The sequence below is a fragment of the Equus asinus genome, chromosome 9 (assembly GCF_041296235.1).
Source record: "Equus asinus isolate D_3611 breed Donkey chromosome 9, EquAss-T2T_v2, whole genome shotgun sequence".
Classification (NCBI taxonomy): Eukaryota; Metazoa; Chordata; class Mammalia; order Perissodactyla; family Equidae; genus Equus; species Equus asinus.
The window spans coordinates 2,847,671-2,902,500 of record NC_091798.1 but is presented as its reverse complement, the minus strand read 5'-3'; the positions used below and the strand labels follow the sequence as shown (position 1 = coordinate 2,902,500).

Here is a 54,830-nt window from a genome sequence, read left to right as displayed (position 1 = left end):
TCACTGCTTCAGAGCATTAGTTCCTGCTTATGGAGCTTACTATAGCATCTTTGATTGTGAGTAAGTGTTTTCTATCTTCTCACCAAGGAAAATTAAAAAGCACATGGACCATGTGACACCAAACAGGTGCTCCACACATGTGGGGAATGGGACCTCCATGGGCAAGCGTAAAGATGAGCATAGAAAGACAGTAGACACAAGTACAGGAAGAACGCCTCTCATGACAGGGAAGTGCCTGAATGAGTACAGGAGTAAACTAAGTGTGAGTCATTCTGGGGCATCACCTCCTATATACCCAGGTTGCCCGGTGTGGTAGGCATGTGCTGCTCAAGCAGATCTGTTAGTGAAGTGCTCTGGGAGCTATGCATGCCCTTACCACACTGTGTTTGGAGGCATCAGACACGGCCCTGCTGGAGAGTGTGTACTTCTCAGACTCAGTTTTGGTTTTCCTGACCCTTGAGAACCATTTCCTGTACTGCTCCTGGACCTGCAGAGGCAAAGCAGACTCTGGGTTAGCTCACTGGGAGGAGTAAGATGGGAAGAGTCCTGAGTGGGTGTCACACAGTGGTACCTCCTGGCTGAGGAGGCAGTGCACCAGGAAAATGAAGACGCCCTGCAGGCTGATGATGGTGAAGAGGTAGGCCATGATGTGGGCAGCTGGTCCCACCTGCAGGATTCCCAGACACCACGTGCATCCCAAGATGAAGAGCTGAGCTGTGCTTTAAATTTCAGAATCCTGGAGAGGAGTAAAAGTGAGGCTCCTGATGCACCTGGAGCAAGAAAACCAGGAGCATTTTCATCTCCACTCCATGGATGCTTCTGACTGAATAGTGACCATCTTGGATCTTACTGTCCATGAGCCCCTAAAGAGAAATCCTCTTTGGGTCCAGAATGGTATTTGAACTTGAACTGAATATGGTAGTGACTTCATAATGTGGGTTTCAAAAAGATCATGATGTTTCATGAAGATCCCTAGTTTCATTCAACCAACAGTGCGGAGGACATTCTGTGCACCTGGCTCTGTGCTGGGCCTTGGGAACTAAAAACAACAAACAGAAGATTTATGTTTTCTCAGCTCTTACCCTCTAGTGGAAGAACAAAAACAAATGGTCATCTATAACACTTGTGAAGTGCGAGGTACTTTTCTGCCCAGGTCCGCCCAGTAGTGTTCCCATCCTCACCTTCTCCATGGACTGACCCAAAGCATTCTTTGTCTAGAATAGAGGCCATTGATTCTGTGCAAAGCTGGGGAAGCAAGGGACATCTCCAAGCTTATATTCCTGGGGATGAGGGTAAGGCCTTGCTGAGGCCGAGCTGAGTCAAAATGGGGAGGGCCAGGCACCGTCAGCATTTCCTGACAGAAAGGCGTGATTAATTGGGTGTCATCTCTAAAAAAGAATTGCCTAGCCAAGGTCACAACGATTTACACATATGTTTTCTTCCAAGACCTTTATCATCTTAGTCATTACACTCAGCTATATGATCCATCTGGAATTAATTTTTCTAAATGGTGTGAGATTTTTAATAAGGCATGAGGTCCACATTCTTGTGCATATGGATATCCAGCTGTCCTATCATCATTTATTGAAAAGATTATTCTTTTCCTCAACTGACTACAGCTCATGGACTGGCTGCCTATGTTTGTCAATAAAGTTTTACTGGCACCCAGCCACGCCCAGCTGTTTGTCTACTGTCCGTGGCTGCTTTTTTGCTACAACCACAGAGTTGACATTGTGACAGAGACTGCATGGCTCACAAAGCTGAAAATATTTCCTGTCTGGGCCCTTACAGAAGGCTTGCTGACCTCTGGTGTAGCAGGTGCAGGATCTCAGAGACAGGCCTCATCCCCTTCTATTATGAGCACCACATCCTGAACATTAGTCCCTGACCCAGAGGTCCATCAAAATGTCAGATTTGCAGCTTCTATATTCAGAATGTTCACGGCTGGGATGCAACCCAAATGTGCATTGATAGGAGATAGGTAAACATGGTACAGCCATACTAGGGAATTCCCCAATCCTACACACAGTATGAACCCATTTCTATAGCATGCACGGAGATTTACAAATATGTAGAGAAACATGACTGGAAGGACAGACATAAACTGTAAACAGGACAGGCCTGTAGAAAGAATGACTGTGTGTGTCTTGAGGGAGAGATGGGTCAGAAACGGGATGTGAGGAGAAACTTTCAATTTGTAGATTTCTGGGGTGTTTAAATGATTTACAACAAGAAATGTTTTATATAAATCATGTGCAGTGATGAGTAAAAACATTAAATCTTAATTTATTAAAAAGAAAGAAAGAAAGCCATGTAGGTGGCTAATTAGTTCTGCCTATGGCTGGTCACGCTCAAACCCTGACTTTTCTGATTCTCACCCTAGAGGATGGCGTCATCTCTGGGTGTGGGGACAGAAACACATTTTACCATTTTCCAGTCTCTTTATTTTACTCGTCTCTCTCCGTAAAGACAACAATCCTCAGAAGGATAAATCATTTTCTTGTCTGAAAGCTCCAGATCGCTTTGTAAGGCAGATGGCATAAACCCCAAACTCCTCCTTTCCCAACATGCAGATTGCTTCCAGTACCACTCCACACAGACTGTCCAAGTTCATTTCCTGTCAACCCCCTTTCAGGCATTATCTCTGGGTAGCAGCATTTTTGAGCATTTGTGTTTATCTGCAGTCTCTCTACAATGGGGTCACATCCTGGCTCAGCTACTTGCTGGCTGCATGAACATGGACAAACTAGTGCCCATCCTTAAGCCTCACTTTCTTCACCCTAAAGTGGGTGTAAAAGCTACTTTGCTTACAGAGTTGTTTGATGTGTAAATAATCCATTTTGTCACTTAGCAAACAGTGATAGATCCCTTCCCATCAGTCTGGCCCTGTGCTATGTGCTTGGCCTTCGATACCCAATGGGAAGGCAAAACACACACTGTTCTAACACCTTAGAGCAGAAATGTGGTGAGAGAGACATGTGTGAGTTAGCAATTGCACAAAGGAGTGGAGCTCAGCACAAACGGAGGCAAGTGCTATGAAAGAAACGAGCACCCTTAAAATCTTCTGTCCAAGATATAATCCTTGAGATGTTAGTTGATATATAGATGGAACTTTTTTCAATATTTATAAACTTGGACTTATTTAAAGGATTGAAGAAGAAAATCGGTGATTGCTTAGGATGATGCTAAGTGAAAAAACCTGAGAGTCAGGGTAAAGATAATGTAACTGACAGAGGACATCATGTGTAGCAGAAATCATGATGCCGTCAGAGGAGTGCCTGGAGCTGGCGAACACTGACCTCACTCATAGGGTTCCACCCTCCCAGTGGTGGCTTCTGAGTGAGTGGTAGTCGGCATGAGCAGAAGCCTCCTGGACCAGCGCCAAGCCAGGCTCTTTGGCCCCAGAACAACCTGGAGGGGATGAGAACCAAGTGTGCCCCAGCGGGTGTTACCCACTTCAGTGGGGGTGACAGGAAGTCAAAGGACGAGAGTGAGAGACAGAGAGAAACATGCACATCAAGTCAACCATGATATTTTCACTGTGAGATTCCTGGCATGTAGTTTGTCTTTGTGCTATTCAAACATTTCCAATGTTCTCTGTTTTTCCTGCATTGCTTTTGAAATCAGAAAACCATCCTGTGTTCTCTCCAAAGAAGGAGTCAGTGCTGGATTCATCATCCCAACAACAGTTGCTCGAAGGCGTTACACGGCACATCTGCCCATGGATGAGGGGGCAGAGAGAGAGAGAGGTGTGGGCACAGCTGCTCCTTCCTCCTCTTCTCTTGGAGAAACTCCTGAGACTGGTCTCTTCACCTCGCCCCTCCAGGCTCCCCCCTCTTCTCACCACTTCTCAGTCCTTTTCTCCACCTCCCTCCCCGCTCTGTCCTGCAACCACCACTGTATTCTCCTACCTTTATCTCCCTAGTCCAACTATGTCTGCCACCCCCACGCTATCCAAACCCCTTGCCCGTCCCCTAATTGTCCCATTTTCTCTCCCGTTCCAAGATCCCTAGTTCAGTCACCTCCGTGAAGCCCGGAAACCCCCCTGCCCCCAGCAGCCAAAGAGCATTGGGCACACTCTGATTCCTTCAAATTCCCGTCAGCTGCTTCTCTCCCTGGTCTCGCTGGCCCAGCCTGCCCATTCTCTCCGTGCTCTCCCTCATCCGCACTCCAGCAGCAGCCTCTCTGCCCCTCACCTGGCCCCCTGAGCCCTATCAGGTAGCCAGACCCCTCAAGCCTTCCTGTCTCCCTCCCATGCTCAACCCCATATCAAAGTTACTCTAATTCCTCTCTAAATCCTCACTCCTTTTCATTCTTCTGGGACCCTCATACTTCACTCCCTTCTTTGTCAACCACGCATTCCAGTTTCCCATAGTTGTCCCTGTCACCCACCCTGTTTGTACTCAGTGGTCCCAATCACCTGAGAACCATAGGACCTCTGTCCATCCCGGATTGCTGGGTCCGTAATCTTCAGCGTATCCTGAGTTCTACCAGTCCAGGCAGCTTTCCTCATTTCCCTCAGGCCCCCAGACCTCCCCAATTTATCACGCCCTCCCCTCCTGTTCCTCCAGTTGCTGTACCGCCTCAGACCTACGCAGCCCCCGTCCCGCAGCCCCAAGCCCTCTGAGCTCCCCATTCCTGCACATCTCCCTGCATCCTCTGCCTCTCCTGGTGTCTCCCATCCTCCCCTGACCCTCTCTGTGCCTGCAGTTACCCCGCATGCAGTCTCTCTCCAGCTCCCCATTGCCCCCACTTTCTCCTCAACCCCCAAAACCAGTCTCTTCCAACACAACCCAGTTACAATCAGGTCCCCTCACCTTCTCCCCAACCTTCCCATCCTTATTCGCACAATTTCCCACCCACTTATTCCCAGGGCCCTGTCCTCATCTCACTATCAGTCTTTCAAACTCCCACCCAAGAATGCTCCAGAGGAAGACTGAGTGGTCTAGCTGGGTCTCTCCCAGGTTACTGCAGTCCCGAGCAGCCCCAATGCCCCTCCACTCACTCCTTTTGTCCACTCCTTCCCCAATACCCCTCCTTCCATTTCGCTTCTTAGGCCACCCCTCCTACCCTGAGGAACTTCCACTTCCGGGATCCTCACTCTCGGATGCACAATCTTAGGACCAAGTGCCCAGCCTCTTGGTATCTCTGAGATTTGAGGACTCCACGTCTGCAGATCCTGCTATTTGTAGTTTTGTGGTCCCTGACTTAGACACTTCCAGTTCCGTGAACATGGGCTCCTTAACTGCTGGCATCCGACAGCTTCTGGTTATATACTTTCTTGTGTCTGGATTCTATGTTCTCCACCATGGGGCTAAATCCTCAATGAGTCCCTGTTTCCTCATCTACACGGTGACCATCAGAACCAGAAAGGGGGCAGCCAGTGAGGGGAGCTGTCACAGCAGACCCCCAAAGTGGAGAGCTTAACGGAGAGACCTCTTCAACCTTCGTACCTGCTCTCTTTGATGGGCGTGGTCATGTACTGGAGGCCTGTCATGAGAGGTAGAACCTCACTTCAGAGCCTGTCTCATGGCTGTTTCTAACTCAGTGACGGAGTTCTGGATAAATGAGCTGGGGAACCCCCAAGCTCACTCGTCCTGGTTAATTCTTGTCTGTCTTTGGGTTTCCTACCAGAGCTTAATCTTTACTTTCTCAGTTAACATTAAAAAATGACCCATGAGGAAATTATTGTTGTTATTCCCATTATAAATAAGGATAATATATTTGATAGATTTTTAAAGGTGAAGATATGAGGGCAAATGCTGAGATCTGCCTCCCACGCCGTAAACATCTCGGAATGCTGTCCTCAGTTGACCGAGAGCTCTCTCCCATCTGCCCTCTCCAACCATGGCTGGTTCCACTTCTGCCGTGTCCCCACAGGGCTGTGTGTCCCTAGACCACAGTATCTCCTATACTGCATTTTCTCTTTCTCCTGGTTTTCCATCTTACAGACCGTTGTGGACTGAATGTTTGCGCTGCCCTGTGAATTCATGTGTTGAAGCCCTAACCCCTGATGTGATGGTGTTTGCTGGTGGGTCTTTGGGAGATAATTAGGCTTAGATGAGAGCAGGCCCCTCATAGAAGGATTAGTGCCCTTGAAAGAAAAGACATCAAAGAGTTTCGTTTCTCTGTCTGCCCATGCTCAAGCTGCAAGAAAAGGCCATGAGAGGACACAGCGAGAAGGTGGCCATCTGCAAGCCAGGAAGAGAGCTCTCACCAGAACCCACCCTGTCAAACCTTGCTCTTGGCCTTCCCAGTCTCCAGACTTGTGAGAAAGTAATTTCTGTTGGTTAAGCTGTCCAGTCTGTGGTTTTTTTTATGACAGCCTGAGCTGACCAATTCACAGGTCCTCACTATTCCTAGAGAATGAGATGATGTCTATCTTGTTAACTTTAGTTTCTTTCAGTTTAGCATGATGTCTTTCCAAAGAGTAAGTGCTCACCGAATATTTGAAGAGTGAATGAATAAATTGGTGTCAGATGAGGAGCTCCCCAGAACACCCTTAATATCTCCATAGGTAAAGATTTATGAAGACATGGCCATAAGCATTCAATTTTGAGTGTCTATAGCCATTTTCATGCTACAATGGCAGGGTTGAGTTGTTGCTGTAGCTATCTGGCTGTGATGGTTAATTTTTGTGTCCTCCTGACTGGGGCACAGGACGCCCAGATGGCTGGTGAGGCGTGATTTCAGGGTGTATCTGTGAGGTGTTTCCAGAGGAGATTAGCATTTGAGTTGGTGGACTGTGTGAAGCAGATGGCCCTGTCCCGTGAGGATGGGCATCACCTGATCCACTGAGGGTCTGCATAGAATAAAAGATGGAGAAAGTTGAATTGACTCAGGCTGAGTGCTGGAGCTGGGGCATCAGTCTCCTGCCCTCGGTGCTCCTGGCTCTCAGGCTTTCAGGCCCTGATGTTAATCTACAGCTCCCTGGCTGTTAGGCCTTCAAACTACACCACCGGCTTTCCTGGGTTCCCAGATGACAGGTGGCAGACTGTGGGACTTCTCAGCCTCCATTATGATGTGAGTCAATACCTCATAACAAGTCTCTTCATATTTCATATTTGTGTGTGTGTGTCTGTGTATCCTATTGGTTCTATTTCTCTGGAGAACCCTGACTATTACACTGGCCCACAAAGCCTAAAACATACAGATGATGATCTGAGCTTTCAATGTAGCTCCATGTGAGGAGGAAAGGAGATGGAGTCTGTGAAATAGTTCATACTTCAATTGTGCAGCTGTAGGACTTGGTTTATAGGAATCTTTCAGCCTCTGAGTCAAGTCCATGAAAGAGGGCCTGTTCTCTCCTGATCTCTGCCTTGCACACAGTGAGTAATCAATATTTTTGAATGACTGAATAATTAAACCTATAGAAAACAGAACAAAGAAATTTGAAAATCCAGACTATGGTGTGAACATTCCTGATCTTTTGGCTGTTGTTGGTTTGAAAATTCATTCAGGCTGGTGTTCCTGCTCATAGAATTTTAGCATGTGGAAGAGCATTTGTAGGAAGAAAAGGTTTCAGGAAAGGGCTTAACCCAAAGAGACCAAAGAACTGGCCCTCAACTGGCCTTTTCTGTGTGGAGTGCTTTCTGAACATACTGTGGGGCACAGAAAAGTTCCAGATTTCACAGGAATCGAGCGTGAGCATGTCCACCACGACTTCTTCCACATTGCTGACACGATGGCTTTCTTGAAACACACACCACAAAGTCATCCTTCTCCTCTCCTAGTGGCTCAAAGAATAACAGTTCTGATTTCCCATGGGAGAAGAGGATATAGTTCAAAAGATCTTTCAATTCACCTGGAGAGAAAATGTTTTAGACATGATATATAAAACCATAGAAAGAGAGCTTAAAAGTTTGCTTTGGAAAAAAAAAATAAGAAATTTCAGAAGTAATCACAAATTTCTATGCCAGACGGATTCGTCAAGGCAAGACCAAAAGGCCATATCAGATTGCCTTCTGCTGGACCCTGGTCTTTCTCAGAAATCCCATCTCCCTACATTTCCTAACCCCCAAGTTACAGAAGATAACAGCAATTAAATCTGCTCCAAAAAATTATCCATCTGTTTCAAATGTGTTTTCTGTTCCCTCTGCTTCAGGGTTTGAGAAACGTTGCTCAATGCCTGGAGTCACATAAGACGGCAGCTGAGAAATGAGTGAAATGTGGGAAGGATTACCTACAGTTATTCACCTAAGATAGAAAGGAAAAGGCATTAAATTCCTTTCACGCCCTTCTTCTTTCCACCCCCAGTGTGAGTTATTTGTTCCTACGTGCACAGGAAGCTAAGCAAAATTTCTGAAATTTAGGTGGGCGACTTCACCTGCTTATCTTTACTCAAAAACTTTGTAAATACTGTACTTCAGGAAATTACTCAGACCTGAGAACAAGAGAAAATATTTTGTTTTCCTTGGATGAAACTTCAGGAAGCCATGGAAGGGATGCCAAACGAGAGGGAGATGCCTTTACATCTTTACACAGCAGAGACACTACATTTTAGGAGATCATAGAAGGTAAAATTACATTAGGCAATGAATCTTCTTGGTTCTTTACTCATAGATAGTAGATATATGTGATGAGATTACTCGAATTTTAGAAGGTTTCATTAGCTATCTGATGCCATTGCTGCATTTCTCTCACAGAAAGTGTACGTTTCTTTGATTCACTGTGTATACCTTCTCTGGGCAGGAGGGAAATTGGTGGGATGAGAGGATGATAAATATTTGTTCCAATATCTATACTATGAGCCAAATTTTGATGGCTCTACAATAGGTAAGCTAAACCTTGTACAGTAAGTATGGTAGAGAGGAAACTGATCCACCAAAGATGCTCACATTCTCATCTCTGGATTTGTAAATATGTTACTTTATATGGAAAAACAGATTTTGCTGATATAATTAAACTCAGAATCTTGAGATGGGAAGATTATCCAGGAGCATCCAGGTGAGCCAACATCATGACTAGGGTTTTTATAAGGGAAAAAGGGAGGCAGCAGAGTCTGACTCAAAGACAGGAAAGGAGATATGGTGACAGAAGCAGAGGAGAGAGACTGAGAGACTGGAGATGCTACACTGCAGGCTGTGATGATGGAGTGGCTCAAGGAGCTCCTAGCCAAGAAATGCAGACAGCCTCTAGAAGCTGGAAAAGGTGAGGAAACGGATATTCCCCTAGAATCTCCAGGAGGAACGCTGCTCTGATGACACCTTGATTTTGGTCCCTAAGACCGATTTGAGACTTTCTACTTCTAGAGCAGTAAGATAAATTTGTGTTGGGTTCAGCAGTAAGTCTGTGGTAATTTGGTCCAACAGCAATAGAGAATAAATACATTCAAAGTATAGATGTGGAAGAATCAGTTTTCTGGGATTCTGGAGTGAAGGCAGCTCCGATTTGGTTGAGGGACTCCTGGGAACTAGCTCCCAGGGATAAGGATACGGCCTTGCTGAGGCTGAGCTGACTCAAGAACACGAGGGACAGGTACTGTTAGCATTCCCCTAAACAGAAAGGCGTGGATTACTTGCTATGTTCTTCCTGAATGAGTGCAAGCCCCGAGTGGGCAGGCCTGTGGAACAGCGAGAATTCAGCCTCTCAGATCCGTGGGACCCTCCCTTATGTGTTCAACATCAGCTGTACTGAGGGATGCTGCATTGGCTCCTGCTCGGTTACATTGTGCATCCTTGGATGAATCAACATTTACTGTGGGGGGATGGTCATCCCCCTCCCACCAAAGCACAGTTCACTCGAAATCCTGCAAATGGAAGCAATTAATTAGTTCTGATTGGGCAAGACTCAGAAAACTGTCTCATTTGTACATGGGAGATGAAGGGGACGATTGAGGACTTAAAATGTTTCTCAGTTTGACCAAGTTCACATGGCAAGTACTTGGTAGAGCTGCTATTTTATTCCAGATCTGTTTCAGTCTAGGAACTAAGATCTACACAAAGCTCTTTGATCATAAAGAAATATTAGGGTGTTAACAGGTAGACATGATGGTTAATAACAAAACAATAAGTAAGGCAGAGAATTATCTTGAAATTCCCAAGAGAAAGAGGCACCTTAAACTGATCAATAATTTATTCTAATATTTTACCTCCATCATGATCAGGAAGTTCATTCATTCATTCGTTCATTTGTTCGGTAAGTAACTATTGAGCACTTGGGAAGTGTTAGACGTGGAGAGATTGAAAACAAGACAATTCTTGCCTCTTCTGCAGCTGCAGTTTGTTCGTTCGTTAATGTGATCAGTCATGCAGCAATTATGCGTTGAGCATTTCTACAGGCCTGGCCTTGTGTGAAATGCTGAGGATGCAATAGGAAGGAAAAGCAGCATGGTGCCTGCTGCAGCTCAGATCTAGAGGAAAGACAGACATTAACCAGATAGTGAAAAACAAGAGTGAAATGACTCTGAAGATGCTCTGCGGGAAAGGCACAGTGGCTATCAGAGTGAAAAACCAGAGAATCTGACCTATTCTGAGCAGGCAGAGAAGGCTTCTTGGAGGAGTTGACACATGAGCTGAGATCTGAAGGCTTATATAGTTTTGAGTCAAGGAAGGCATAAGAGTGTTTCAAGAAGAAGGAACATGTACAAAGTCTTTATTCCAAAGAAGCACGGTGAATTTAAAAAATTGAAAGAAATCCCATGTGGCTGGAACAATGGTGAGTATGTGGCAGATGAAGCTGGAGAGGTAAGCAGGAGACAACCCAAGCAAATTCTCATTGATTATGGATTTGGGGTTTGGTCCTATGTGAAATGGATTTAACAAAGGAGTGACATGATTCTATTTGTGTTTGAAAAGCTCTCTCAGGCTTCTATGTAAAGGATGCATTGGACGGTGACAAGAATAGAAAAGGCAGGTCAGTTGGGAGGATAGTGCAGTTGTTCAGGCAAGTAAAGATGGCAGCCTGGCCAAGGAGGGAGCGATGGAGATTGAGCCAGCTGGACATATTGGGCACATATTGAGAATATGAGAACAATAGGATTGGGGCTGGCCCAGTGGCATAGAAGTTAAGCTGGCACCCTCTGCTTCAGCAGCCTGGGATTCACCTATTCAGATCCTGGGGGTGGACCTACACACCGCTCATCAAGCCAAGCTGTGGTGACATCCTACATAGGTGAACTAGAAGGACTTATGATTGGATATATAACTATGTACTGAGGCTTTAGGGAGAAAAAAAAGAGCAAGAATGGCAACAGATGTTACCTCAGGGTCAATCATCTTTACCAAAAATAAATAAATAAAAAAGGGAAACCTAAGATAAAAAAAGAACAGCACTGTATAGTGAATAGGTTGTGATGGGGAGTAAGATCATTGTTAAGTGTAACTTTCAGGGCTCAAATGTGTCACAGGATGGATGTAGTGCCATTCAGAAAGACAGACACCATGGGAAAGAATTGGATTAGGATAAAGATTGCAAGTCTTATATAGGAAGGATGAGTGGAAGGTGTCTTTGAGATATCAAAAATGTCAAATAGGTAAGTGGAGATGTTCCTCTCGATCTCAGAGGAAGGGTCCGATCTAGGGAAACATACAGAGGCATCATTTGCATCGAGATGTGACTGCATCTAAGGAATGGATGTGATTGTTTAGGAGGAAAGAATTTAATGAGAACTGAAGTTTTTCTGGAACCAACTCATTGGATGGAGCTATGAAGGAGACAGACATAAAAGCTAGAGAGAATGGAAGAAAGACATGCAGGGGTATATAAATAGAATCTATAGGGGATAAAGATGGAGAGTTTCATGAGAAAGGGGTGGTGAATAGTGTCAGAAGTTTCTGAGAAGGCTTTTAGGAACACAGAGATCACTGTAGGTCTAAGAGATATATGTTTTGGTGGAATCATGGGGGAAAGAAGCCATATTGCATGGGGTTAGGGAGTGAGTTTAAAGCAGGGAAATGGAGACACAGAGAAAAGTCAACTATTGGCTGGTGGCTAGAACAGGGCCAAGTAGTACCTGTGTGAAAAATGGAAGAAAACTAAACGTTTCCATAACTTTGGGAAGAACACTGTTGAGAAGGTGAGGGAAGAAAAGAGGGAGGGGGGGAGGGAGGAAGAGAAAGAGAGAGAGAGACTGTGTGAACAATAATGTAGGGATAGTTGATAAGGCAGGAATGATGGGATCCAAAGAGCAGGTAGAAGCATTGTCTTCAGAGAGGAGGAGGGAATTGTGTTGATGACACAGGAATGTGGAGGGGATGCACGCTGACGTTTGGTGGGTATGGTGGATTGTGTGAAATATACAAAGTATCGTAATGTCTTTGATTTTGTCTGTGAAACAGGTGATGAGAACATTTTCTGAGAAAGGGGGAGGAGAGAGAAGATTCAACAATGGAACCAGTGCTGGGTTAACAAGGTAACAAGAGAAATGCACAAGGACTCCCTGGCAGAACCCTAGACTCCTTTAAATGGTAAGGACGACTCAAGGGATTTCATAGAAGATGGAAGAGTTAAGAAAACATAGGTAAAAGGACTTTGTAAGTTTAAAGCACTGTGTTGCTTCTTTGCAATCTGTGCCATGAATTATCCCACGTCATTAATGCTTTTCCTTCAAGGTTTTGCATAGTGTAGAAGCTGTTGAAAATATGAGGAAGTCTTTTTAAGAAAGTCTAAAATGCCAGCTAACCCTTATGTCTGTTTAATTCATAAATATGTGCATCATTTCCTTCCATTTCCCCCTTTGTGTGAGTGCTGCTGAGTGACTGTGAGATAGAAGGTGTGCAGAGAAGAAGGACAGAACAATGTGGCTCTGAGTAGAACATGCATCACCACTTTGGATCATTGATTTTTTGCTTATCTAGTTAACCAAGCACAGCACATAGCAGGTGTTCAGTAAGAGCGCTGATGTGTAAAGGTCAAGATGAACACAGTTCCCTAAGCAAAATACATTTATTAAAATAAACTTTTAAACTGAGACCACTGCTAATGGTTAACGAGTCCAGGAGTAAGTCAAGCGTGAGCCAGCCTAAGGCATCATCTGCTGTTCACCCAGGTTGTCCAGTGTGATAGGCACGTGCTGCTCAAGCAGATCAGTTGGGGAAGTATTCTGGGAGCAATGCATGATCATACCGTGATGGGTTTGGAGGCATCAGACATGGCTCTGCTGGAAAGCGTGAAAGTCTCAGACTCAGCTTTGGGTTTCCTGACCCTTTTGAACCATTTCCCGTATTGTTCCCGAACCTGCAGAGGAAAAGCATACTCTGGATCAGCTCACTGAGAGGGGTGAGGATGGGAAGAGTCCTGGGTGGCAGCTGGATAGTGGTACCTGCTGCCTGAGGAGGCAGTACACCAGGAAGATGAAGACGCCCTGCAGGCTGTTGATGATGGTGAAGAGGTAGGCCATGACACGGGCAGCTGGACCCACCTGCAGGATTCCCAGACACCACGTGCATCCCAAGATGAAGAGCTGAGCTGTAGCTTTAAAAGTCAGCATCCTGTGGAGGATAAGAAAGGAGGCTCCTGAGGCACCCAGAGCAACAACACCAATGCCATTCACATCTCCACCCCATGGATGCTCCTGCCTTCCTCTGCTGGTGATGAGTTCTCAGGCTGCGCTGTGATCATCTTTGATCTTTGCCATTGATGATTCCCCATAACGGAAATGGCACTCAGGTACAGGAGGGCAGTTTGATTTAGATTGAGGAGGATAGCGATACTTCAAATGTAAGCTTCAAAAATTTTATGACGCTCCACAGGGATCCCTATTTTCACTCAGCCAACACTACTGAGGAGGTACTGTGCATCAGGCTCTGTGCTGGGACCTGAGCATAAAAAATAACACACATAAGATTCCATTTCCATTTGGAAATGATGATGATAGGAATATAGAAGAAACATCGTTAAATTTCCACAAGGGTTCCTGGAGCAAAGGGCTGCCCAACCTCCTAGATTTGATGTTGACTAGGATTTTTTTCCAGAGAGAGGAATGGACGAGGGGTGAGAAGTAATCTGAACTGATGGTGTTGTGTGAAAATGTAGACTGGTGTGGGAGCAGACACAGAGTTTTCTAAGTGCTTCATGGGAACATCAATCTTCTTTGCACTTTTGTCATGGGACTGCTGATAAAAGTCCAAAGAATGCTTATCAACCAATGTCAATTCTTCCTGCTGCTGAGGGAGTAACAATCTGGGACTAGAGATGGATGGAACATTTTGGCTGTGGTGTCAGCCACACACCCCTGAGTCTGAGCTGGCTGCCACAGAAGCATAGCTGGGTCTGATTACTCTGGGTTCTCAGAAGACCCTGAGAGGGGGCAGCAGGGGCTGCTAAGGGACATGGCTTCGCTCTTGGGACCACACGCGGCTGTGGGCTGTCACCCTCCCCTCCAGCTTACCTTGTGTCCTGCAGGGTGGACACATCACTGTTGAGGGAAGACAGTCTGCTTTTCAACATCCAGAGAGTCATCAGAAAGAAAGCTAAGTTGACCTTCAGGAAACCACAGAAGGATTATTGATTAAAATTCCATTCTGTTTCTGTATCCTAGCCTGTCCAACATCAATTCCACCCTTAAGTAGTTCCCACATTTAGTAACAGTGCTAGAGTTTGTAGTTTTTGGAGCAGTCTTAGAAAACCAAACCAAATCCATGACAACCCAAGGATATTCCAGCTCATCCACCCCCTTATAATTCTGCCCTTCTAATGACCCCCAGCTGAGCATTAAGGATGTTCTGAAGTCATCACTCACAGAGCAGATGGCACAGACTGGTCCAAGGAAGCCCCATATAAATCCACTTTCTGAGCGGAGCCAGCAGCTGAGCAAGAGAGAGAATAAAAATTGCACTGGTCCTTAGGGATATTGAAAAAGTATATAAATTCGCTCATCTATTCATTCTTCAACAAATATTGAGTATCTTGTCTGTGATAGGCTGTGTGGTTGGGCTCTGAAGATACAGCAGTGAAGAAAGTAAACATTGGACTTACAAGCAACATGGGGGAGTGAGCTGTTCCCTTCATCTCTCCCCCTTTGAACTACAACTAAATGGACATTCCCTGAGCAACAGAGGAAGCCCACACAGCACAACAGGATGCCTGAGAACACAGGCAGCTATACATCTGAGGGTGGATGGACTGGCCTCCTGGGAAGTAGCAGAGATAGATGAGCACACCCTTCTCTCTCCCAGTAGCCCTGTCATGCACACCAACACTTGCTAACCTGGTGCAAGTGCCCAGAAAGTGGGAGCACACACCAGGACATCTGTAAGAAGAGGTGGTGGTAACCCTTAGCTTGTGCTTGTGGTCACTCTCCCAGCAGTGAGGGGGAGCCCACTGCTGCCCCTGTGCCACCAAGGAGCAGCCATAGCTCGGGTCCCAGTGAGTATGTCCCGCCCTCCAAGCACAGCAGCCTAGTGAACCGAGGCTGTGGACTGTAAACAGAGGCCTCAGCAGATCTACGTGCTAGGGCAAAAGGCTCCCAAGCGTGTATGTGAGCACTCACAGTGCTGCTGAGTCCCCAAACAGGGAACGGGTCCTGGGCAGCTGTGGGAATAGGCACGCAGCTGGGCCCACTCAGGTTCACTTTCCTGGTGGACAGGGAGAGCCTGCTATGCCCCAGTGCTGTCAAGGAGCAGTCATAGCTCGGGTCCCAGCAGGGAAGCCCCAAGCGCCAAGCACAGTGGCCCCTCAGACTGCAGACCATAAACAAAGTCTTCAGAAGATCCACCTGCTGGGGCAAATGCTCCCCAGGCCCGTATATAAGTGCTCCTAGTGCTGCTGAGCTCCCAAAGGAGGAACAGGCCCCAGGATGCTGTGAAAATAGGCACCGTAGCTTTGAGCCCGCTGGTGACCACTTTCAGGCAGGGAGGGGGAGCTCAGAGGGCCCCTGAGGCACCAGAGTGGACCTAGCCCAGCGAGGAAGCCTTGCCTGACAAGGAGAGTCCACACAAATGCCTGAACACACCCCAGGCTGGGGTAAGCACCCATAATACACCCACAGCTCCCAGCAGATGAGGTGGGGCCAGGAAAACTGCTCCTGCTCCCGTCCCCCCCCAGTAGTAACAGGGGGAATCTGTGCCCTAAGAATACCACAAATGCCCCAACAAAAGATTAGTTCATCAAACACCATGAGAAACTGCAGCAACAATTCAGACCAGAAGGAAAATGACAATTCTCTAGAAACTGACACTGAAGGCACAGAAATATACAACCTAAATGACAGAGAATTCAAAATAGCCATCATAAGGAAACTCAGTGACTTCCAAGAAAACACAGAAAGACAATTCAAGGAGCTCAGCAATAAAATGAATCTCTTCACCAAAGAGATTGAAACTATAAAAAAATCAAGCAGAAATTCTGGATTGAAAAACACAATTGATGAAATGAAAAAATAATCTAGAATCTTTAATAAATAGAACTAATCTTATGGAGGAAAGAATTAGTCTTCTTGAGGGTAAAAATGTGGAAATTCTACAGGTGGAGGAGGAGATAGAACTAAGATTTTTAAAAAATGAAGGAATCCTTTGAGAAATATCCAACTCAATTAGGAAAAGCAACATAAGGATTATAGGTATTCCAGAGGGAGAAGTGGGGGAGAAAGGAGCAGAGAGCTTGTTCAAAGAAATAATTGCTGAGAACTTACCAAAGCTGGAGATGGCTTCAGATTTACAGATAAATGAAGCTAATCAAATGCCCAACTTCATCAGCACTAAAATAACTTCTCAAAGGCATATAATTGTAAAAATGGCAAAAGTCTGTGATAAGAAAAATACTAGGAGCAGCAAGGCAGAAGGAAATAACCTACAAAGGAAATCCTATCAGGCTTTCAGTGCACTTCTCAGCAGAAACCCTACAGGCTAGGAGAGAATGGAATGATACATTCAAAATACTGAAAGACAAACACTTTCAGCCAAGAATACTCTAGCCAGGAAAGCTTTCCTTCAGATATGATGGAGAAATAATCTTTCCCAGATAAAAAAAAGCTGAGGGAGTTCATCACCGCTAGACCTCCCCCTACAAGAAATAAGCAAAGATGCCCTCACACTGGCAACAGAAAGACAAAGGTCTACAAGGCTCTGAGCAAGGATACAAATACACAGACATGATAAGAAACGTGTGCCCTCTACCAGGACAGAGAACCAAAGACTCAATTATAACTTATAAGAGAAAGGGAAAGAAAGCATAAAAAGTAATGGTAAACACTTCAACTTAGCCACAAACTCACAAAATTAAAAACAGAAAAATTTTTAACAGCAGTTACTCAGAAGGGGAGAGGAAAGGGAAGGAACCTGCTTAGGTTAATGGAGATAAGAGGCTATGAGGAAATGGTCTATCACATATCCAACATCTTTCCTACAACCCTCACGGTAACCACCAACCAAAAAATCAAAGCAGAGCCACAATTCACAAAAAGTGAGAAATATCCCTCAGAAAACCAATAAAATGAAATGGCAGTCAGAAATACAAAGGAAGAGAAACAGTGGAAACATAGAACAACCAGAAAACAAGAGATAAAATGGCAGCCTTAAGCCCTCATATATCAATAATCACTCTAAACGTAAATGGATTGATCTCTCCAATCAAAAGACACAGAGTAGCTGGATGGATTAAAAGACAAGACCCAACAATATGCTGCCTCCAGGAAATGCAACTCAGCTCCAAACACAAACACAGGCTTTGAAGGAAGCGATGGAGGAAAATACTCCAAGCTAACGGCCAACAAAAGAAAGCAGGTGTTGCCATACTTTTATCAAACAAAGCAGACTTCAAGTTAAAAAACACAAGCATAGACAAAGAGGGGCAGTATATAATGATAAAAGGGACATTCCACCAAGAGGATGTAACACTTATTAATATATATGCACGTAACATAGGGGCCCCAAAGTACGTAAAGCAATTATTAACAGACATAAAGGAAGAAATTAACAGCAATATGATAGTTGTAGGGGACCTCAACACCTCACTCGCACCAATGGACAGATCATCCAGACAAAATATCAAGGGAATAGTAGATTTAAATAAAACACTTGATCAGATGGACTTAATAGATATATAGAGAGCATTCCATCTGAAAACAGCAGACTATACATTCTTCTCAAGTGCACATGGGTCATTCTCAAAGATAGACCATATATTGGGAACCAAGGCAAGCCTCAATAAATTTAAGAAGATTGAAATCATCCCAACCATCTTTTCTGACCACAATGCTAGAACCACAAGAACAAAACTGGGAAAGTCAGAAATATATGTGGAGACTAAACAACACGCTACCGAACAACCACTGGATCATTGAGGAAATCAAAGGGGAAATTAAAAAATACCTGGAGACAAATGAAAATGAAAATATAACATACCAACTCTTATGGAATGCAGCAAAAGAGGTCCTAAGAGGGACATTCATAGCAATGCAGGTTCACCTCAACCAGCAAGAAAAATCTCAAATAAGTAATCTTGAAGTACACCTAGCAGAGCTAGAAAAAGAAGGACAGACAAAGCCCAAAGTCAGCAGAAGGAGGGGAATAATAAAAATCGGACCACAAATAAATGAAATAGAGACTTAAAAAAACAGTAGAAAGGATTAATGAAACTAAGAGCTGGTTCTTTGAGAAGATAAACAAAATTGACAAACACTTAGCCAGACTCACCAAGACAAAAAAGAGAGAAGGCTCAAATAAATAAAATTAGAAATGAAAGAAGAGAAATTATAATAGATACTGCAGAAATACAAAGGATTATAAGAGAATACTATGAAAAAACTATATGCCCACAAATTCGATAACCTAGAAGAAATGGATGAATTCCTAGACTTATACACCCTCCCAAAACTAAATCAAGAAGAAACAGAGAATCTGAACAGACCAATCACAAATACAGAGATTGAAATCGTAATCAAAAACCAGCCAAAAAACAAAAGTCCAGGACCAAAATGGTTTCTCTGGAGACTTCTACCAACCACTCAAAGATTTAGTGCCTATCCTTCTCAAACTATTCGTAAAAACTGAAGAATGTGGAACACTGACTAACGCACTCTATGAAGTCAGCCTTGTCCTGATACAAAAACCAGACAAGGACAAGAAGAAGAACTACAGGCCAATGTCACTATGAACTTAGACGCAAGAATCCTCCACAAAATATTGGCAAACCGAATACAGCAATAAATCACAAGAATCGTACACCATGATCAAGTGGGATTCATTACAGGGACTCAGGGATGGTTCAACATCTGCAGATCAATCGATGTGATACACCACATCAACAAAGTGAGGAATAAAAATCCCATGATCCTCTCAGTAGATGCAGAGAGCATTTGACAAGATCCAACAGCCATTTATGATTTTAAAAACTCCCAATAAAAAGAGAGAAGGTATAGAAGGAAAGTACCTCAACACAATAAAGGCCATATACGACAAACCCACAGCCAACTCATACTTAATGGCGAAAAACTGAAAGCCATCCCTCTGAGAACAGGAACAAGACAGGGGTGTCCTGGGGACTACTCTCGCCACTCCTATTTCAACATAGTACGGGAGGTATTGGCCAGAGCAGTTAGGCAAGAAAAAGAAGTAAAAAGAATCCAAATTGGAAAGGAAGAAGTGAAACTTTTGCTAATGGCAGGTGATACGATTCTATATATAGAAAACTCTATAAAGAATCCACCAGAAAACTATTGGAAATAATCAATAACTACAGCAAAGTTAGGGTACAAAATCAATTTTGAAAAATCAGTTGCATTCCTATACACTAACAATGAACTACCAGAAAAAGAAATCAAGGAAACAATCTTATTTACAATCACAACAACAACAAAAAATAAAATATCTAGGGATAAACTTAACCAAAGAGGTGAAAGACCTGTACACTGAAAACTATAAGACATTATTGAAAGAAATTGAAGACATAGAGAAATGGAAAGATATTCCATGTTCATGGGTCTGAAGAATAAACAGTCAAAATGTCCACACTACCTAAAGCAATCTACAGATTCAATGCAATCCCTATCACAGCTCCAACAACATTTTTCACAGAAATAGATCAAAGACTCCTAAAATTTATATGGAACAACAAAAGACCATGAGTAGCCAAAGCAATCCTGAGCAAAAAGAAAAAAGCTGGAGGCATCACAATCCCTGACTTCAAAACATACTCCAAAGCTACAGTAATCAAAACAGCATGGTACTGGCACAAAAACAGACAAACAGATCAATGCATCAGAATTGAAAGCTCAGAAATAAAACCACACATTAATGGAAAGTTAATCTTTGACAAAAGAGCCAAGAACATACAATGGAGAAGGGAAAGTCTCTTCAATAAATGGCGTTGTTAAAAGTGGACAGCTACATGCAAAAGACTGAAAGTAGACCATTGTCTTGCACTATAGACAAAAATTAACTCTAAATGGATTAAGGATTTGAATGTAAGAACTGAAAGCATAATAATCCTAAAAGATCATATAGGCAGTACACTCTTTGACATTGGTCTTAGCCACATCTTTTTGAATACATGTCTAATTGGGTAAGGGAAGCAAAAGAAAAATTTAACAAATGCGACTACATCAGACTAAAAAGTTTCTGCAAAGCAAATGAAACCATCAACAAAATGGAAAGACAACCCAGCAACTCAGAGAAAATATTTGCAAATCATTTATCAAACAAGGGGTTGATATCCAAAGTATATAAAGAACTCACACAACTCAACAACAAAAAAGCAAACAACCCGATCAAAAAATGGGCAGAGGACATTTTTAAAAGGAAGACATACAGATGGCCAACAGACACATGAAAAGACGCTCAAATTCACTAATCATCAGGGAAATGAAAATCAAAACTACACTGAGATATCACCTCACACCCGTCAGAGTGGCTGTAATCACCAAGACAAAAAACAACAATGTTGGAGAGGATGTGGAGAAAAGGGAAGCCTCACACACCGCTGGTGGGAATGCAAACTGGTGCAGCCATTATGGAAAACAGTATGGAGATTCCTCAAAAAACTAAAAAGAACTACCATGTGACCCAGCTATCCCACTGCTGGCTATCTACCCAGATAATTTGAAATGAACAATCCAAAGTTACATAAGCACCTCTATGTTCATTGCAGCACTATTCACAACAGCCAACACATGGAAGCAACCCAAGTGCCCATCGATCAATGATTGGATAAAGAAAATGTGGTATATATACAATGGAATACTACTCAGCAATAAAAAAAGATGAAATCATCCCATTTTCAACGACATGAATGGACCTGGAGGGAATTATGCTAAGCAAAATAAGCCTGAGAGAGAAAGACAAACACCAGATGAGTTCACTCATACGTGGAATATAAACAAATACGTGGACAAAGACAACAGTCCAGTGGTTACCAGGGGGTGGGGGTGGGCACAGGGGGTGAAGGGGAGCACTTATGTGGTGACAGACAAGAAATAATGTGCAACTGAAATCTCACATTGATGTAAACTAATATGAATCTCTATTTTAAAAAAAAGGAAGGTAAATATCGTCTTAAGCCCCTGAAATCTCACATCAGTAGGAGGTACACAGTCAGACACACTGTGTGACAATAAACAAAAATGTGGGGCGATGAGAATGTATCATAGTTGTCCCACTTAGTTTTGGGCCTGAGAGATTAGGATGGTTAGTGAAGATTCCCACCGGAAATTACAGGTTAGTTGAGATATGAACAATGAGTGGATGTCACTGAGAGAAACAGTGTTGAGGCAGGGGCCTGTAATTTCTTTAGGTTCACGGGACTCAAGTTTTCAAGAGTCTCATGAACCTAATGTGGTTTGAGAGGGTTTTCCTGCACTATTCAATTTATTTATCCTTCACCTGCTGAAAAACCCACCCACTGAGTCTAAAATCATTTTTCTGGCTTTATTGAGACATATTTCACACCCATAACATTCACGGATTTAAACTGTGCATTTCAGTGACAGTCAGTATATTCACAGCTGTGCAACCATCACCACAATGTAACTGTAGGAAATTTTCAGCTCCTCAGAAAGAAACTTCAGAGTGATGTCAGCATCGTGATGGAGTGAGTTATTCCCTTTGTCTCCCCTCTAAATTACAACCCACTGGAAATCCGTTGATGGACAGAGACTCCGTACACAGTGTTACAGGATGCCTGAGAGATCCACGATCTATACATCTGAAGGTGGGTGGACTGGACCCCAAGGAGGCAGAGGAACTAAGGGAGCAGCCCCTTCTCCCTCCCCTCACAGCAGCAATCCAGGGCAGGGGTCCTCACACCTGTGCATGTGCCGATGAGCACACGCTGTGGGGCAGAAACAACAGGTGCAGGGTGGTCATCGCCCATCCCCCCGTGGATCCACCATTTGTGCCTGCAAACAGAGACTGTGGGAGATGAAGCACCAGGTGTGGCTTGGTCCCTGACCCTCCCCCGAAGATCTGGTACACGTGGTTGTGAGCAGACACTGGAGGAGCAGAAACAACAGGCATGCCTTATCCCCATCCCTCCCCCCTAGAACTAGCAGGTCACACACAGGCCCTGAGAATCACGACACAGAGGGGGGCCAGTGAACCAGCCCCCTTTTCCTCCCCCAGCAGTGGCCCAGTCCTTCCAGTGGTGGGGACATTATACGAAATTCAGATTTTCCTGCCTGGGGAAGGTTGCCTTGACCTGAGTTTTCAAAACACACCAGCAAGTGCCAGAAACCAAAGGGTGCACGAGTGATCAGCAGCAACAAGCTTTCTCTGCATAGCCCCTGCACTACCCCACCTGCCCTGCAGCAGTGGCAAGTGGAACCTGTGACCATAGGCTGCAGGAACCACAGCAGAACCAGTGACCCAGACCCAGTGGTGGCACACACGGAAGGGGTAAGGGGCTGCAATAAAAGTCCTCAGGTCCCCAGGGCACCAGCACTGACAGTGACACTGGTGAACCCGGGACACCTCAGACAAGCCACAAGCAGCAGCATAGGAGGTGCACAGGGCAGCAGCATCCAAGCCCCTGGAGAGCCCGTGGGGGAACATGAGGCCCAGGTGACCCCGAAAGCAGCAGAAGTGCTGGCAGACTGGTGATCCCGATGGCAGCACCTGAGACGGCAGTGACATCACAAGCAGCAAGGCACCGGCCACCTCAGAAGCACAAGTGGCACAAGGAAGAGACAGACAATGCCCCTGGCAGAGGCAGTGGAGTGTGGAAAGTACAGGCTCAAATACCACCAGAACCAGCTCAGAACCAAAGTAACCAAAGCCATACCCAAATAAGAAAGGTGTTTACTACGAAAAATGTACCAGTAGAGGATCAAATCATCAAGCACCTTGAAGTACAGTAACACGGCAGAACACAAGGAGAATGATAGCTCTCCAGAAACCAAACTTGAAGTCACAGAAGATTACAATTCTAACTGAGATAGAATTCAAAATAGCTGTCATGAAGAAACTCAATGAGTTACAAGAAAACTCAGAAAGAGAGTTCAGTGAGCTCAGGAATAAAATTAATGAACAGAAGGAGTACTACACCAAAGAGATTGAAACTCTTTTTAAAAAAAACAAAGAGAAATTCTGGAGATGAAGAATACAGTTCATGAGATGAAAAATAAAGTAGAAAGCATTAAAAATAGAGCAGACCATATGGAAGACAGAATTAGTGAGCTCAAAAACAGAAAACCAGAATTGATTCAGATGGAGGAAGAGAGAGAACTAAGATTTTTTTTTAAAAAAAATGAAGAAATTCTATGAGAAATATCTGATTCAATTAGGAAAAGTAACATAAGGATAATAGGTATCCCAGAAGGAGAAGAGAGGTAGAAAGGAGCAGAAAGCTTATTCAAAGAAATAATACTAGCAAATTTTGCAAACCTTGGGAAAGAACTGGACATACAAAACAAATAGAACTGGACGTATGAAGCAATAGGAATAGAACATATGAAGCAAACAGAACTCCTAATACCTCAATGCGAAAAGATCCTCTCAAAAGTATATATTATTAAAAGTGTCAGGAGTGAGCAACAAAGAAAGAATATGAAGGGAAGCAAGAGAGAAAACCACATACAAAAGAACCTCCACCAGGCTTTCAGCAGTTTTCTCAGCAGAAACCTTACAGGCTAGGACAGAGTGAAATGATATATTCAAAACACTGAAAGACAAAAACAGTGGAAATGGAAATATAAAGCAAACAGAATATAAGAGACGAAACAAAGGAGCCAAGAATACACAATGCAGAAAGGAAAGTCTCTTCAATAAATGGTGTTGGGAAAACTGAGCAGCCACATGAAAAAGAATGAAAGTAGACCATTATCTTTTGCAATACACAAAAAGTAACTCCAAATGGATTATAGACTTGAAAGTAAGATGTGAAACCATAAACTCCTCGAAGAAAATATAGACAGTACACTCTTTGACATAAGTCTTAGCAGCATCTTTTTGAATACTCTTTCTCATCAGGCAAAGGAAACAAAAGAAAAAATAAACAAATGGGACTACATCAGACTCAAAGGCTCTACAAGGCAAAGGAAACCATGAACAAAACAAAAAGACAACCCACCAACTGGGAGAGAATATTCGCAAATCGTATATCCAACAAGGGGTTAATTCCCAAAATATATAAAGAACTCATGCAACTCAACAACAACAAAAAAAACAAACAACCCGATCAAAAAATGGGCAAAGGATATGAACGCACATTTTTCCAAAGAAGGTATACAGATAGCCAAGAGGCACATGAAGAGATGCTCAACAACAGTAATTATTTGGGATATGCAAATCAAAACTATAATGAGATATCCCCTTACACCTGTTCATAATGGCTATGATTAACAAGACAAAAAATTAACAAATGTTGGAGAGGATGTGGAGAAAACGGAACCCTCCTGCACTGTTGGTGGGAATGCAAACTGGTACAGCCACTATGGAAAACAGTATGGAGACTTCTCAAAAAATTAAAAATAGAAATGCCATACGATCCAGCTATCCAACTACTGGGTATTTATCCAAAGACTTGAAACCAACAATTCAAAGAGACTTATGCACCCCTATGTTCACTGCAGCATTATTCACAACAGCCAAGATGTGGAAGCAACCCAAGTGTCCTTCAACTGATGAATGGATATAGAAGATGTGGTACACATATATATATGAATACTATTTAGCCATAAAAAGATATGAAATCGTCCCATTTGCAACAACATGAATGGACATCAAGCGTATTATGTTAAGTGAAATAAGCCAGACAGAGAAAGACAAGCACCGCCTGATTTCACTCAGACATAGAAGATGAACAAACACATGGGGAAAGAGAACAGATTGGTGGTTTCCAGAAGGGAAGGGGATGGGGGAGGGTGAAAAGTGTAAAGGGGTGCATATGTACAGTGACGGATAAATACTCGACTGTGGATGGTGAGTATGATGCAGTCTACACAGAAACTGAAATATAATAATGTACGCCTGAAATTACACAATGTTATACACCAATATGACCTCAATAAAACAATTTTTAAAAAATTACAAATGCCGCTCTAGCAATTGCTACCTGTTTATAAAACTAAAGGATTGAAAATAAAGTAAGTGTCCATCAATACAGGGCTAGCTATTGAAATTATGAAAAATTTATATAATAAAATCTTATGCATCTGTAAAATGGAAGGCAGAAGCTGAAGAATCTTCAAGATATGTTGTTAAATGAAGAAAACCAATGTGCAGAAAAAGGGTATGGTATGCAACCATTGGTACTAAAAATATATTAAAAAGAAAAATGTGTGATTTTTATATTAACAAAATCCTTTTGATAGAAAAAAAGAAACTTCCTTCACATTAGCAGCCACACCTCATTCTGACTCTCAGGCACCCCACCCCCACCCTAGCCCCAGGGCACCACTCATCTACTTTCTATCTCTATGGTTTGCCTATTCTGGACATTTCACATGAGTGGAGTCATAAGATATGTGATCATTTATGACTGGATTGTTTCATTTAGTATACAGTTTTCAAGGCTCATTCATGTTGCAGCATATTTTCATGGGTGAATAATATTTTTTATTCTTTATTAATGGCTAAATAATATTCCACTGTATGCTATGCCACACTTCGTTTATCCATTCATCAGTTAGTGGACATTTAATTTCCAACTTTTGGCCACTTTGAATGATGCTGCTATGAGCATTCATGTCCAGGCTTTGTGTGGAAGCATGTTGTCATGTCTTTGGGGAATATACTGAGGAGAGGAATTGCTGGGTCATTCGAACTTTGAGAAACGGTCAAACTGTTTTGCAAAACAGCTGCACTATTTTATATACCAGCCAGCAATGGGTGAGGATTCTAATTTTTCCACATCCTTGCAACACATTCCACTGTCTGTCTTTTTCTTTCATTTTGTGTTAAAACTAATGAGGGTGAAGTGATATCTTATTTTGTGGCTTTTAATTTTCATTTTGCTAATGCCTAATATGTTGAGCATCTTTTCATGCACTTATTGGTCTTTTATATACCTTTAAAGAAATGTCCAAGTTCAAGTCAGTCCATTTTATATTGAATTTGTCTTTCATTATTGAGTTAACTCAATTTAATTTTAACAACAGTGCAAACAGAAGATCTCTTATGATCACAGATTGGTTTCCAAGGCATAGAGAGCTTATGTCTATTGCTCAAGGTTTTACTAACAGACAGTAAGAGAATCTACTCTTGAATCAACATTAATGCAAAGTATAGAGTGAGGCAGGACATTTCAAGAAAATGGAGAGTGAGGCGGGACATTTCAGGACAATGGAGAGTGAGGTGGGACATTTCAGGACAATGGAGAGTGAGGTGGGACATTTCAGGACAATGGAGAGTGCGGTGGGACATTTCAGGACAATGGAGAGTGAGGTGGGACATTTCAGGACAATGGAGAGTGAGGAGGTACATTTCAGGACAAAGGAAACTGAGGCGGGACATTTCAGGATAATGGAGAGTGAGGCGGGACATTACACGACAATGGAGAGTGAGGTGGGACATTTCAGGACAATAGAGAGTGAGGAGGTACATTTCAGGACAAAGGAAACTGAGGCGGGACATTTCAGGACAATGGAGAATGAAGTGGGACATTACAGGACAATGGAGAGGTTGGTAGGACACTTCAGGACAAGGAACTATATACTGAGAAGAATGTAATCAAGAAAGAACTGAAGTGTCTGAGAAGGACACCTGGAAAGAGCTCAGCTGAGCAGGTGAACATAAGTTTTAGCAGCATGTTGTGGTTAAGAGTGCACGTCCTGGGAGACTGACTTCTTGAATGAAGGAGTGAGGACCTTGGTAAACTTGCTCTCCTTCTAACGCTACAAGAATATAAGCAAAACAGCTAAAAGCAACCATTTCAAAACTCTAGCAATTACTCCAAGCCACAGAACAAACTGAAAATAGCCTATCCAAGAGAACCTGCTGACCCTCAATAAGACTGGAAAGGAAGGAGTCTGTGAAGTTTCAACTTAGAGCCTCTTCCATTCCTTCTCTCCCCAGCTTGGTGGTGCATCAGCCAAAAGTTGACAGCATTCCAGAAAACAGAGGGAGCTTACTACATCCAGAGATCTGTTAACAGCATCATCATCATCCTTAGAGCACAGTCAGCATTTCTTCAGACCCTTTGACTCCCTGGGAACATTTTCTTCTCCAAGTTTGGTGGCTCTTTGATGTGACCAATAGTTCGTCTCAGTTGGGAACAAAAAAGCCTACTCCATGGGCATTTCCAAACCAATAGCAAACTGCTGTCACACACCAGCTGCCTAAGGCTGTGATTTTAGGCAGGGTCAACAAGGACTTGTCTGGGGGAATTTAAAAGGCAATACTGGAGAACTAAAGGACCATAGAGAATTTTGAAAAACTCTGAAATATTCCTGGAAATCTCAGGATGCACAAGGATGTGCCCATGCTCAGGAAAAGACTGGGAATAAGAAAACACCATCCTCTCACCTCTGGCTGACCTTGAGGCTTTGTGCAATCAGGAAGTGAAAGCTCAGTCTGTTATGTAAGCCCCTGAAGGTGGAAGGTGCGCCTTGTCCCACAGATGCCTTTGTAAAAGAGTGCAGAGCACGTAGGCAAGGCATTTAAGGAAATCTTCTGACCAGACATTGAGTGGCCACTAAATTATCCTGAACCAGGCATGACCCTGTAGGCTCCCAGGATTAGAAAAAGAAACAAGAACTTTAAAAAGCTAGCAGAAAACTCAGAGGTCATACTCTTTAGAGAATGATCAATATGCAGAATTTGTTTAGGAAATTCAGAAACAAACAAACAGCAACAAACCTTTGAGGAATCTGATAACAGGAGCGTTGCAATATATGATCTAAAACACCTAGTTTTAAACAAAAATGTATGATACATATGAAGAAACAAAATAGTATGCATTACACACATGGAAAAAATCAGCCAGAAGAATATGTCACTGAAGAGGCATAGATTTTGATCTTAGTATGCAAAGTCTTTAAATGCGTTATTATAAATATATTAAAAAACTAAAATAAAGCACATTTGGAAAATAGAAGGAAAGTATGACAGTCTAACCAAATAAAGAATATGAATAAAGGAATAGAAATTATGAATGGAACAAAATGGGAAGTCTAGAGTTGCAAAGTACAATAACTGAAATGAGAAAATATTCATAATGGCTCAACTGAATGGAGCTGGCAAAAGAAAGACTTCAACGGGCCAGCCCCAGTGGCGTAGTGGTTAACTTCAGCATGCTCCACTTCAGTGGCCCAGGTTTGATCATCAGGTGTTGACCTACACCACTTGTGGCCATGCTAGGGTGGCAACTCACATACAAAATAGGGGAAGATTTGCACAGATGTTAGCTCATGGCAAATCTTTCTCAGCAAAAAAAAAGAAGAAGAAGAATTAATGAATTTGAATATAGATCAATAGAGATTATGCAGACTCAGGGAGAGGGAGAAAAAAGAATGAAGAAAAATGAAGAACCTCAGAGACCTGTGGCACAGGACTGAGTGCACCAACATACACATAATTGACATCCCAGAGAAAGATAAAGCAAAAGGGCAGAAAAATACCTGAAGAATGAATGGCTGAAAACTCCCTGAATTTGAAGAAAAGTATTAATCTACACATCCAAGAAGCTCAATGAACTCCAAGTAGAATTAACTGAAAGAGAGCCATGCCTAAACACGGCATAGAGCTACTGACAAGAGTCAAAGATACAATCTAGAGAGTGGCAGGAAGAAACTGACTTTTCGTGTACAGGAGATCCTCAATAAGACCAAGAGATGACTTCTTGTCAGACATCATGGCGGTCAGAAGGCAGTGGGGTGACATCTTCAAAGAGTCAAAAAAAGATAGTGAACCAAGACTTCCATATCCAGCTAAATTCTCCTTGAAAAGAAAAGAAATTAAGTCATTTCAAGATAAACAAAAATAGATAATTCTTCCTAGCAGAACTGTCCTACAGGAAATACTAAATGAGCCCTTCAGGCTGACAGGACAGGACACTAGACAGTAACTGGGATCCACATAAAGGAATACAGAGTGCCACTAAATGTAACTACATAGGTATCATGAAAGGCACTATAAACATATTTTTCTTTGGAACTCTTTTCTTCTGTTTTAAAAGACAACTGCACAAAGCAATACTTATAAAATGTGTCAATGGTTTATGACAATAATAGTATGAAAGAGGTGGAAGGGAATAGAGAAAAACTGGAAGAAAGTTTTTGTATAATACTGAAATGAAGTTAGATGCCAATTGCAATCCTCAGGCAACTCAAAAAATATAGTAAAAGAAATAAGGGAATTGAAAAGGTACACTAGGAAATGTCTACTTAACACAAAAGAAGACAGAAATGAGGAATGGAAGAATAGAAAAAGACATAAGATATACAGGAAAGAAATATCACATGGCATGTAAACCCTACCTTATCAGTAACTACGTTATAGATAAATGTATTAGACACTACAATAAAAAGTCAGAGAAAGGTAATATGGATTAAAACATTTTTTTGTATCTACTGGAAGACACTTTGGATTCAAAGACACAAATAAGTTGAAAGTTAAGGGATAGAAGGAGCAACCAAATGAGAGCTAGGGTGGATATATCGACATTAGACAAAATAGACTTTAAACAAAATTGTTAAAGACGAACAGGATATTTTATAACAATAAGTGGGTCAGACCATCAGGAAGACAATGAATATAAACATAAACACACCAAACAAGAGTCCCTAATACATGAAGCAAAACCCAAGATCGAAGGGAGAAACAGACAATTCAACAAGAGTAGTTGAAGACTTCCACACACAGTGGGTTTGTTCATGTCCCCTCAAAATATGTGTCCAAGTCTTAACCCCTGGCACCTGTGAGGGTGACCTCACTAGGAAATAGGGTCTTCACAGATGGAATTAAATTAAGGATCTCAATATGAGATCAACCTCAATTTAGAATGGATCCTAATTCCAATAGCTATTGTCCTTATAAGAGAAAAGAGAGGGATATTCAGACACTGATGCGCAGAGGCATTGGAAGACAGAGGCAGCGATATGAGATATACAGCCCCCAGCTGAGGAATGCCTGGAACTACCAAAGCTGGAAGAGGCAAGGAAGGATTCTCCCCTAGGGCCTTCAGAGGGATTGCAGTCCTGCCAACACCTTGATTTTGGACTTCTGGCGTCCACAACTGTGAGAGCATATGTGTCTCCTATTTTAAGCCACCAAGTTTACAGTATTTTGTTAGCACAGCCCTAGGAACTAATACCACATCACTTTCAAAAATGGATGAATAACGAAGCATAAGATCAATAAAGAAATTGAATATTAGGACAGCACAGTAACTGATGAGATCTAACAGACTGTAGAATTTTCCACTCAACAACAGAAAAAGGCACATTCTTCTCAAGTGAATGAAGAACATTCTCTAGGATACGATAGAGCGTAAGTTAGGAGTTAAATGAAGCCTCAGTAAAATCTTAAAAATTGGAATCATACAAACTATTTTTTTCTAATCAGAAATGAATTAAATTAGAAATCTACAACAGAAGAAAATTTGAATTTCACATATGTGGAGAAATTAAACATTCTCCTAAATAACCAATAGCTATGGTCAATTGATTTTCAGCAAGGAGGCTAAGACAATTCAATGGAGAAAGAACATCCTTTTCAAGAAATGGTGTTGGGAAAACTGGGTATCCACATGCAAAAGAATAAAATTAGATCCCTTCCTCACACCATACATAAAAATTAACTCAACAGCTATCAGACATATCTGTAACAGCTAAAACTATAAAACTTCTAGAAGAAAAAACTGGAGAATGTCTTTGCATCCTTGGTTTAGGCAATGGTTTCTTAGATATGACATCCAAAGCACTACCAACAAAAGAAGAAAATAGGAACATTTGACATCACAAAAATGAAAAACTTTCCTGCTTTAAAGAAAGCACATTAGGAAGACAGTGAAAAGACACAGATTGGTAGAAAATATTTGCAAATCGTACATTGATGATGGACTAGTATCCAGAATATATTAAGAACTCTTACAACTCAACAACAAAAAGACAAATAACCCAATTTAAAAATGGGCCAAAGATTTGAATAGGCATTTCTCCAAAGAAGATATGCAAATGGTCAATAAGCACATGAAAAGATGCTCAACATCATTAGTAGTAGGGAAACGCAAATCTAAACCTCAATGAAATATCAATTTACACTCATGAGGATGGCTAAAATAAAAAATGTAGAAAATAAGTGTTGACAATGATGTGGAGATAATTGAAACTCTCATATATTGCTGATGGGAATGTAAAATATGAGACAGACACTTTGGAAAACAGGTGGTGGTTTGTCAGAATGCTCAACATAGATTTGCCATATGACCCAGCAATTCTACTTGTAGATACACACCCAAGACAGATGAAAACACAAGTCCACACAAAAACTTGTACATGTATGTTTACAGCAGCATCATTCATAACAGCAAAAAAATGGAAATAATTTAAATGCTCATAAACTTATGGATGGATAAACAAAATGTGGAATGTTCACATAATGGAATATTATTTACAAAACAACAACAAAGAATGAAGTCATGATACTCACTACAACATGGATGAACCTTGAACACACCATGCTAAGTGAAAGAATCCAGTCACAGAAGATCGCATGCATGACTTAATTTATGTGAAATATCCACAGTAGGCAGATCCACAGAGACACAAAGTGGATGAGTGACTGTCGGGGGTTGGGGCGGAGGAGTGGGTAGCGGGAATGGGGAGTGAATGTTACTGTACACGAGCTTTCCTTTGGGGAGTTGAAAATGTTCTAAAATTGGATTGTGGCAAAGGCTGCACAACTCCATGGTTAGTCTAAAAGCCACTGATCTGGACACTTTAAAGGGGTAAATTTTAGGGATGTGAAATATATTTCAATAAAAATATAAAAACAATAAACCTAGTATGAAAAGCTGAAAATAAAAGCCTGCAAGCTCTGGAGCGTGGCTGTCTGGATTGGAATCCCAGCTCTGTTACCTAGCAGCCATGCACCTATGGGGATTTACCTAAACTATGTGTGCCTCAGTTTACTCAACTGTAAAATGGGACAAGGGACAGTACACGTCTACTTCATACTATTGGTGTGAGGACTGATTAAGATAACACATACAAAAATGGTTAGAAAAGTGCCTGGCCAAAAATAAGCACCTTCTAAATCTTAACTGTGATACAATCTAGTATTTTCATTATTTAAATCAGCTCTACTTTTTCAAATGAAAAATTGGAATATCCTTTGGATTTTGATACAGAAGTAGGTTAGATTTTTAAAATTTTGATTTCATCTTTGCAATTTCAAGGTCAGAGATTGAAAGAAATTCTCCTTAACGGTTATTATCTTCCTCCAGAAAATGCCCTAGGGATTATTACTTAGTGTTTCTCTGCATATTATGCTCTGGCATAATCCAAATGCTATGCTGGCCAAGGTCATGCTGGAGAAGAGCAGGACAAACGGGAAAGTGTATTTACCGGGTTGATGTTCCATAGAGATGAGGCCTGGATGCTGCAGAAATGGCCACGATCACGGCCGGGACGCCGTAGCCCACAGGGAACATGAGCCACTTCATGAACCTGCTCACACTGGAGTAGTTGACCACCATCAGGTTTCGTGCAGTGAGGAAGAGGTGCAGGCCCTCCAGCAGCATCCAGGTGAAGGAGGCCAGGTAGAGATAGTGTAAGGCGCCCGCGATGAGTGCGCACAGCACCTGGGGGAGGAGTGAGGCTTCACCAGGAGGGACTGTCAGCGTGGAGTGTGGCCCCAGGACCTCTCCCGTGCCTTGCCATTGGGGAGAAGTCTGATGCGTATGAAGGAGCGGTCAGAGAGGGTTTGTCGTCTAGTTGCATCAGTCAATGTGACATTGGTCACTCACCCCCTAACCTTCCCCAGGACCCAAGATCATTTCATTAAGGCATCCAGGGCAGCATGGCTCCCATGGACCCAGCACCCCCTGGGGCAGGCCAGAGGGTCCACTGGGACTGGGTCAGTACCTTGATCTCCGTTCGGTCGATGGCCGTGAGGAAGAGGAGGTGGGCCAGGAAGAGGCAGAGCGAGAGCTGCAAGTGGAGGGAGGTGCTGGTGTTCTGGATGGCTCTGCACAGCAGGAAGGTGAGGGCTGCCAGGAGGAGGCACAGCAGAGAGAGGCTGAGCCCCACGTAGGTGATCACATCCAGCACGGGATCCTCCTTCTGGGACCCAGCAAAGAGGAGAGCACAGTCACTCCTTCCTGCTCTGGAGAAATGGCCCTTCCACCATTTTTATTTTTCTTTTTAGGCATAGAAAAATGTAGGAATGGAGAGGCCAGGTAAATTTGTGATGTTTGTGGCTAAGTACCTAAACGTTCAGAATGTTAGGACACTATGGGATTGTGAACTGATTGATTCAGAGCCTGGACGAAGCCCTGCCTGTCACAAGGGTTTGTTTTCCTTCATGAGTTGCCTGAATGCTTCTCTGGTCTGGTGACCTAGAGGAAGTAACCAGCTCACCTGCACGGTGGGGGAGGCCAACACGGCCCCTGACCCACCTGTTCTCACCAGCTTCCCTGGTGCCCTCTGCCAAATCGTCCTTTCTGCAGCCCCTGAGCACTCCTGCACCAGAGACCCCTGAGGTGAGCAGAGGTCTAATTTGGCGACCATATCCCTGCCCCCGCGTGGACACACCCCTTCTTCCAGGTTTCCAGTCAAAAGCCAGTCCAGTGCTGCTGTGAAGGCATATGGCACATGGAGGGCCCACATCAGATCCTACATCAACTGCCTTGAAGAGAAGGAGTTTATCCTGGGTGGGCCTGGTCTAACCAGGTGAGCCCCTGAAAGATCCGGGCTTTTCTAGGAGAAAAACCCTCAAAGTTCGAAAGAGTTTTCATGTGAGGGAGCTTCAGCTGCTGGCCTCGAGATAGGCACTCTGACACCTTGTGAGAGAGCCCAGGAGACGACCACACGAGAAGGGATGCAGGCGGCCCCCAGGTGCTGAGCATGGTCCCCCGCTGCCAGGTAGCAAGAAAGTGGGACCTCAGTCCTACAACTGCAAGGAATTGAAGTCCCCCAACAACACACAGTGCAGAGGAGGACCCCAGGCCTCAGAGGAGAGGCTCGTAAGACCTGTAAGATGCCGACAGACAGCTGCACCACACAGGACTGCTGACCTGCAGAGACTGGGGGTGACACATCTGTGGGTCTTTAAGCTGCAGCATCTGTGGGAATTGGTTGTAGTGTGACAGACATTGAACGCAGCCCCTCTCAGGGCCCTCACCTCCACATCCTCGGGGTTCACCAGGATGGCCATGCTGCCCGGCAAGAAGCCCAGGCAGGTGGTGTTGCCGTTCCGGCTGCCCAGCCTCCGGCACCCTGTGGTGGCCCAGTGCCCGCCCCCGTGGCCAGCTCCCTTCCAGAAGGCACAGATCAGCTCCTGCCGTGTCCCGGGCGTCTCTGGCTGTGGGCAGGTGGGGGTGACCGGAGAGGTTAGCCTGGACCCCCCTTGGGTCCTGAGCTCGGGCTGAGGCTGAGGAGGGCTGTTCTTCATATGCAGCTGCCCGCTGAGCGCCTGCTGCGTGGGCCAGGCGGGGGCGCAGCCGTGACCAGGGCAGACCCACGTCCCTGCCCTGTGGGGCTGACATGCTCAGGGAGACAGAGGGTAAATAATAGACCTGATAAGTAAGTAAACTAGACAGTGTGTTGGAAGGTGTCAGGCGCTATTTAAAAGTGTAAAAAGAAAGACACGGCGGAGAGGAAGGAGAGCTGTGGCTCCAGGTTGTAATTTTCAGTTAAGGAGGTCAGGGGAGGCCTAAAAGAGAAGGTGACATTTGAACAGACTGGAAACATGTAAAGGGCTGAGTCACGTGAGGGAAAGGTGTCCCAGGCAGAGGGCACAGCAAGCGCAAAGGCCCTGAGTTTTGAGGAAGGAGCAGAGTGGGCGCAGGTGGGCTGCAGAGGGACCACTCTGACCCTGGCTACTGGGTGAGTAGTGGGGCTGACCCCTCCCCACCCCAGGACTCACACGGTGGGAGAAGATGACGGTGACCTTGGGGTCGAGTTTCGTCGTGTTCGTGTTGCTCAGAAGGACTGACTTGACGGCCGAGAGGATCCTCCACTGGATGCCGCGGAGCGGGCTGTCGTGGGTCTCTTCCAGCTCGGCTTGCCTCTCGGGGTCCAGCTCCAGGGAGGCGTTGGCCAGCGGTTTCTGCATGTTGGGGCTGGAGAGGATGCCCGCCACGGCAGGGCCTGCGGACAGACACACCGGCCCCTCTGCCTTCCCTCCTCCCTGAGATGCCTCATCCAGGCTGGCCGTCCCGGGGGAGCCCGTCTGAGCCTCACCCCTAGCCACATCCCAGCCCCCTCCCTCTCCACAGGTGTCCCCCGCACCCTGCCTTACCTGACCCCACAGCCCCGGCCGCCATGGCCCAGTCCAGGACCATCCGTGCGTGGCTCTGGCCCAGGGTGACATTCCCGTGTCCCTGCTCCTGGATCACCAGGGACAGCTCTGAGGGGAGAGGGGCAGTGACTAGGGGTCCGGGGAAGGACATGCGTTGGGCTGGGGCGGGCAGGGAAGGATGAGGCCTCACCTGTGCCTTCAGGAGACTGGTACGTGAAGGAGGCTCCAGGCATGGCCTTGGCGAGGGTCCTCAGGATTTCTTCCAGGCCCGAGAGGAGGTGGGTGACCGTGTGGTGCCGGTCAGGCAGGGCCAGGGTCTCCAGGTCCCCGGGGGCTTTTAGCAGCTCGTCCACTGACTGGATGAGGTCCTGGGGGTGGTGGGTGACAGCCGCTGAGTCATTGCACCACAGGGGCCACCTGAATGACCCAGCTCTCCCCCACCAGGGACACAGGAGGACCCCCCGGGGCCTGGGGAGCACAGGTGGGCGTCATCGAGACCCCGCAGCAGCCAGAAGACCAGTGAGGGGGCAGCCTGTGGCCTGTGCATGTGTCACAGCCACGGCCTCGACGTCCCTCAGGACCGGCCTCCTGCGCCTCCACCCAGAACAGTTGCCACGAGCCACGTGGCCGTCGGGCACTGGAAATGTGGCTGCTCCAAATGGAGCTGAGCTTGAAGTGTGAAATACGCAGCAAAATTGCAAACAATTAGAAAGAACGTGGAATATCTCAGTGACATTTTTATGATTCTGTGTTGAAATGGTAATGTTTTGGATCTGTTGGGTTAAAGGTCATTTTCTCAGTACTTTCCCTTGTTTACTTGTACTTTTTATTTAATGTAGCTACCAGAAAATTTAAAATGACATACGGGCTCCCGCTTTTCTACCCGCTAAGCGCGCACCAGCTCCGCCCCCCGCCCCGGGCGCCAGCTGCTGTTTTTGGAGCCTCTTCTCTTAGTTCGTTTATGAAGTGAGGAGACGGGCGGAGTCACTTGCCTGAAGTCACTCGGCAGGGAGGGGCAGTGGGTGGGGCGGGGGATTTGAACCCTCGTGGCCCAGCTCCGGAGAGAAAATCCTTAACTGCTCCCTTCTCCCCCTCGAGTGCACGTGCGCGTTTCAGGCTGTGTGGGCACGTCCGTGCTTGAGTTAACTGGTGTAGACACGGCGTGTATATGGCGCACACGGACACGAGTCTCCCTGAGCAGAGGCCCTGCTGGGGCTGTCTCCACTCACACGGAAGCATCCCCCAGACACCGCAGGGGACTGTCCTGGGCCCCTGGGTCCTGTCACTACCCGGACGGTGTTCTGGGCCGAGGCTGGCTTGAAGTGTCTGCGTAGATCCTGGACTCCTTCAAAGAAGCCGGAGAGACTCTGGGGGGAGGGGAGAAGAAGGGGTCAGGGAGCCTCGAGGGTGGGCGGGGAGCTGGGGGAAAAGGGGCGGACAGGGCAGGCTGCACAGGGGATTCCTGCCTCCTGGTCCCTGCTGGGGGCACTCACCTGGCTCTGGATTCCGGGGGGCGGAGTCCAGGTGGGGAAGGACATCTCTGCAGCGGACAGACAGGGGTTCATTAGGGGTAAGAGGGTCTGTGTTTGTTGCGGTGGGGTCTGGGGTCGGGTCAGATCAGGTACCTTCGCACACGGTGGTGTTTTGGTTGTCCTGGAACCCCGGCAGGGGTGTCCACCCTGGGCGGCAGCAGCACCTGTATGAGCCCATGGTGTTGACGCAGACGGTGGAGTTGTGGCACCGGTGCTGACCAGACCTGCACTCGTCCACATCTGGGGACAAGAAGACAGGGTCAGGCCAGGTCACAGCCTGGAGGAGGCCCCTCTCCCCTCCATGCCCCTCCCCTTTCTCCGTATTTGCCTCCCCTCCCCCCCTGGGCTGGAGGTGATGCCACCTGGTGAAGGCACACCCTGAGTGGTGACCCCAGGTCATGGGGAGTGCAAATGTGACACAGCAGGTGAGCCAGACGGATGTGCAGGTTGTGAAATAGTGGGAACCTTCACCCCAGTTAGTAATTAGCTGCTGCCTGGGGTCCCAGGAGCCTTCCCCATGGTACCCCAGCTCCTTCCCCAGGACCCCCAGATCTTTTCCCATTTGGTCTCAAAAGGCTTATCGCCTGGCCCAGCAGCCGCCCCCAGCCTTCATGCTGCTGGGTCCGCATGGGAGCCATCGAGTATGTGAGCAGCTGTTCTGGGTGGGGGTCCCCAGGAGTGCAGCTGCTGAGCTCTGGACCGGCACAGACGGTGCTGTCTGGGCCTTCGGGGGACCCAGGAACCGGCTTCCAGCCAGGGTGGCAGCGGCACTTGTAGCTGCCCAAGACACTGAGGCAGTGGGTGGAGCTGTGGCAGGGATTGTGCCCCGAGGCACATTCGTTCACATCTGAGGACAAAGCCAGAGGGTCAGGCCCTGCCCTCCACTCACTGCACCCCCGTCACTGCCCGGCACAGGACCCCACCATTATTGCACGTGCCACCACCTGGTGACCTTCACCTTCGCCCTCAAAGCACCATATGGTGGCCTCCCTGCAACGTGGCCTTGCAGGGACCACGGCCCCCAGTTTACAGGCAGAGAAACCAGGAGGGAAACTGAGTAGTGGGGGCTGGACTTTTTTTTTTTTTTTAAAGATTTTATTTTTTCCTTTTTCTCCTCAAAGTCCCCGGGTACATAGTTGGATATTTTTCATTGTGGGTCCTTCTAGTTGTGGCATGTGGGACGCTGCCTCAGCGTGGCTTGATGAGCAGTGCCATGTCCGCACCCAGGATTCGAACCAATGAAACACTGGGCTGCCTGCAGCGGAGCGTGCGAACTTAACCGCTCAGCCACGGGGCGGGACTGGACTTTTTGACCAAGGACACTTGCCGGCTCCTTCCTGGTTCCCTTTCTGGAAAGTGGAAGTGACAGCTTCCTCTGCTCCCATGTGACAGACGAGGAAGGGGCGAGGTCTGGGGGTGCTCTCAGGGGCAGGGGGATCCACAGGGGACCCAGGCCCAGAGACCCTGCTGCCACCCTGCTCTGTGGGGACCTTCAGGGAGGTGGGCCCTGGGCAGGCTCAGCATCGCAAGGCCTGAGGATCGGCTCCTCCTAGGGCTGCAGGGCCCGCCTCGGCCCCTTCCCAGTGCATCCAGCCTCGGTGTCTCCCCGGGGCTCTACTTGTGCACAGATTCGGGTCCTTTGGGTTAAGCTCCAAGCCCGGCGGGCACGTGCAGGGGTAGCTGCCCGGGGTGTTGGTCAGATGCTGCTGCCTTTACAGATTCTGGGTTTCTGCACACATTCGTACACGTCTGCAAGGGGAAGGAGAGGTGACGCGGCCTGCAGCCGTGGGCAGCCCTCGGGGCTGGGAGGCAGCCATGTTTCCGGGCAGAGAAGCATCTGGAAGGCCCCACTGTCTGTTCCCTGGTGAATGGGCGCCTTTTCTCATTCACGTGCAGGCCTGTGGGTGGATATGGTGGCCTGGATGCGCTGATGTCCAGAAGTGGCTGGAGGCGGCCTGAGTCCTCCCTGTCCCCAGCTCTGACTCCCTCAGCCTCCCTGGGCAGCTCCCAGCTGGGGTGGGGACACCAAGGCTACCTGCGTCTGAGGATTCGGTCAATGGCCAGGTGGGCCTTCCTGGAATCAAGAGCAGGGAAATGCTGCGTTCCCCTAGCAGCACCACCCTGGACCAAGTGATGGCCTTGTCCAGGGCGGGTGCTTCTGGTTGAGCTCTCCTTGGAATTCCCGTGAAACTGGAAGGACAGTGCTCTCCCATCCACGCTCACTCTGAGACTCCAGCTCCGTGGAAATGGACCACGAGCCACCCCTGAGCCAGGCCCCTCCAGAAGGAGGCGTTCGGCAGAAGGGAGAGTGGAGATGGTGCTGGACAGTCCAGGGCAACCCAGACAGCGGGCGCCAGGCTGGGTGGACAGTGGGGCTGACTGACGTCCGGCCAGACAGCCTTGGGGCTGTGAAGGTGCCTTTTCCTAATTCCCATGAAGACATCCTCTGGACTGACAGAGGTGGGGAGATTCACATCGGATCAAGGCCAGAGGTGGGCGAGGGCTGGTGGCTGGAAGGGGAGCAGGTGCTAATGGGCGAGGGGTGGCAGAGGTTTCTGTCTTCTCAGCCCTCAGCCTCCCCCCAGAGATGCAGACTGTGGGCCCCGTGGCGTTGTTTCAGCCTCCATCTTCTGGGCCCAAGTGGTCCAGGTCAACGTGGGGCCGGGCTTGACCTCCTTGGGAGACAGTCAGCCTGGGGGGAAGGTCCATGATGACACCCTCTCTTGCCATTTGGTCCTGATGGAGCTCTTCTGTCACCCAATTCTCTGAGTTTGTGTGGGGTGGTTTCCAGGTCACGCTGTCCACCCCTGAACCTGCTCCCCCCGGGTCCCGGTCATCCGCGTTGCCCACGGGCCATGAGCTGAAATTACTGGGGAGGGTCCGGGCAGAGCCTTGTTCAGAGAAGTCGATGGAGGCAGACCCTCTGGGTCAGGTGCCAGGAGGCGTCTTCAGCAGGTGGGGATGTTGGCCAGGGGCAGCACCAGCCGGGGAATGTGGACCTGCCCTTGAATCTCCCCCATCTCGTGTTTCTGGACGGGGCTCCTGGGTCCATCATGGCCTGGGGGCTCTGAGGGGGCTCCTGGTGTGGCCGAGCCCCTGTGGACTTCTGGCAGTGACTGAAGAGGATGGATATTGTGCTGGTACCAACACACTGTGAGCCCGTGAGTTCTCTTGATGCCAACCCTCTCGTTTCATGAAAATAAGATGCCATGTGGGCAAGGATGACATTCCAAAATTGCAGAAGTGTCCCTCTGTGGAGGGTTCTGAGCCTTGGGGTTCAAGAGGGCGAGTGATTAGGTTGGTGCCAGGATGGCCCTCTGCTACCTGGAGAAAGTGGCGCAAATGACTCCAAGCCTCATGGATGAGGGGATGGCAGATGCGGGTGGTTCTTAGCTTGACACGTGTTCTCAATCTCATTTCTGAACATTGTTGCCCCAGAAACGAGCCCATATCCGGGGGTACATGTGCAGTGGTAGCTCCCGTCCACATTCTGGCAATCCACGAATTTTCCACAGGACACCGCCAAGGGTGGTTCACACTCGTTGATGTCTGGAACACGACAGGGCAGAGGGTCACCTCCCAAAGGTGAGAGTTCCCAGAGAGCAGAGACCCTGGCCCCAGGCTCACCCTGCACGGGGACGGCACAGAACTCAGCTCCCAGGTGGCACCCCTGGGACACAGCTGGGCTGGAGCCATCTGCTCCAGAAATTCTGCTAATTCTGTGCTCCTCTCTGCTCTCTGGCTGGGCCTGAGGGCACCTAGATTCAGAAATTCTTTTGTCCCATGACGGGGGCTGGAAGGAGGTGTGCACCCCTCTCCACAGCTGGAGGGGTAGACGGAGGCATTGACTCAGCTCCAGACCCTCCCCTGGGGTGCTCTCAGCACCACTGGGGACCCGGGAGTGCACTCCAGTCAGGGTGACAGTGGCATTGAGGGCCACTCTCGATGCCGAGGAAGGGGAGGGAGCCATAGTGGGGGCTGTCCAGGGCCACGCTCATCATTCACACCTGGGGATAAAGCCAGGTGGTCAGGAGCCTGCCCAGCGCTGGCTTCCATCACCCTTTACGCACAGTGGCCCAAGTGCACCCACACTCCCCATCAGGCACTACCCCAGCTCCCCAGGTCGGGCCTTTCCCAGATGCCCCAGGATGTTTGCAGGGGAGTCTTGCCATCTCCACCCCTGAGAGAAGTCTCCCCTTAACAGAGCCTGTGGTGGATGTTAAATGAGGAAGCAGCACAAGCTGCTCACGGCTGAGTCATCGGGGTGTCTTCTGGCATCTTCTCTGTCCTTGTTCTCCCATCATGAGAGGAAAGATGCCCATGAGCCACATCCCCTTTGAGCAGCTCAGGACCCACAGAGCAGGGGCTGCACAGTGTAACTGAAAACAGCATCAGCTTAGTAAGAGCCACAGACACAAAAATGAATCAACATGCAGGGCAGGATGGCGGCCCTCGTGCATCCAAGGAGGGGACCAGAGACTTCAGCGCCTGAAAGGACTCACAGTGTCATGGTGAGTCAGGCAGGCGACTGGTCTCCCCCAGATTGGAGCTCTCTTCTCTGCACCTGCAGACTTCCCTTCTAAGGCCCAGACCCAGGCTGTGGGTGTCAGCACCAGGACAGGACAGGAGGGACGCACGCCTGAGGGATTTGTGTTCAGCCCCAACCTGGCAACAGGGCTTCCCTCCTCTGTTCTATGATGGCGGCAATGGCTGGACATCTGTTCCCAAGGTTGGCGGGAGGATGTGAAGCCAAGTGTGGGACCGTTGAGAATGAGGTGCAAGGGATGGGGGGAGACACGAGGATGGGACATCTCCACCTGACAGGCGCCCTCCCAGAGAGGAGCCAGGATCCAGGGGCATTAGCAGCAGGGTCTCCTGTCCATGGTCACCTGTCTACAAATCTCCGTGAGACACACACGCACACACAGAGGAGACTTTAGGAACACCGCCAGGGTCGTGGATGGCTGGGTCGTTGCCACAACAACGTCGGCTTTTTCCACCTGACAAAATTTACTTTCCCCCAAATATTAAATAACACATGTATACTAGGAAACAAAGAAAATTATCCATAATCCACTCCACAGACTACTGAAACTTTTAGGGGTATTTTCTCTCATTTTTTCAAATCTATAGGGAGTGTTTTTCCCTTCATTATCAATAAATATGCATCCAAGACCATTTTGAGTCAATGAGGAGTATTTCCTAGTGTAAAACCAGTGTAATTTTCTTCTTTTCCCATTTTTAAAAATTGTGGTAAAATGCACAACATAAAATTTACCATCTGAACTATATTTAAATGGTATAACATCCTTTTATGACCCTGTATTGTTGAAGAAGGAAAACCGCTTCGTTTTACACCTGGATTTCGATTCGACCACATTATTAGTTGTAGGATTTGGAAAAGTCACTCGATCTCTTTCCACCAAATCTGATCATTTAAACCACAAGCCGAGCTCTGCCTCCCTCACGGGGCTGCTGTGAGCATGAGGTGTGAGACCATGGTCATGAGCTGGGTTCCTGGCGAGCTCTGGCTGGTAGGAGGGCCTGAGCTTCCAGGCCCTGGGTGTGTCTTTCCTCCTGTTGCTTCCATTATCTCTCCCGTTTCTTTGTATTAGTTGCATAATGACAATAATAACAGCAGTAACAATGATGATAGCTGTCACTTTTGATAATTCGCTGTGTACTAGTCTTTCCCTGTTCTTCCCACAGAGAAACGTTAAATCTCACACCATCCATGTGGGGCAGGTGCAGTGATTATCCCCAACTCACAGACAGGCAAACTGAGAGGAGAACCAACTTCCCGAATGTCGGAGAGCCAGTCAGGGGCAGAGCAGCACTCGGAGCCCTCGGAGCCCAGCTGCCCTGTGTGAGCTCTCGACTCTCTCCCTACTGACCGTGAAAGCAGGTGCCCACGTCCCTCACACTTCCCCTGCCTGTCTCCTTTCTCATCCCTGACAACGTGCTTCTGTGCTGCTCTCTGGGCTGAGGGCTCTGGATGCCACACAGTCTCCCCGCACCGTCCCCACGTGCCCCCACCACCCCAAGCCCCCACAGTACCGTCACAACTGTCCGCGGGGTTGGTGATGATCTCCCCAGACCAGGAGCTGAATCCTGGATGGCAGCGACAGGCAGTGGCATTGATACATGTGGAGTTCTGAGGGCACCAGGGAGCACAGCCTGGAGGGACAGGCTGCGGAGGCAGAGGCTGTGGGACAAGGACCACGGTCAGAAAGTCCATGGAATGGAGGTAGTCAGCTGTCAGCGGGGGGTCCAAGAGTAGAGGAGAGGAGGGCAGAGAGGGATGACCCCCATCAAGGAGGAAGAGCTCAGAAAAATCTGGACATTTAGGGGGGAAGAAACAGATTCTCTTGTCCCCATCTCTGAGCCTCGCTTGCAGAATAGGGCTCTTTTCCCTATCTTGTTGGTGACAGAACCCAGGCCCCAGCATGGATGCCCCAGCTTATGTCAAAATGGGGCTGGCTGAGCAGACTCACCTCCAGAACTCAGGGCTGCAGCTCCCAATGGCAACAACAGCAGCACTGAGAGTCCTGGGGCAGAAAAAACAGAGAAATGACAAGGAGAGGAGAGTTAAGCTCCAATTTTAACCTTTGGCCACATGGCCATTGCCTCCTGTGGAGGTGGCTCTGGCCTGCAGCACACGTCTTTCTAGTCTTTCTAGCAGCATCCCCAAGGCTCCTGTACTGCACAGGAATCGAGGACTCAGCCTCTCCCTCCATCCCCCAGGACTCCCCGAGGACTCGGTCATTGACAGCCACAGCCACAGGCACAGCGATATCAGCAGGGAGCCCTGGAATCAGGGGGTGGTGACAACAGGTGGGGAGTGGGAACTAAGGAAGCTGCAGGTAGAGCGACTCTCTCCTGGTGAGTGGACTCTCCAGGGACAGCAGCCATGGCTTCCTGGTTCCTCCAGTGAGCTCCTGGCGTCCTCTAGTGCACTGAGGGCACAGCCTTCCCCCTTGGCCCCCAGGCCAGTCCTGAGAAATGAGTCACTGAGCAGGCGTGGTGGGGTGAAAGCCACTATGGGCACTAAGGAATGAAATCTGCTGTACAGGCCACAACCAGTCTGCCTCACAGGGTCTGTCATCGCATCTACGTGAGCTGAAAATCTTCAGATCTGCCTGCCTTTACGGAATTTTTCTTTTTGGCTAAAAGCAAAGATGAATTTCTCTTAACGTTGCACTGCCAGTTCTCACTATGCAAGGTGGCAGAGGACCCTGGTGGATGATGGGTTTGGAGATGGACATGCCCACGTCTGCAGCCCAGATGTGGTACCTGGTGGCTGCACGGCTTCAGGAACGCTGCCCATTCTTTGCTCACACTTCCCCCAGTGCAAAGTGGGTGCAATGGTAACTGTGATAGGATGAGCTTTATTCTGACCGTAGATTAGTGAAGACTAACAATGGGTTAGCGCAGTGCCTGACACAGAGCAGACAGACAACGTAAGTCAGCTAAAGGGAAGGAAAGAGCAGAAGAAGGAAAGGAAGAGCAGCTCCCTCCTGCTCCTCTTCTACCTTCCTGTTCCCTGAGACACAGCTGCATGCGCCAGACTCCAGGGTCAGGCGGAATCACACGCTCAGCTCGGTTCTCTCAGGGGTCAGAGTCCTAGACTTCCACTCTGCCCTCCTTGCCACGAAATGTCCTTTTCTTTTGTGGCTCCAACCTGTGCTGAGGAAAGCCAGGCTCCGGGGCCAGACCGCCCGAGACCACACCCAGCCCAGAGCTGCCCCTCGGGAAAGCTGTGCAGGCGACTCATGCCTCAGATGCCCATCAACCATGCTCCTGTTCCTAGAGTGTGGCCCCCAGAGCAGGCGCAAATGATCCTAATGTCCCATGCATGTGAATAAGGTCATTAGTCTACTGAGATGTTATACACGCACACCTAAAACTGTGCACATCTGGGAGAAGCTAAGTTTGCTCTCCATTTCTTTCGAAGCCCCACAGTATTTTGCACATTGGACCCTGCCAAATATGTGCAGATTTTTAAAAACAATCATGTTCCAGAAAGCAAATGGTAAGAAATATGGCTATTTTCATAAAAACCAGGAAACTAATTACAACCAATGAGGACAACATATAGGTAACATCTAACCTGCTAGGTGACATGTATTATCCTAAACGTTGAGGGAAATAGAGACTAATCAGAAGTAAGCTGACCTCACAGATAGCAGTTTTCACTAATTCACTCTTGTCCTTCTGATCACTCCATGACCCACACAAAACTGATAGACTTAAGGACTTTGTTTTTCTTAGAATATTAGACTTTTCTGAGAGTTTGGTTGTCTACCCTTCTGAAAAACAGTGCTATAGGTGGTATGATGTTTAATCTTATGCATCTCTTTACCTGGGCCACAGCACCCAGATATTTGATCAAACACCAGTCTAGATGGTGCTGTGAAGGTATTTTTAGATCATAGTAACATTTAGACCAGTAGATGTTGGGCAGGTAGATTACCCTCCACAATCTGAGTGGGCCTCACCCAATAAGTTGAAGAAGTGAAGAGAAAAAAGACTGACCCCTCTGCGGAAGAGGGAATTCTGCTCCCAGACTGGCTTCAGAGTTGAGATGCAACATCGAGTCTTCCCTGGGTTTCCAGCCTGCCATCAGGTTTTGGACTTTCCAACCTCCACAATCTCATGACCCAAGTCCTTAAAGTAAATCTAGATAGGTAGGTAGACAGACAGACGGACAGAGACAGAGAGAGACACAGAGACAGAGAGAGAGATACATCCTGTTGGTTCTGTTTCTCGGGAGAGCCTGAACTAATATGGGTGGTAAATCCCTTAGTCCCCACCTTTGCCCTCGCAATAAGTTTCACTGACTTTCTCCTTTGAGGACTGAACAGAACTGAGCTAATATCCTTCAAACTTCTTCCCCGCTCTTCCTTACAGAGATGGTGGGAAAACGAGCCAGAAATCGGGCAAAGAACAGAGAACATTCTCAAACTGTATAGACAGTTCTCAAGGTAGCTTATTCTTCTCTCATCATCGTTATAATTCTTCCTACCTGGCAGCAACCTTAGAAATCTCTTTCTCATGGTGCAGAGTCCACAAGCCCAGCCAGGGAGGACATCGGATCTTGGTCTGTGTGTGACAAAGACTTCCTGTTTTTAGTATGACTTCTGTCTTCATGAGCTGACTTAGGAAACCTCTTATCTCAATGCTTTCTTCCCCTGATCTGCCCCATGATTAACTTCTCTGAACCTCATAGTTCTGCTTTTAAGTATTTGTACAGCATCACTAGTATTTTCACTAAAACCCTGCCTGAGGCTGATTTTCATATCTTTTTGATAGAAGATGTGATACTGTGTTTAAAAGGCCTCCCAAATGTGAAGAATCATTCTACTGATCTCTTTGCCCCTATAAGGATCTCGATTCAGAATGAAAAGACCTGTCTATTTCTTATCTATTAACAGATTTCTCAAAGTTCTTATTTTGAAATAAATATAGGTTCACAGGAAGTTGCAAAAATGATACCAAGCTGTCCTGTGTACCCTTCACCCAGTTTCTGTCAAAGCTTACATTTTTATGGGATGATCCTGCAAGGTCTAAACCGAGCACCTGACACTGGGACAACGCGTGTATACAGTTCGGTGTCACTTTATCTCACGTGCACATGCCCGTAACAGTCCTGCAATCATGAGGTGTAATATTCCAGCGCCACAGAGGTCCCCCTCATCCTGCCCAACATCCCAGACCCCGGCAGGCCTAAAACCAAGTTGTCTCACTCTTCAACAATGTCAAAATGGTCCCTGATTCATATTTATTGATAAAGGAAAATATTCGTGGTATGTTTTAGAAGATGATAAAAACACACTCCCCAAATCTTCCAGTAGTCTATGTGGTGGGATTATGCTGATTTTCTTTGCTTTCAGCTTTTACATCTTCTGCGTTTTCTACACATCCATGTGCATTAGTCTGCTAGAGCTGCCATAACAAAATAGCGTGGAATGGGTGGCTTAAACAACAGAAATTTATTTTCTCACAGTTCTGGAGGCTGGGTGTCGAAGATGAAGGTGCTGGCAGGGCTGGTTTCTGGTGGGTCTCTCTCCTGGCTTCCAGATGGGTGCCTTCTCACTTTGCCCAAACATAGGCTTTCCTCTGCGTGTGGAACAGAAGAGAGAGATCTCTGCTGTCTCTTCCTTTCCTTTAAAGACGTCAGGCCTGAGCAGCCCTGATGGCCTAGTTGTTAAAGTTTGGTGCTCACCACGTCAGCGGCACAGTTGACTTCCCCGTTGCAGAACCACATCACCCATCTGTCGGGTGCCATGCTAGGGTGGTGGCTCATGTAGAGGAACCAGAACAACTGACAACCAGGATATACAGCTGTGCCCTGGGGCTTTTGGGAGGGAAAAAAATAGGAAGGTTGGCAACAGATGTTAGCTCAGGGTGAATCTTACCCTGGAAAAAAAAGACATCGATCCTGTGGGACTAGGGCCCTGCCCTCATGACCTCATTTCACCTTAATTATTCCTAAAGGGCCCATCTTCACATATCCTTACATGGGGGTCAGTCTTCAACATATGAATTTTAGGGGGACACAATTTAGTCCATTACGTCACATTTACTTAATATTTGGGGGAAAAGTAAATTTAATTAAAAAAAAAACATGTCTTCATTTCCCCTTCATTCCTGAGGGTATTTTTTCTGTATATAGAATTCTAGGATGACAACTCTTTTGTCTCAACACTTGCGAAATGTGTGCCTTGCGCTGGCCGCCGTGGTTTCCGAGGACCAGTCAGCAGTGATTCCAGTTGTTCTGCCTTATAGATCAGGCCTCCTTATTCTCACTGTCTCAGGGTTTGTTCTTTGTCTTTAGTTTCAAAAGTCTGATTGTGCTGTATCTTGGCCTAGATTTGAGTTTACCCGGCTTGGAGTAGCCTCAGCTTCTCGAATCTATTGCTTTTTGTCTTTTGGCAAATTTCGGAAGTTTTAAGGCACTTTTCCTGAATAACTTTTCAGATGCACATTCGTTTTTCATCTCCCTCTGGAATTCAAGGACACAAATATTAGATTTCTGTTATAGTCCTGCAGGGCCCTGAGACTCTGCTCTTTTTTTTTTTTTTTTGTATATTCTATTTAGTCTCCTTTGTGCTGACTGGATAATTTAAATTGTTCTGTCTTCAGGTTCACTGATTTATCCCCCTCTTTTGTCTCCATTCTGCTATTGAGCCCGTTTGGTAGATTTCTCATTTCAGTTATTGCATTTTTGAGGTCTAATATTTCCATTTCGGTCTTTTTTATATCAGATATTTCTTTGTCAAGATTTTCCATTTCTTGGCCGAGACTTTCTGGTTTTTTGTTTGTTTCAGAAACCTTTGTTTGTGATTGAACATTGGAACATTTTTTCTGACGGGGGCTTTAAAATACCTGTCAGATCATTCTAACACGTCTCATATCAAACTGAGATTTTTCTGTTTCCTGGGAGGACAATGACTTTTTCATTGTACCCTGGCTATGTAAGGTATCATGTTTTAAAATTCATAGACTCATAAACTTAAGGTATTATGTTACCAAGGTCTTCAGTTTTGGCTGACTCCTCTGACATCATTGCAGTGGGGAAAGGGCTGCCATCTCGTTTCTGGCCCATGAGGGTGGGATCCAGCTTTCCCGCTTGGGCTCCACTGATGCTCCCGTAGGGGAGGGATACCTTGTTACCACTGGGTGGGGTTGGAGGGTCTCGCTCACAACCAGGCCTCTGCTGACACCACAGACGGGGGCTCTTTCCAATGGGCGTGATGAGCATCCCAGCTCCTTCTCTGCTGCAGCCCGTGGGTTGGGAGGAGCGCTTCCTTACAGACGGCAGGAGTGGAGGGCTGGGCTTCCCACCTGACCTCTGCTGCTGAGGGGAAGACACAGTCTTTTCTGTGGTGTTTGGTTGGAGTGGGCAATTACTGTTGACCTGCTCTCTGTTGTGTTGGCTGCCCATTCTCATTCTTTTGGCTAAGCGGGGAGCAGGCTTCTCTCGCGGGCACTTCTTTTATCTGCACCCATTGGTATTGCTGGGTTGCAACCTCTTCATTCCAAGTCTGGGATGTATGAGGCAGGAAGAAAACCCACAGAATCAACACTGCGTATTTCCTTGGGTCTCAGGGTCCCTGTGCTATCTGCCTTCTCTGCACCTTTCAGAGTCTTCTTATGGTTGTTTTATGTATAAAATGTTTATATTTACTATAGTTGTAGTTGTGTTTTAACATAAAGTTTTTCATACTATCAATTGTTCTCAACTTGTCCTTCAGGCAACAGTACTTTTTGGAGAGTTTTCGCATGACGTACATAGAGATCCACATCTTTCTTTTTGGCTGCTGTTGTATATATTTAGATTACACAATATGAATAAATTGTATCTTCCATTCCTTGTTTGATGCACATTTAGATGGGCTCTTGTTTCTCATTGTTACAATAATTCTGCAGTGAACGTATCAGAAATATCACATGGAGATCATTTGTAAATTTCCTTAGGAGATTCAACAAGTGGTTCAGGTACTTGGTTGAAGAGCATGCATATTTTACATTGTAATAAATTCTGCCAAACTTCTATCTGGTAGGATCTATCAAATTACCCAGGTGCTATAGAAGAGGATCAATCTCCCACGTTCATACTTTTTTAAATTTCATTTTGAACATGAAAAATTTTGTTGACCTGTGATTTCAGTGACTTCTATGCTAGGTCAATCATTTATCTCATTTAGAAGGAAATTAATGAAAGAGAGATGCAGGGACTTCAAAATGTCTAGAAGGTGTGTTCCTTATATATTTGTGGATGGAGAAAAGTCAAAGACTTCAAGAATATAAGCCAACCTCTCTGAGCACACAGGTGCCTCCATCCTTAGGATGACGAGGCCAGACCAGGTGAACTGCACGGTACCTTTCAACTGTACAATTCTAAGATTCTGTAAGCTTAGCAGTTAACCATCAGGACGCTTAGGGATCACAGACGTCTTGGAATCTTGAAATTATACATTATCAAAGGTTTTCATTTTCCCCAATTTGAAGGGTAAAGAATTTATCTTATCATTTCAGTCTGTACTTCTCTCATTTACCAGTGTAAATTTCAACAAATTTTCATGTCTTTTTGCATTTTCCTGGTTCTCTCTGTGAGTTACCTGCTCATATCTTTTGCACGCTTTCTATCGTATTCCTTCATTCTTACTATTTAAGGAGTTAACAATATGTGCGTGCATGTGTTTACATGTCGCATGTATCTGTATCTATATATCTTTCCCTAAATAAAGCAAAATTTTTTATTGTATCACATGTCTCCAAACTCTTATTATGGTGTCTTTTGTCACATAAACTATTCTTCCTGAGAACCCTGTCACCTGCTTTATTTCTGGGGAAGGATAAGGGGAGAAGAGAGAATATTCACTTGAACTTGAGCAGCAGCTAAATTGGAAGCAATGGAGTCAGCAATTTTAGGTCTCTAAGCTTCCTCTGATCCATCAGGGAATGCTGGAACTTCCTTGTTTGGAGATTCAAATTTTTCCCTGGGGGATGGTCATCCGTTTTCTGTGGGTTAAAAGAATAAAGAACCACAACCTCAAATCACCAATTGGGATTTGAACACAGAAAATAAGGCCAGTTGCTCCTTTCAAATGCGGATGTTTACATTAAACTGCAGTTACAAACCCTTGATGTTTTCTCTTGATTCCACCCTTCCCCCACCCCTGACAGGAGCCCCAGGAACCTGCAGAGCATGCGCATCACCAACCAGATGTGAATCCAGCTGTCCCTCCACACTGGAGTCCAACTGCTCATGGACTGTCCTAGCTCAGCTGCCCTAAGGGCCTAGAAGCAGTAGCCGTGCTGTCAGGGAGGGCAGATGCTAAGGATGCCACCAGTCAGAGAGTCGAACGCTGGGCACTGGGTCCAGGATGACATGCACACCCTGTTCACGGCACAGTGTCCGACCACCATGGACAGGAGTGGCTTGGAACAACAGTCTCACTAATGATACCCCTTGTCCGTTCTCACACTGATATAGATGGGGTAAATCTCAGCCCCATGACAATTGGAATAATGATGAAATTGAGGGTGGTGTCATCATAAACCCATAAACTTTTCGTCTCATTTTGATGCAGTTTTTCCATTATTTTCTGTATGGATTTTTACTTTAGTTCTTGTCTAGGATATTGTCTTTCATTTTCTAATAATTTAATAATTTTGGTAAATATTAATGTACCTGGAATCTGTTTAGTAAAGATGTTTTCACAAATGAATAGTTTGTTGTTCTGACACTATTTATCGGAGAGAATATTGTTTCTATGCTGATTTCACATGCCCCTTTTCACACATTGTCCTGAAATTCCACTTGTATTGAATATTAAATTGTTACATATAATGTATTCTCTATTCTGTTTCGTTGATCATTTTTCTGTACCTGGAACTGCACTGCACTTTTAAAAATGCTGTAGTTTTGATGGTTTTATAGGTCCCAGGAGGCAAATCTCTGTATTTATTTCCAGTAAAACCAAACTGGACTTTGAGAATGACAGACTTTCATTAGAAGGACTACCATATTCGAGAGAACGCTCCAATCTCAGAAATCTGAAATCACAACGAAAAATGTTTTTCCTTACGGGGTACTGAAGGAGGCAGGCAGAGGTGAGCAGAAACCTTTGGAGGGAAGCCAGACAAATGAGGGAATGACCGGTGTGTTCTGATGGGGAGAGAGTCTCGCCGTGGTCAGCCAGTTCCCAGGAGAAAGTCACAAGGGTGGCAGCTCCCCTTTTTGTCCTTGTTCAGGCCTGAGGGTAAGCAGAGTTCCGGGGTCTGTAGGGAAGAGAGGAGCTGATTAAAGTTGGTGACGACAAAGCAGAGGGTGAGAAACGGGAGAATGTGAACACCTGGTCACTGACTATTCTTCACACCTGTGCTGCCTCTCCTTTCCTATTTTTTCTTCTACATACACATTATAGCTAGTTTACTAAGTTCCATGAAAAATACCTTGGAGCTTTGCGATCGCATTGACTGTACAGATTAATTTGGAGGTAATGGCTTCCTTAAAATGTTAAGATCTCCCCACCCCACCAGCATGACTCTCTCTTTATGGAGGCTATGATGTTTCACAGTTAGACTTCGTATTTTCCTGCTTGAAGGCTTCATGCGTTTTCTGTAGGATTGTTCCCAGGTATTTTTGAAGTATTATTTCTTTTATTTTAAACAGTTTTTGCTTCTGTATTTTAAAATTTGTTTTTCCCTTGATGGAAAAAGCCGTTGTATTTTGTATTTTGATCTTGCTATGGACATCTTGGTGAACTCAGTATGTGTTAGTGAACTCTGAAGTTTTCTTGGTAGACAATTATGTTATCTGCAAATAGTGACTGTGTTCTGTTTTCTTTCAAGCACTGTACCTGTTTATTTTCCTTTCCTCATTGCATTGGTTGGACTTGGAGGTAAAGAATTGTGAGCCAAGTCAGGTATCATTTTTCAAAGTATTTTCCTTTGTAGCAACTTGGAATTTATTTTTCTTTTTCACATCATAAGAAATATATCCGTATTCTCTTTTTAAATGACTTAAGCAACGTATGTGCTCAGCAAAATATGAGAAATTTCCCCTACGTCGCATAGCTGAGCCCTGCAACACACAGGCACATGTGAACATGCGTGTTCTCTCTCCTTTACAAAGGGACTCATGACTCACACTTTGTAACGTACCCAAGCATTTTTCTAAATATTAATCTACTTATTTTTATTTATCTATCTGTATTTTAAAAACCTATATTAAACTATGTGTAAGATTCTGTGACTAGAATTTTCACATGAAAAGATTCCTTTTTATGTACATATTACTTCAATTTTTTTCACAGTTCCATAGGTTTTCCTACTATGGTTGAACTCTAATTTGTTAAACTGCTCCCTATTAGTAAGTAAACATTTTATTTTTGAAAGAGCACTTGGAAATTTGAAGTGGGTACATAGTTGATTATTTGACAGACATATGGACGTGATATTGAGGGTGGAGGACGGCAAAGACCCCAGACCTGTCTGTGACTTCCTTGACCTGTTACCCTGATAAGAAGAATTGAGGCCCATGGTGTAACACAGATCTCAGGGCTGCAGTGTCTGGCAGCAGGAGAAGTGAACGGCCTAAAGCTGAATTCTCCATAAGGGGCAGGGAGAGGGTGAGTCCGTGCACACCCATAACTTACTGCTCCCCCTCCACCAGAGCAGCACGGCCCCCACACTGAGCTGACATCTGTGGCTCCCTGCAATCACATGTATAAGGCCTGGGGAAGCTAGGACCCCAAAGCTGCCTGTGTTCCCACAATAAGCTCTTCATGAGAAATTTTGGCATTGTCTTTTTCTGTATTTCTATTTGATCTTCATGTCAAAACAAAAATGGGTAATAACTGAGAAAACTTGACTATTCTTCCAAACACCCAGAAGACACCTCTTATTTTTACACTCTATTTATTAAGTACTCTGACACTGTGTGCTTATGTTGTAGTTTTAAATAACCATCCACAAATTAGAGATTCCGCCAAATTTCTTCTTGAACTCTGTCCTGATCCTACTCCCCTCAGCAGAAGTCCTTTATGGATAGGATGCGTGTTATTCCTTAAAAACTCAAGGCAGAACTTATAACCTTTTAATCACATTAGTAATAACACATTCTTGTTGAAACAGCTCAGACATTACAGAAGTTGTCATACCCTTTAATCAGTGTCCCCAAACTTAGGCTCCTCACTTCGCACCTGTAAAAAATACCATATTTTACTATTCATAAGAATTAACTCAACAGTACTGTGCAGACTGTATTTCAAGTTGCTTTTTCACACTCAACTATGTCTATTGTAGCTCATTTCACGTCAGTGTAGGAGCTGTGCTATAGACAGATGTATTTTATTCTTTCTTATTCTGACAGATATACCCCCATTTACTTTGTCATTCCTGATTTGTGGATGCCTGCGTATTTAAGAAAAGTTAACAGTCCTTTTTAATTAGAGGACAAGAATAACAGTGATTGAGAAGCACAACGAAGTCAAAACAGTTCTGATGTTTTCCATCTGGCAAAGTTTCCTTCACCCCAAACACGGGCCCTTCAGTTCTCTGCAGGCACACTTGCGCCGCAAGAGTTTTCCAACTTTCCCAAGCACTGAGGCCAAATTTCAGGGTAGAATACTGAATTTAGCCCTCTGAAAAATAAAAAAAAATTACTTTTAATTTGGAAATGCTCATTTTTTACTCCCTAATAGATTATTTGTAATTACTAACTTTTAAGTAACATGAATGGCTATCGCTGTGCACTCTTAAACACCATAAAAAGGCTTTTGCTTTTGTACTGGGTTACGGTCCTTTGGGAAGATTCTCCCAGCTCACTGGTGAGCTCAGAAGCAAAATGTGAGCGTGACCCTGTTGGTGTGGTAGTTTCCGGGGCACCTTAGAGGACAGGAGAGCAAGTGGGCAGCCACAAGAGATTTGAGCCTTGGCCAAATTGCTCTATTTTTAGAAATCTTAACTTTTTAGAGCAGTTTTAGGTTCACAGCAAAATTAAGGAAGGTACAGA

General features: G+C 45.7%; 1 protein-coding gene across 1 annotated transcript; it reads right to left on the bottom strand.

The window, feature by feature from the left end:
• Nucleotides 1–12,924: 12,924 nt before the first annotated feature.
• LOC139046292 (adhesion G protein-coupled receptor E2-like) lies at nt 12,925–49,250 on the bottom strand. Its single transcript, XM_070518180.1, has 16 exons — nt 48,836–49,250; nt 43,798–43,851; nt 43,361–43,558; nt 37,397–37,543; nt 37,265–37,311; nt 37,001–37,138; nt 35,962–36,139; nt 35,772–35,879; nt 35,397–35,620; nt 34,653–34,832; nt 33,395–33,592; nt 32,876–33,111; nt 14,681–14,747; nt 14,330–14,421; nt 13,361–13,430; nt 12,925–13,176 (listed from the first exon to the last, which is right to left on the bottom strand). Exons 1-16 carry the CDS (start codon nt 49,248–49,250, stop codon nt 13,060–13,062), a joined length of 2,469 nt encoding a protein of 822 aa, XP_070374281.1. The 3' UTR covers nt 12,925–13,059.
• Between the last annotated feature and the right edge of the window lie 5,580 nt (nt 49,251–54,830).

Coding starts and splice junctions, on each gene's coding strand:
- LOC139046292 (XM_070518180.1), bottom strand. CDS start 49,250: ATGGGCAGCCAACACAACAGAGAGCAGGTCAACAGTAATTGCCCACTC. Junction 14,748..32,875: donor CTCTATGGAACATCAACCCG/GTAAATACACTT, acceptor TCTCTTGCTCAG/CTGCTGGCTCCGCTCAGAAA. Junction 13,177..13,360: donor GGTGTCTGGGAATCCTGCAG/GTGGGTCCAGCT, acceptor TTTCCTCTGCAG/GTTCGGGAACAATACGGGAA.